Source organism: Sitophilus oryzae, unplaced genomic scaffold (genome assembly GCF_002938485.1).
Source record: "Sitophilus oryzae breed Bouriz unplaced genomic scaffold, Soryzae_2.0 scaffold_1693_pilon_pilon, whole genome shotgun sequence".
NCBI classification, from domain to species: domain Eukaryota; kingdom Metazoa; phylum Arthropoda; class Insecta; order Coleoptera; family Curculionidae; genus Sitophilus; species Sitophilus oryzae.
The window spans coordinates 1,153,384-1,225,472 of record NW_022146383.1 but is presented as its reverse complement, the minus strand read 5'-3'; the positions used below and the strand labels follow the sequence as shown (position 1 = coordinate 1,225,472).

At 33.8% G+C, this 72,089-nt stretch overlaps 2 protein-coding genes and 2 non-coding genes across 5 annotated transcripts; 1 reads left to right on the top strand and 3 right to left on the bottom strand.

Annotated features, from left to right (window-relative positions):
* Window positions 1-18,675: 18,675 nt before the first annotated feature.
* Trnav-aac lies at window positions 18,676-18,748 on the bottom strand. The gene has a single exon. It is a non-coding gene; the product is annotated as a tRNA-Val (tRNA).
* A 515-nt stretch (window positions 18,749-19,263) lies between these two features.
* Window positions 19,264-63,676, top strand: LOC115881001 (chloride intracellular channel exc-4). 2 transcript variants are annotated; one of them, XM_030898351.1, is made up of 5 exons: window positions 19,264-19,467; window positions 59,364-59,630; window positions 61,493-61,655; window positions 61,791-61,905; window positions 62,449-63,676. In XM_030898351.1, the coding sequence occupies exons 1-5, from the start codon at window positions 19,396-19,398 to the stop codon at window positions 62,609-62,611; spliced, it is 780 nt and encodes a 259-aa protein (XP_030754211.1). In that variant the 5' UTR covers window positions 19,264-19,395; the 3' UTR covers window positions 62,612-63,676. The 2 variants fall into 2 exon arrangements, with proteins under 2 accessions (XP_030754211.1, XP_030754210.1); XM_030898350.1 differs by lacking the exon at window positions 19,264-19,467 and adding an exon at window positions 34,602-34,811.
* Trnav-aac lies at window positions 34,014-34,086 on the bottom strand. Its single transcript has one exon. It is a non-coding gene; the product is annotated as a tRNA-Val (tRNA).
* A 2,744-nt stretch (window positions 63,677-66,420) lies between the features above and the next one.
* LOC115881029 (nucleoside diphosphate-linked moiety X motif 8) lies at window positions 66,421-67,841 on the bottom strand. Its single transcript, XM_030898386.1, has one exon. The coding sequence runs from the start codon at window positions 67,554-67,556 to the stop codon at window positions 66,843-66,845; it is 714 nt and encodes a 237-aa protein (XP_030754246.1). The 5' UTR covers window positions 67,557-67,841; the 3' UTR covers window positions 66,421-66,842.
* Window positions 67,842-72,089: the final 4,248 nt, after the last annotated feature.

Sequence of the window (72,089 nt, the reverse complement as noted above, 5' to 3'; positions counted from 1 at the left end):
AGGGAATGGAGAAGGAGCCGTAGATATCCAGTAATACAGGGCTAATAATATTGAACTTCTGGAAAAAATATAAATGAGTGATTCTATTTTACCGGTAATATATACTAATATATAAAATCCTGAAGTGACTGACTCACTGATTAATCACGATCCTGCTCAAACCACTCAACGTAAGAAACTTAATTTTGGCATACAGGTTGATTCTAGGGTGTAGAGGTTCGATAAGAAGGGATTTTTCGAAATTCCAGTTCCAAGGGGGTGAAACCACCCCTCAAATATTACAATATTTTTTATTTAAAAAACGGCCAAGTTTCCGAAAAAAACGCTTAAACACGTATATTTTATTTTGTTTTTTTACATATTTTAAGATTTTTTAAAAATGTATACAGGGTGTTTCGAAAAATGTGGTCATTGATTAATCACGATCCTGCTTAAAGCGCTTGACGTAAAAAGCAGATTTTTGGAAAACAGATTGACTTTAGGGTGTAGAGGTTCGATAAGAAGGGATTTTTCGAAACTCGAATTCTAAGGGGGTGAAACCACCCCTCAAATATTAGAATATATTTTATTTAAAAACCGGTGAGTTTTTCGGAAAAACTCTTAAAGACGTATATTTTATTTTGTTGTTTTACATATTTTAAGATTTCTTAAAAATTTATACTGGGTGTTTGGTTTGGTATATATACACCCTGTATATACAGGGTGTTTCAAAACAAATGCGAAAAACTTCAGGGGGTGATTCCTTGTTCAAAATAAAGGGTAGTTTGCTTTATAAACGTTGGGTCAAAAGTCAACCATTAGGGAGATATCGCGGTACAAAGATGGCGGAAAAATAATGTTTTTATTTTTTATCTTGAAAACGAAAATAGATAGACTAATGAAATTTTACGGAAGCATTACTGTTATGAAAACACACTTTTCTGGTAATTTTTTCACTTTTTAAAATGAGTGGAAGGGGTTGAAATAAACTACCTATCATTCTTGTTAATGAAATTTAAAGAAAAATCTTATCAAACACATGCAAAAAAAATTAATTTGGATAGTTTAGTTTGTTTAGAAACTTTTTATCTCTTGTATTTTTTGATAAAACTCACCGATTTGAAATTAAAAATAAAATGTAAAGCATTACATGTCAGGACAAAAAACATTTTCTGATAAAGAATCTAGTGGGCTGCTGTAATTTTTTTAGGAAAAAATCTAGTCGGCCGCTGGTTCTCTTTAGGATGTTCCTAATATTATTTTATTTGACATTACTCTACTGCAATACGTTATTATCTAAATGATTATTATTATCGTTATTATCACTAGATTCTTAATCTAAAAATGTTTTTTGTCCTGACATGTAATGCTTTACATTTTATTTTTTAATTTCCAATCGGTGAGTTTTATCAAAAAAACACAAGAGGTAAAAAAGTTTCTAAACAAACCAGTCATCCAAATTAAAGCATTTGCATGTGTTTGATAAGATTTTTCTTTAAATTTCGTTAACAAGAATGATAGGGGTAGTTTATTTCAACCCCTTCCATTCATTTTAAAAAAGTAAAAAAATTACCTGAAAGTGTGTTTTCATAACAGTAATTCTTCCATAAAATTTCATTAGTCTATCTCTTTTCATTTTCAAGATAAAAAATAAAAACATTATTTTTCCGCCATCTTTGTACCGCGATATCTCCCTAATGATTGACTTTTGACCCAACGTTTATGAAGCAAACTACCCTTTATTTTGAACAAGCAATCACCCCCTAAAGTTTTTCGCATTTGTTTTGAAACACCCTGTATAATGTGTTCAATTATCTTATTTTGAGTCTAAAAATACAGAGTAGTTCTATGTCCTTATATGTATAACGACCTCCCAGTAATTTTTACAAGCCAGAAAAAGAAAGCAGCAAAAGAAAAAGCACCGGGCCATCGGAAAGAATCGAATCCAATAGATGTTATCTGGAAATTTTTCCATTACCTGACATTATCTGTTTGATGAATGGCCGGGGAAAGCGCCAGAATTTCCCGAGCGTTTCTTTCCGACCCCGTCCGACCTTATTTCGTTTTATCGGAAAATGAATTTATTGTTTTAGAGCCGGGAAAGTCCGATTGCCATAGCTTTCCATTTCTGATTTGCCAGAAATAGACAGCGGGACGGAAAAAAAGCGGGACAGAAATAGATAGAAAATGTTGGAAAATTGGTATGATACCGAGATAGAGATTGTGTGGTCTTGGTTTTGACAGCAAAAGAAAATATAAAATGTATCTACAAGGTTCGGCAATAGTGCGTCGGGCATCTGTAGCTCGTAGAATAAAAAATTTGGGAATTTTATTTAAGTGTAAACTTAAAGTATATATGAGGATGTATTTCAGGAAAATATTTTAACTTCTATAGGGTGGCCCAAGAAAGTGTGAGTGGTTCGGGATGATTTTTTTTAAATGGAACACCCTGGATATTATTGCATTTTTGGCTCTCTTTGAGATCATTTTACATAATCCTAAGATATGAGTAAATATATGTCGATCTATGATTTCGATAGTTTTAGAGATATTAATAAATAAATAAAAAATATATACACACACCGGAAAAATCTAGGGATATCATTTTATTAAAGTTAAAAATAAATGTTTTGAATGAACAACCACATATTTGTAGGCCGATTCTTTCTACTTCGATTGAAACGAAGTAGTCACACTAGTTATTTCTAAATTTGGAATATTTGCAGAAGTGTTTGTGCATTTTTTGTCAAATGTATAAAAAGCACCTAGCATCAATTCTTCGAATTTAACCTGTACTGGCTATGTTTTTATGATAACTGGCCAGAATTCATTCAAATAACTCTGTTTAGTATTGAACGACATTATGGAGCGTAGACATCTTAACAGAGACGAAATGCTAAGGACCATGGGTATGCTCAAAGCTGGAATGCGCCAAATCGACGTAGCTAGAGCATTAAATACAACGCAAAGTGTAATATCGCGATTAAGTGCACGCTACCGTGAAAGTGGTGATGTTGCTGCAAGGCACACAGGGCGACATCGCATTACTACCCCTCAGCAAGATCATTTTTTACAATTAAATGCTCGATGCCCACCGACTCTTACAGCACCAGAGCTTAGTTTAATTCTCCAGGAAACACATAATGTAACCGTTAGTCCTGACACTGTTCGCAATAGATTAAGAGAGGTCAACTTAAGAAGCAGACGCCCCTGGAGAGCTCAACCCTTAACGAGAGGAAATCAGAGAGGTACGATATTTGTGAGCTCAAGATCAAGATCATGTTCAGTGGTCGAATGAACAATGGGCCAATGTTCTCTTCACGGATGAGTGACGCTTTGGAATTCATCCGGATTCGAGAAGGCTTAGGGTATGGAGAGAACCGGAAAATCTTATTCGGTTGGATCATGTTCAGGAAGTGCACCCTTATCAAGGTGGAACAGTTATGGTCTGGGGAGGAGTCCAGTTAGGCCGAAAAGCCGATCTCGTTTTTCTTGAAAGGTTTCTAACAGGAATCACATATCGTGATTTAATTCTTGAGCCTGTCATATTACCATATACCAATGATTTTGGGAGAAACTTCATTCTCATGCATGACAATGCACGGCCTCATACAGCCAGAGTGGTAAGTGAGTTTATCAATGCTCATCAATTAAACATCTTACCCTGGCCGGCACAATCTCCTGACCTCAACCTCATCGAGAACGTATGGGACGCGGTCCAAAGAAGAATTTTGAGAATGGGTATGCCTCGTGAAACTCGTAGGGATCTGGTTCGGGCCGTGAATGCAGCGTGGCAGGCTGTACCTCAAGAAGAGATCGACAACCTGATCAGGAGCATGGAGAGACGATGTAGGGCTGTAATGAACAGTAGAGGAGGCCATACCCTTTATTAAGTAAAAATGGTTTTATCATTTTTTTTTTAATTCATAGCTTAGAATTAAAAAAAATGTGTGTATTTTTTTGTTTTTACATATAAAATGACAGCGATCTTCATTTCATAGCCATCGTTGACGCCGTTTTTATTCGATCATATGGTATTAGTTAAACGCTTTTCTTCAACTTGTTTGTCTCACTTATTTTTAATGGCGAAGCCGTAAGGAAAATCCCCTGGTGTCGATCCCGCAAATCCCGCACGGTAAATCCCGCAAATTTAATCCCGCGGGATCCAGCATTTGCGGGATTGCATTCCCTAACCGAGAGTATCTGCGAAGCCGTTAAAAATTTTGAAATACTCTAAATACAAAAAATGTTCATTTTTAATTCTCCATCTATTTAATAATATCTAATAATATCTCGGAAAGATCGGAAAGGAAGCCAAAAATGTAATAATATACAGGGTGTTCCATTTAAAAAAAATTATCCTGATCCACTCACACTTTTTTGAGTCGTCCTGTAGAGGTTAAATTATTAGTAGTAGTAGAACCTACAGATGCCCGACGAACTATTGCTGGACTCTGTATAATAAAAAATATATCTCTCTTAAATTTCTCTATTGCCTTCTTGGATTTGAGGTTAATTCCCATTGTGAATATTCAATTTCTATTCCACATTCAACAACAGGAGTATGCAAGGTGCTCATAAAGATAAAAATAATTTTAATTAATAAAAATGGAGACGTATTATAATTTTTAGGTTTATTTTAATGGAGATATATTCAGGAATAGTTACGATAAAACAGCTTTAAAGTTATGCAGACACTTTGCAGTTACAGTTATCTCGTCGATTGTTCCAACTGAGACGTAACAATGGCGACTTAAAACAAATATAATTACATTAAGCGGCGCATATATGTAACGAGGAAACTTCGATAGAGAGAGCTGGAAATTAGAAATTCAGATCTCGAAATGATTTAAAACCGAACTGAGGACCGTCGTAATGAAAATTTCCTCTCTTCCCTCTGCTTTTCCTCCAATCCGGAACGCCATTCCGATTGCTAACAGCTCTCTGCGAAGTTTCGTCGTTTAGCTGCTTCTTATTTCCTGTTGCGAAACGTGTGCACGATGCTCACGTATATGCAGAGCTGGAATTGCTTCATCTAGTGCAGTAAATGCATCCTTTTTAAATTAGACAATATGAGTTAGATAATAGATATTTGATATGTCTTGGTAATACCTTAATCAATTGAGGGGTTTAAAACCCCATTAGTCAAAAAATGGGTAAAATGAGTTAATGACGCTATCCGACAGTAATTTTTTAGTCATAATGTTTCTACCAAACGAATTCGGGAAAAGTGCTATAAGTCAGCCCGTGCATACGATCAAAAATACCGTAATTCCGCAAGAACCCCACAAGTCTTAACGGCAAAAACCCCACTAGTCCGCTACTTGTTGTGGTTGGGTTGTTTGTCGTCCGTAATCGTTCAAACAGCTGCTAAGAGGACTTGGTTGTTTCCACGGTTTTTGCCAAAATTCCAGCAAAGACCCCTCAAGTCAATCAAATTCACGCTCTTCCTAACTTAAAAATAAGAAAAAAATAAAGAAAACTTCTTCTCTCATAAAATATTCACCCGCAAAAACCCATATGGACAGCCTCTGTTAATAATAATATCGTCGACACCAGTTTCATTCCACCAAACCATTATTCTTACTTTCACCATAGCTGAAATATTAATACCAAGTTCCCCCATCAGGCAAAAACCAGCGTCTTCAAGGTGCAGAGCATCGCAACAATAAATAATCTTTCGTCCCCAAACAACGGGGGATACATTTAATCCGCCCTGTATCTATTTAAGTGAGTGGGAATTTTAAGCGGGATCCATCTCCAAGATGGCCATAATCGAATGGAGAGTAGTGGGGGGTGTGGTGAAGTCAAACTGACATTATGATTTTATGCGGGGGCGATGCGTAGTCATGCTTTGTGAAATTGTTCAGTGGGAGAAGGAATTTGTAAGCTTCTTTTTATAAAGAAAAATGGAAAATTAGATTGAGGTTTTCATTACTTTAATAATCTATATTGGGTGTCCCAAATTCGGGGTTCATCATAAAAAATAAATAACTACAACGTTATCCTTATATTTTTATAAACATATGACACACAATTGTTATATTATATACCGTATGATCGAATAAAAACGGCGTCAGCGATGGCTATGTATGAAGATCGCTGTCATTTTATATGTAAAATTATATGGGTAATGTCAGCGATCGTCATTTCCCAGCCAACTGGACGCCATTTTTTTTCGATCATACGGTATAACTAGCGTGTACCCGCGACTTCGTTTGCGTCGAATTAATCATTTGTAATGGTGATGATAAAGCAAAGCAAGAATTTCCATTAACATACAAACTGGATAAAATTTTCTCACATTTATGTCAGCATTAGAAAAAACAATATGGCGATATTATTATATAACTTGGTAATATTTGAGGGGTAGTTTCATCTCGTTGGAATTTGTCTTTCGAAAAATGCGTTTGCCAAAAATAAGCTTTTAACGTCAAGCAGTTTAAGCAGAATCGTGGTTAAGAAATTACCCAACTTTTTGGAACACCTTGTATGATTTTATAAAAAATTTCAAAATACGTAAAAAACAAAATAAATTATGCGTGTCCAAGCGTTTTCCCGAAAGACTAACCGTTTTTTGAGGGGCGTTTTCACCCTCTTGGAAGAGACTTTGATAAGGAAACCCTTCCTTATCAAAGTCTCTATACCCTACCGTCAATCCGTTTACCAAAAATCAGCTTTAAACGTCAAGCAGTTTAAGCAGAATCGTGATTCCTCAATGGTCATATTTTACTAAACACCTTGTATAAAATTTTAAAATATGTAAAACAACAAAATAAAATATACATGTTTAAGAGTTTTTCCGAAAAACTCACCAGTTTTTAAATAAAAAAATATCCTAATATTTGAAGGGTGATTTCACCCCCTTAGAATTCGAGTTTCGAAAAATCCCTTCTTATCGAACCTCTACACCCTAAAGTCAATTCGTTTTCGAAAAATCAGCTTTTTACGTCAAGCGCTTTAAGCAGGATCGTGATTAATCAATGACCAGATTTTTCGAAACACCCTGTATACATTTTTTAAAAATCTTAAAATATGTAAAAAACAAAATAAAATATACGTTTTTAAGCGTTTTTTCGGAAACTTGACCGTTTTTTAAACAAAAAATATTGTAATATTTGAGGGGTGGTTTCACCCCCTTGGAACTGGAATTTCGAAAAATCCCTTCTTATCGAACCTCTACACCCTAGAGCCAACCTGTATGCCAAAATTGAGCTTCTTACGTTGAGTGGTTTGAGCAGGATCGTGATTAATCAGTGAGTCAGTCACTCAAGGATTTTATATATTAGTATAGATGTTATATTTCATTATCCCCCCCCTTCGAAATATCGATACAAAATAATAAATATGAAACATAAAAGTATCTTCTAGCTCTAAAAAATCATGTTATTTCATATTATGAATACTTACATATACAGGGTGTTTCAAAACAAATGCGAAAAACTTCAGGGGGTGATTCCTTGTTCAAAATAAAGGGTAGTTTGCTTGTAGTTGCCTATCATTCTTGTTAACGAAATTTAAAGAAAAATCTTATCAAACACACGCAAAAAAATTAATTTGGATAGTTTAGTTTGTTTAGAAACTTTTTTATCTCTTGTATTTTTTTTATAAAACTCACCGATTTGAAATTAAAAAATAAAATGTAAAGCATTACATGTCAGGACTAAAAATATTTTTAGATTAAGAATCTAGTGATAATAATGATAATAATAATAATCTAGATAATAACGTATTGCAGTAGGGTAATGTCAAATAAAACAATATTAGAAACATCCTAAAAAGTGACAGCGGCCGACTAGATTTTTTCCTAAAAAAATTACAGCTGCCCACTAGATTCTTTATCTAAAAATGTTTTTTGTCCTGACATGTAATGCTTTACATTTTATTTTTTAATTTCAAATCAGTGAGTTTTATCAAAAAAACACAAGAGATAAAAAAGTTTCTAAATAAACTAAACTATCAAAATTAAATTTTTTTGCATGTGTTTGATAAGATTTTTCTTTAAATTTCATTAACAAGAATGATAGGGGTAGTTTATTTCAACCCCTTCCACTCATTTTAAAAAAGTGAAAAAATTACCAGAAAGTGTGTTTTCATAAAAGTAATGCTTCCGTAAAATTTCATTAGTCTATCTCTTTTCGTTTTCAAGATAAAAAATAAAAACATTATTTTTCCGCCATCTTTGTACCGCCATATCTCCCTAATGGTTGACTTTTGACCCAACGTTTATAGAGCAAACTACGTTTTATTTTGAACAAGGAATCACCCCCTGAAGTTTTTCGCATTTGTTTTGAAACACCCTGTATATTTAAAATAATTAAAGATGAAGGACTGCTATTAATTTGCAATAGAAAGCAACTTTTCCCTCTTTAACTGGCCCCACAACGGCCTTAAAATTAATATTCTCCAGCGATATCCACGACAGAACTTACCGGTTTTAAGTTTCTCCATTAACCTCGCATTATTCCCGCCATATTTCACTCTGATGGCGTGGAGAATAATGGAAGGGGTAGAGGGGGAACAGTAACTGCCTCCTGTTTCAGAGCTTAAATCGAAAAATTAGCGGCCTTAATTTCAGCTATTAAGAGGTATGGCTTGTCGTTCAATCAGCCACTTGAATTGCTTGTAATTTTTAATGTATAATATAAAATAAGGAAATCTAAAATTATATTTGGTTTGAACTGTAGTTGTGTGTTAATAAACTTTATTAGTTGAATTAGACTTTTGATTATCTACACGAAATCCAGCAAAAGGTAACACTATTGTGCTATAAATATTTTAATCATTAATCATCTATCCTTAAAAATGTTATCTCACACAAAAAGGAATATAAGTATGTATATGGATTTAAACAAATATTTTTCTTCTCCCCTGAGTCTCAAATTCCTCCTCCCCACAATATCAAAAACCTTCTGAATATACAACCACAATATAAAACAACAAAACAAGTTCCAGATATGTGGAAACCGGAGAAACACTAGACAAACTGCTTTTATCGCGGCAGACTGACGTGTGACAGGGGGTTCCTGAGGGAACGCACGCCTATTAGTTATCGCCGTGGCCCTCAGGGGGCGCTGGGGGGGCCTGTATGTTCCCCTTTTCAAGATTGATCGGTGTTTATGTTATGGCAGGCGATTTGAGCCTTAAAAACGTCTTTATCGGACCGTATAAACGGCTGTATGTAAAGATGTTTTTCGTTTTTCCGGCAAGATTGAGGTTATGTGTGACGTGACGTAAATAAATAAACAAGTTGGAAATGCTGTACGTGAGATATATGCGAAAGGAATTATGAATAAAGAAATAAAAACCGTTTTGGAAAAGTATGTAATATTTTATCGTAATTTGAACTATTTTATTGTCATAAAACGTTATAATCAAACTGAAAAAAATATCTTCCATCATAAACTAAATTAGACAAATAAACTTTTGCAGCATTCATAATAATTATGTTATTGTGCAAATAATGATTCTGACAAAATACAAGACATCTTAATAAACCCAATGGTGTAAAAACGTTCGACCAACCAAAATTAATGACACCGTTAAAATAAAGATTTCGTTCTAATGGCGGTAATTTCTTACTTTTAAGTAGCAGAGTCTTTTATAGATTATTTGGCCTGATTTATTAGTCATCCTGATAATTTCTCAAATCACACTTTGTTTTCAATTTTATTACTTTATTATATTTTCTTGTTGTTACAGTATCTACTATAATTTTCTTAAAATTTCTTCATTTATGCTTTGAAATTTAAGTTTTTAGTATTGTCACTTCAATTTACTGTAACTACCTCAGGGGCGGGAAAGTGAAATAGCAAAAGCGGTTCCATCGTTTCCACGAAACTTTCGAATAGAATAGTTCCAGCCTCAGGCGCTAGGTGGTAGTGCAATTAATTTTTAGGTTAAAAAGTTGCTACTAGTTATTGCCAGATGGCGTTAAATCAGAATTTTTTTGTAGTTTCCATAGTTTCCAACGGCCATTGTCATACTATTGTCAAATTGTCAAAAAATATTGTCGTTGTCATAGCCATTGCCTGGAAACTTATATGGTGAAATTTTGATAAAATAATTTAGTACACACTAAAAACACGGTATGTCGCTAGTGATAGGACGCTGGGTTAAATGTAGTCTCCACTAACATTTTATCAGCAGTCATTGTCAAGTTGACAATATACAGGGTGCTTTCGAATTAGTCTAAAAAAATTATGGGGTGATTCCTCATGTGTTCTTAAAACAATTTTTATACAACCATTGGGTCTAAAGTACTTCCTTTCTGATCTACAGGGTGTTAAAAATTAAAAAAATCGATTTTTTTGCTTAACTTAAATTTTTAAAGAAAATATATTTTTTTCTTGACTGGCCATCCTTTTTCAACCAAATTGATCTTTTGAGTGATAATAATGATAATAATAATAATCTAGATAATAACGTATTGCAGTAGGGTAATGTCAAATAAAACAATATTAGAAACATCCTAAAAAGTGACAGCGGCCGACTAGATTTTTTCCTAAAAAAATTACAGCTGCCCACTAGATTCTTTATCTAAAAATGTTTTTTGGCCTGACATGTAATGCTTTACATTTTATTTTTTAATTTCAAATCAAGAGATAAAAAAGTTTCTAAATAAACTAAACTATCAAAATTATTTTTTTTTGCATGTGTTTGATAAGATTTTTCTTTAAATTTCATTAACAAGAATGATAGGGGTAGTTTATTTCAACCCCTTCCACTCATTTTAAAAAAGTGAAAAAATTACCAGAAAGTGTGTTTTCATAACAGTAATGCTTCCGTAAAATTTCATTAGTCTATCTATTTTCGTTTTCAAGATAAAAGTTTCGTTTTCAAGATTATTTTTCCGCCATCTTTGTACCGCGATATCTCCCTAATGGTTGACTTTTGACCCAACGTTTATAAAGCAAACTACCCTTTATTTTGAACAAGGAATCACCCCCTGAAGTTTTTCGCATTTGTTTTGAAACACCCTGTATAACACTTTAAATTTGACCAAAATTTTTTCCGTTGCGTTTTTTGCAGCTGAGTGTAGGTATATAAAATTATTTGTTATAACAGACACTTCACTAATACCTCAAATTCCGTAAATTTACACTCTCCTGCAAATTTATACTACTCTTAAATACTACATCATTTATCCATCGTTGAGAATCATTCAAAGCTACAAACTTATTATTCTCTATTGAACCTGGCTATTTCCCTGACCGCATATAGGCCCCGGCCAGGTCATTATTTACCTATTGAAATCGGATTTATTCAATGCCCAGTCCGACCACCCTTTAAAAATGTCCGAATGAGGGATATTCCGCAATCCCTTAACCATTTTACCACAATACGTTTGATAGAAAGAGAGACGATGGATCTGTATAAGCGAGCGACATCTGCAACAAATTGCGGTGAAAAAGGACATTTTCAATGCTCAAATGCCAGTGAATAGTTTGTAATTTTAATTTGAATAAAACTATATTATTTCTAGGGGTGTTTATAAGTGCAGGGTGAAAAAGATTTACCTTTCTAAATATTTTTGTAAATTGAATATTAAACATAATTTTGAATAGAAAATTATAAAAGTAACTGCTAAAGAAGTTCTAATAATTTGTTGACACTTTAGGACAATTTTCAATTTTTCATATACAGGGTGGTCCGAACTATATTCCAGAAACTTCGCTAAAATACTTAGTTTCGTAGAAGTTTTATTTTTTTTTTCTTTTTTTCCAGATAATTTCTGAAATAACGTCAATATTTGGATGAAAATTGGTTTCTGGGGGTTTTTGACATGAGAAATTCGATTTTGATGTCAATATGACTCCTACTTGTAGAGGGCGCCACCTACATATTTTTAACTAATTTGAAGAACTTTTATTCCGTACCTGTATAAAACTATTGAGTAAAAAATATACATTTACGATATTTTTTTCGTTTAAATCGTTGAGTAATGGTTCTCGAGATATTTGGAAACGAAATTATCAATACCTGTAAAATCGCTATTTTTTGGGGCTTACTCAACCGGGTCTCGCAATGCAAATTCACCTCAAATATCCATTTAGTTGGTACATGAAAATAACAAAACAAACATTTACTGATCTGGATAAAATTGATAGTTAAATAGTAAGACTCACCCGCAGGCCCCCTAGCCACTGATATATTCTATTCAATATATCCCATTCCATATTTTCCATCTTATTCAAATATCATTCGGTTATATATTGGTTAGTCATCTTCAACAACTAGCTAGTGTCACCTGAAATAGTATAGGGGCTTCCCCCGGACGCAATTCTGCCGCTAAACAGATTCGCATCCCAATCGAATAGGCTAATCGGGGTACCTCACTACCCCAACGCCGCATCGTGTCAATCGAGAAGACAAGGGAGACCTCAAACTCTCAAGACCAACCTCGAAGACAAGACGTCACAAGAGGTTTTCTTCTCATGGTCAAACGACCCGTTGCCTTACAGTACTTGCAACGTTTATAGTCAAAAGACTCTCAACCCCCAAATATCAGCTCTATGACAAAACACAACACAACACAACAGCCTGCCGGCCTATCAACAACTGATTCGCCTCCGGAAAGCTAAGCCTCCTCTTACATCACAATTTTACCGGATCGCAAATATTTACATTACTTGCCAATGAATCATACTATTTTCTCTCATCGACTTTCCAATAGAGTGTTTTAGCATTACTAGATAAATAAATAGAGAGGTTCTGAAGAAAAGCATATTCTTTATTAGAATAGATTGAAATCATAAATTTGAAATGTTTTGTGCCAAAAGTTCAACAAAAACTGTTTTATAATCATTTTTTCGAAGAAAAATTTATGATTAATTTAAAAAAATAAAAAGTTCCCAAATTTATCATTTCAGTATAAATAACTATCGACTCAACATGTTTATTTTTTGTCAATAATGGCATGTATTGACTATTTCCATTATAAATATCTTGAGAACGGTTGCTCGTAGCGATTTTTACCAAGTGACATTTTTTACTTAAAAAATCACAGAAATGTAAATTTTTTCACTCAGTAGTTTTACACAGGTACGGACGAAAAGTTATTACGAATCACGTCATATTGACACCAATTTTCATTCAAATATCAGAAATTATTTGAAAAAAATTGAAACTTCTTCACTTTGTCTCTCCGAAACTATAAGCATTTTAGGGCATACATTTATTCGAACTTTTTTAGTTATGTTTATCTGCTGAATATGCTGCCGAAGTTTCCGGAATGCAGTTCGGACCACCCTGTATTGAGAAAATAACAGGATTCATTTTTAAATTGTATGTTATAGAAATGAGACGGTCGTGTTAAACAAAGGTCCCTAGTATAGAAGATGTAATATAAGACACTTGCTGTTATATTATAGTTATACATTGCCTCTTGCTTTCCCTGTTTTCCAAGGAGCATAACTTAACTCATAAGTGATCCCGGGTCATTTATCACGGGGAAACCGCTAGGTGGCAGGATAGGCGGCAGGAGCGCCTTTCCCTCTGCAAACTCTGAAAATTCCTCTTCAGTTGCTCGGCGTTTCGCGATTCCGAGACGTTGCTTAATCCGGAGCTTGACACCAGTGCCGTAGGCACAAAGAAAAATATCAGCAATTTTTTTAATTATTGTCTCCCGCCTCAAAAAACATCATACTTTATAAAAATTGTTAACAACTCGTGCAGATGGCCTTAAAAGAGCTGTTCGTCGTCGTTCTATTCCACCACAAACTTTACAAGAGCTAAGCATAACTTGATCTATGGAGCTCTCGTAAAGGATTTTCTTGATCTATAGGTTGATATTCATGAAGCTATAGATCAAGAAAAATAACTACCCTTATTCATTCGATACGACGAAGACCTCGAGATGTTATTGCTGCGAGAGGTGGACATACACACCATTAAAATTATTATAAAATTATTCTTTTTGTCAATAAAAGAATCTCTGAAATCAATACTTTACTTTAAAATGTGTAGCTCATAAAAGAATAGAGATAATGGGATAATTCAAAAAATGATATGTTAAGTATACATCTAAGATTACCGGAAAGTGTTTTTATCCAAAATGCCCGTCTCATTTTTTTCACAGGGTGTTTTGAATTTTTTGCAAAAAACAACATTTTGATTTACCCCGATATAAAACCACCTAACCGAAGAATATAAGTCATTAAAGCAATAAAAAATAATGCCAATAAATTTTTCTTTACATTGATTACAGAAGTTTGATTAAAGTATGCATCAAACTTCTGTAATTTTAGGATATTCTAGATGAAGGTAAAACAGGATCTTCTACGTCACTGCTCTCCCTTTCTTCTTCCTGTATAATACCTACGGCAGCAACCGCCACCAAGAAACACAAAGTGGATTTCATATATCAAATTAAGAAAGTTGACTGGCTCAGTTTTATTGCTGCCACCGCGCCATAACGCTGATGATGTGGCGAGGAACGAAAATACAGAAACAGTTGTTGGAAACTTAGTCATTTCGGCCACTTAAGAGTCGTCATGTTTCTATATACTTTAACGTTTCTTTATTTTTGTCTTTGTAAGTTATAGGGAAAATATTATAAGAGGGAAGTTCTTTTTTATTAAGAGCAAAAATTGAATTTTCTGAATTAAATTATGGACTTTTTGTTTGAAATAAAGTTTATAAGAATATGGGGCAACTAATATTGGGATATAGACTACCAGAAATTAACAGAAGAATTAAGTTAGCATGGAGTACTTATGCAAGAAACTCAATCATATTCAAATCTAGAATACCACTTTATTTAAATAAAAGAAGAAAACATTCGACCAATATGTACTAACAGTCATGATTTATATATGCATGTGAAACCTGGACACTCAAAACGGACATTATAAGGAAACTACAGGTCGCACAACACTCATTGGAACGAAATATGCTGGAAATATCCAAAAATGACTGTAAAGAATACAGTGAATACAACAAAAGACCCAGATTAAAACCCAGAATCAAATCCTTCAATTGGCAATGAGCAGGTCACCTGGCAACAAGAACGGATATTAGTTAGACCACAATAATTACAGCATGGTACCTAAGATCGAACCTGAGATGGGACCATTATATTAGGAAATTAGCAGTACCATTTGCAAGGCTTATTACTTTCCACTACATACTTACATACAGGGTGAGTCTTAAATAAGTGCAAATATTTTCAGAGTGGGAAAATCACTAGGTCCACGCAGTAGGAAAATCACCAGGTCCAAGCAGTGAGAAAATCACCAGGTCCACGGATTAGGAAAATCACTAGGTCCATGCAGTGGTAAAATCACCAGTTCCCCGCAGTAGGAAAATCTGGTTCCCTGCGGTGGGAAAATCACCAAGCGCTGCAGTGGGAAAATCACCAAGTCAACGCAGTGGGAAAATCACCAGGTCCCCGCAGTAGGAAAATTACCAGGTCCACGGATTGGGAAAATAAGTAGGTCCACGTAGTAGGACAATCACCAGGACCCTGCGGTGGGAAAATCACCAGGGCCCTGGGGTGGGAAAATCACCAGGTCCCCGCAGTAGAAAAATTACCAGGTCCACGCAGTGAGAAAATCACCAGATCCCTGCGGTGGAAAAATCACCAGACCCTACAGTGGGAAAATCACCAGGCCCTGCGGTGCGAAAATCACCAGGTCTCCGCAGTAGGAAAATTACCGGGTCCACGCAGTAGGAAAATCACCAGATCCCCGCAGTAGGAAAATCACCAGGTCGTGCAGTGGCAAAAAGACCAGTTCCACGCAGTAGGAAAATCACCAGGTCCCCGCCGTGGGAAAATTACGAAGTCCCTGCGGTGGGACAATCACCAGGCCCTGCGGTGGGAAAATCACCAGGCCCTGCAGTGGGAAAATCACCAAGTCCACGAAGTAGGAAAATCACCAGGTCCACGCTGTGGGAAAGTCTCCAGGCCCTGCGGTGGGAAAATCACCAGGTTCCCGCAGTAGAAAAATTACCAGGTCCGCAGAGTGGGGATATCACCAGGCCCAGCGGTGGGAAAATCACAAGGCCCTTAGGTGGGAAGTCACCAAGCCCTGCAGAGGGAAAACCACTAAGTCACGCGGTGGGAAAATTACCAGGTCCACGCTATGGGAATATCACCAGGCCCTGCGGTGAGAAAATCACCAGGCCCTGCGGTGGCAAAAATCACCATGTCCTTGCGGTGGGAAAATCACCAGGCCCAGCGGTGGGAAAACCACCAGGTCCCCACAGTATAAAAATTACCAGGTCCACGCAGTGGGAAAATCACCAGCTCCCTACGGTGGGAAAATCACCAGGTCCCTGCAGTAAAAGAATTACCAGGTCCACGCAGTGGAAGAATCACTTAGTCCCTGCGTTGGGAAAATCACCAGGTTCCCGCAGTGGAAAAATCACCAGGTCTTCGAAGTGGGAAAGTCACCAGGTCCGCGCAGTGGAAAAATCAAGTCCCTGCAGTGGGAAAATCACCAGGCCCAGCGGTGGGAAAATCACCAGGATGGAAAAATTACCAGGTCCACGCAGTAGGAAAATCACCAGGTCCTTGCAGTGGGAAAATCACCAGGCCCTGCGGTGGGAAAATCACCAGGTCCCCGCAGTAGAAAAATTACCAGGTCCACGCAGTGGGAAAATCACAAGGTCCCTGCGGTGGGAAATTCACCAGGCCCTTCGGTGGGAAAATCACCAGGTCTCCGCAGTAGAAAAATTACCAGGTCCACGCAGTGGAAGAATCACCAAGTCCCTGTGGTGGGAAATATCACCAGGCCCTGCGGTGGGAAAATCTTCAGGCCCCCCAATGGAAAAATTACCAGGCCCACGCTGTAGGAAAATCAATAGGTCCCTGCGGTGGGAAAATCACCCGGTCCCCGCAATGGGAAAATCACCAGGTCTCCGCAGTGGGAAAGTCACCAGGTCCACGCAGTGCAAAAATCACCAAGTCCCTGCGGTGGGAAAATCATCAGGTCCCCGCAATCGAAAAATTACCAGGTCCACGCAGTCGGAAAATCAATATGTCCCTGCGGTGGAAATATCACCAGGTCCCCGGAGTAGGAAAATTACCAGGTCCACGCAGTAGGAAAATCACCAGGTACGCGCAGTAGGAAAATTACCAGGTCCCTGCGGTGAGAAAATCACCAGGCCCTGCAGTGGGAAAATCACCAGTTCCACTCAGTAGGAAAATCACCAGGAGGTCCACGGATTGGGAAAATCACCAGGTCCCTGCGGTGGGAAAAAAATAGAAAAAAGGTTAGAAATAATTATTTTTTGTTTAAATTTTGAGAACCACTGGATCTTTTTTGGGTTTTCTTTTTTCTAAAGTTAATCTATTACCTATGTTGTTTTAACTAAAAACTAAAAAAATTACCAAAATATTTTTCAAGAAATTCAAAATTCAATTTTTTTTTCGCGAAAACAACCTCATAATCGTGTTTCTGAGGTCGAAATATACTACTCCTAAAAATATTTGCACTTAATTAAGACTCACCCTGTATAACATAGGCAGACGTTTATTAGAACAGAACTACATAATAATAATTGGTCACCCTGTAGATTTAATCTAGTGTATTTTCCTTGAGATGTCAGGATATTTAATTTCTGATCAGGCACAAATTCATTGAACTTTTATTATTATCAAATAAGGAAAATCTATATAAAAGCTTAGAATTTAATCGAATCTATGAAAGACAGACAACAGAGCGTAACAAAATATATTCTACCACACTTCACTGGGTGTAACTGGGTGTTTTGAACAGAAAGGGGACTAAATAGCCCTCTTTTGTAAAAGACACGTGTGTCGTGTGCGACAAGAGCTTTGATTTCTCCTATTTTTGTCAGATTTTGGATTTGGAATTCGATTCTATTGTTGACTTAATATCATACTAGAAATTACAACAATATTATGGTTGAAGTTTAATGACAATAAATCTGAAAACGTATTATGCAGGGTGAATCTTAATAAAATAATAAGTATGCTTAATAAATAAGCCCAAATATTATTAAGGGTAGTATATTTCGGCCTCAGTAACTGTTTTTTTTTTCGGGAAAAAAAATTGAAAATTTTTTTAAAACATTTTTTGGAATTTTTTTTTTTTAATTTAAGCAAAAAAATATTTTATTTTTATTTTCAATAACTCGGTTATTTTGGAGCCCTGAAAATATTTGCACTGATTTAAGACTCGCCCTGTATATAATCTGTATTCGTCTCATATTATTCGAACGTAGTATCCTTGTAATATACAAGGTGTCCCAGAAATAAGTGCAAGTATTTTAATTGGTAGTATATAGTTCAACCCCAGAAACATGCCTATGAGGTTTTTTTCGCGAAAATTTTTTTTTGGAAAATTCGGAACCTTTTAAAAAATGTTTCGAAATTTTTTTTAGTTTTTAGTGAAAAAACAATATGGCAATAGGTAGTAGATTAAATTTACAAGAAAGAAAATCCAGAAAAGATCCAGTGGTTCTCAAAATTTGATCAAAAAATCATTTTTTTTGGAAATTTTGAAAGTAAAATAACTTCGTTACTTAACTTGGACTTATTGTAAAAACCATAAAGAGAAAATATGTTTCTTTTATCGAGATCTACCACCCTTAAAATACTTGCACTTATTTCTGGGACACCCTGTATATTTTTGGTAAGATTTGGTAGTATAAATAATAAAGGTGTATTTCTATTTTAAATAATTAAAATAATTTTGTAATCATAATAAAAAAAAAAGTAAAAAGTAATGTTTCCGCCCGGGATCGAACCGGGGACCTTCCGCGTGTTAGGCGGATGTGATAACCACTACACCACGGAAACAATGAATACTTTTAACTAAACCCGGATTATCAACAGACAGAAAAAAATAAAATTATTTTATTTTCATTTATTTATTTAAATTCTAAATTATACGTACATAATTTATAATATAACTATAAAAAATGACGATAAATATAATATGTCATAACTGAACAGTCTAAAATATAATTAATTTTAAATATTTATTATAATTAGATAATTAAAAATATATAATGAATTCTAATGGCAATTTCGTAAAAGAACTATGTAATTATGCGAATAATCTATTTTTACATTCTTTATTCTTTGTTTGATAAATATTTAATTTATAAATAATATCTTTATAAAAAAAATTAAATTAAAATATATGTGGCGCTATCTAGCGAAGCTCCCTAAAACTATAGTGAGGCGCTGATGTATAGTTTTCTGTAATTCACCGAGTTTTAGCCATCTAGTAACCGGTCGAAAATGTAGAACCCCCAAACACATTACAGTTTCCTTTTTCGTCTGTCATTCGAAAACATCTGTCACTTTCCAATCCAACGATTCCTGTGAAAACGACGAAAAAAATTTTTCAGTAAAGTTTTGTACACGGAGATTGTTCGTCGATAGAAAGTTTAAAAGTGCCTTTCCTTATTTTGCAATCGGCTTTTCTTTGAGGATTTACCATGGCCGACGAGATTCAAGAGAACGGACACGCAGAAAACGGAGACGTTCCCGAAATAGAGCTGATTATCAGGGTGAGTCTTTCCATACACATCGGTTTTGCAAAGTCTTGAACTGTTTGGGCGTGACTACAGTTGTATTTTTTAACCGTTTTTACCGGAATTGCAACGCTAAATACTCAATAAATCGCTGTATTTATAAAATTAGAAGTTTTTTAAGAATAAATTGGATGTTTTCCATGTTTTTTGGGACCAAAAGACACTCAACAAATGACCTTGGAAGTTCTCTAACACTTTCCAAAAATATCCTCTGTTTTGACCGCTTTATTTTGCATTTTACCTATCCAGACTGAACATTATGCATTTCTAGTTTGTTTTTTATATACAAATAGCTCGAATTCCTTGCTAAAGCGAAATGGAATTATATTTTAGAGTTTCCAAAAAAAGTAGGTTTGGTATCTACGTAGACAGGTACTATAAAATAAATTTATTAGATAAAACAGCAATTTGGAATTACTTAATAGGTACTGATATTTACGATAGTGAACAAGATTTTTTCGTGTATAGGACATAATTAGATTGATTATGTCGATTCTAAATGTTTGTGAAAGTTTTTGCCCAGTTTGCAGTTGTTTGAAAATTTTGAACATACCTAGCTATTTATTTTGTTGCAGTTCGAGGCATTAAAAATGCTGATATGTTCTTTTTTGTTTAATTAAATGCATTCCATTGATTTTATAATGGATAATAGCAATAAATTTTCTTTAAAATAAGTTAAAAATAAATGCCAGCCTATATTTGTTTAAAACATATAACAGAATTGATGTTAATCATTAAGTACACAATTTAATTGGTAGAACATGTTTACAGAACAATTTTTATTAGATATACAAGTATAAACATATTATACAGGGTCTCCCAATAGTCCGTGGACATAGAACAATAATGCTACTACGTACTTGGGTCCTATTTACCTCTCTTACCAAAGTGCTTCGTTTGTCCTTTAGAAGGCGTCTAGTATAGTAAACTTCAGAGTTAGTTAATTTAAAATTTCTCAAACTTTAAGATAACCAAGATACAAAGGGGTAAAAAATGCAACATTTTAAAATTTGCCTAGTATTTCAGGAACTAAAAAGGCTAGGACAAATCTGTGCGTAGTATGTTGAATCCCTACTCATAAACGAGAAACCGCATAAAACACAGGAAAATGGGACACCCTGTACATGAAATAAAGTTTATTAAAATTTATGATATTTATCAAAGGGTGTCATTGGCTTAATCGTAGCACTAATTTTTCAACATTTTTAAGGAAATAATTCTTTTTTATTCTCTAATTTGGAAGGTTATATTTTATATGATATTGTTTTCATTATTTTTTTTATAAACAAAATGAGACAACAATTTAAATTTTGATTTTTAAAATATATTTATTTAAAATAATTAATACAATAATCATGAATATATACAGGGTGAGTCTTAAATAAGTGCAAATATTTTAGGGATAGTATATTTCGACCCCAAAACACATTATTGAGTTTTTTTTTTTTTCGCAAAAAATATTTCAAAATTTGGAACTTTTGAGAAAAAAAATGTTGGATTTTTTTTGTTTTAGTTAAAAAACATAATTTCTTGATAATATGGCAACAGTGGATTAAATTAACAAGAAAGAAAATTCAGAAAAGATCCAGTGGTTCTCAAAATTTAAGCAAAAAAATATTTTTTTGGGGAATTCTCAAACTAAAATAACCCGTTATTTTTTGGACTTAATTGAAAAAACGGTAAGAAGAAAAAAAATATTTTTCTTTTTATCGAGATTTATCACAGCCAATACAAGAAAATATTTGTACTTATTTAAGATTCACCCTGTATAATCTTATTCGTTATATCTGCAATTAAACTGTTGAATCGGAGGGATATAGACGATATCCAAAAAATGACAGAAAAAAACAATTTACCTATGCATTAAAATGACAGACATGTAACGGCCACTGTCATTATCCTTTAATCCTCTTACTGGACAGACTATAAGCAAAATAAAACACTAAATCACCACAATACACCAAAACACTTTTACTTTTACACTGGACGCGCGTTTCGCTAACCATGTTAGCATCATCAGCAGATGATTATAAACTTTTTTAGTTTATAATCATCTGCTGATGGTTAGCGAAACACGCGTCAGTGTAAAAGTAAAAGTGTTTTGGTGTATAATATTGATTTAGTACCTTTTATTTTGCTGTAACACCAAAGGTTCCAACCCTCAACTGTAACAGACTATAAGTCTAAATAAATAAAATTTAAATCATATTAGAACTTATAGCGTACCTACCTACCAAACTAAAATAAAATTAGTGTCATAGTTAAGTGCTAAACCAAACTGTTTAATAACAAACATATATTTATTTAAATAATATAAACCGCAAACAGCCTGTATTATTATTTATTGGATCCCTCTTATGCGTTTGTTTGTATACAATGTGGCATGTGGTAATAATACGTCAGTCACTATGTAAAATTTCCAAGAATCTAAACTTTGTTTAAAATTTTGATTAATCATTTCTGTTGATTTAACTTCCATACGAGAGATTTTAAATAAAATTTGATTGGGAATCTTTAATAAATATTATTTCGTCAAAATACAGATGACAGATTAGCCTTTGTAGAGTTTGAGAAGGCTTTCGACTCTATACATCCTATAAGGCAATAATAGAAGCCTTAGCGAAACAAGGTATTGACAGAGCTTATATAGAAACTCTCGCCAATATATACAAAGAAGCCAATGCAAGAGTAATGGTATATAAAACAACCCCAGAGTCCCCAACTGGTAAAGAACTACGACAGATATCCCCAAAGCTGTTTACAGCAACATTAGAAGAAATCTTTCAAAAAAGACCGACAAAGGATTAAAAATAGATGGAGAATATCTGAACCATCTAAAATTCGCTGACGACATAGTCCTAATTGCCAGTAGTCCTGAAGAAGTACAAGCACAAATTAATGAACTAAATACAGCCAGCAATAAAGTGGGTCTCAATATGAATTTAGCAAAAATTAAAGTAATGTACAACGAACTAGTGGAAAGAAAAAGGAGTTATCTTTAGGCCGAATAACTAAGCTTCCCATTGACGGACAATAATGGCATCATTACAGAAAACAGATAAAAACTCCTCAAGATGGAGGTAGGCCATGAGGAGAGCTCTGAAACGAAAATAAAGGACGACATAACCGCAGGAACTGGCACCATTAGGGCCCACCACACAGGAAGAAGCGGGAAGGAAGCATCGTAAACGTCTGAAAACAAATTAAGATCTCTGGACTGACTAGATATTTACCGAGGAAGCGGAATAAGGACTCTGAAATTGTTCATCTAATTGACCAATCATTCAACAAAATTTGGCGTACAGGTGGTCCATCCCAAACGATTGGCTGCCATCAACATTTATACCGTTTCCCAAGAAGGCAAACGTGACCAAATGCTCTGATCACAGGATAATCAGTCTGATGAGCCACGTCCTAAACTTAAAAAAAATGTTTATATTATTAAATGATTTTAAATTTTGTTGTTAATAGGTATAACAAATTATTACTGTTATTATTATTTATTAAACCAGTCTTTGCTTAAAAACATTAAAAATCATTTTCCTACATCCAAAATAAAAAGTATTATTGCAGTGTAATAACAGAATATTAATAAAAAAAGATGCAAAACATTAGACATACTATGCCTAACTAATCCTAAAGAATAATATTCTTTGCTAATACCAACTAATACGAATATATGGCAACAGCGCCCTTCATAATGTATTTTCTGTGTAAATACTAGCACCTCAATAAAAAAAATAATGTGTCCTTATCTTTATTTGACTCCGCAAAAAATCAAAGATGCCGGCTTCTTTCATAGCATTACCACCGACCGCTGTCGGGTTTCTAGGAAAGAAACCTACGTCGCCGGACGACAACTAAAATCCAGTTTAAATTTCATTAAAATCGATCCTGACGAATAAATGAATTTTATAAATGAATGGTTTTTGCTGCCGAATTACTTGAATACAATATTTCAAGGCAGAGGACGCATCTATTCGATAATTTTTATTCGAATAGTTTTCGACGAATGTTTTCTTACTAGCTATCGAATTATTCGAATGAATTGCAACTATCGAATATTTCGATAGTATTCATTCGATAGTTCCCACTACTAATCGACACGCGCACTATCATTTTTACATTAAAAGCGTAAATTTTTACCGCAGACGTAGGTTTTTAAAGGCCCGGTCTAATCATCTGCCTGCGCTCCTCCTACTTATTCTGAAATGTTAGCCTGATTGACAAAGGCGATACTATATCGCGTTTCTTTGATTGATTCGTTTTTGTGCGTCAGTCCATTGGTGTGCTGGCAGTGCGACCAATGGGGCATTCCATTTTATATTTATAACCAAATATATGTTTTGACAAGACTTTGACAATTAAAACAACAAATTACAACAGATTCTATATTGATTATTATATGACTTGAAACACAACGGCACTGGAATTAAGTTTTATGTGACCTTGAACAGATTAGTTCACATGGTAGCGACCGATGAATCACTCCCAAACATTCGTGGCGTTTACTTTACAATTATAGTTATTTTTTATACAAGACGATAAAATATGGTATTTTATCCAAAAATTAATTTCGATTTGCCGAAATTAAAAGAAAAATTTAAAGATTAATTCCCTCACCATTTTATCGTCGTGTATAAAACAATATTTTTTTTTATAGCCAGTTACATTTTAAAAAATATTCAGAAATTGTTATTTCAAGGAATTTATTACGAGTAGAAAAAAGATTGTGCTGGGTTGGCGTTGGTTTCTATGTAATTTGACAAATAAATAAAGCTGTCTTCATGCTGTCTCTTTAACAAATTGCAATACTATGGATTCAGGGAAGTGCCGCTCGAATGGCTTAAGTCGTATCTTGGCAACAGAAAGCAGCTTGTGAGGATTGATACGTCTATGTCTTGTAAGCCTATAGAATGTAGTGTCCCTCAGGGTTCAGTACTTGGCCCTATTTTATTTCTGGTGTTTATCAACGACATTGCAAATCTAGACATTAGTGGTAAAATCTGCCTCTTTGCGGACAATACTAGTTTCACTTGGAGCGGCCCAGATGTTACGGCACTATATAATACCATATCCAGTGACTTACGCACCATTAAATCTTGGTGCGATTCTAATCTCCTATGCCTCAACCTTTCAAAAACTAAAGTTTTGTCATATAAAAGTACTATACAACCTTTTGTACTTAATAACACCACTATTGACGTCGTGAACTCTGTGAGATTCTTAGGACTTGTTGTAGACAACTCGTTAAAATGGGACTTGCACATCGAAGCCTTATCAAAGAAACTAAGCTCTGCCTGTTTTGCGCTAAGATCAGTGTCTAAGGAACTTAACTCATCAACCTCTAGAATGGTCTATTATGCCCTTTTTGAGTCGCATCTTCGTTATGCCCTTCCATTCTGGGGTACTTGCTGCGCGACAAAATTTGATCGTATTTTCAAACTTCAAAAGAGAGCAGTTCGATACTTATTGGGACTAAACAGTAGAACTCACTGCCAGAATTTCTTTAAAAATTTCAAAATACTGACTCTTCCTTCCTTATTCATTTTTGAATCCGTTTGCTTAATCCGCAAGCACATATTCTCTATTCCGGAAAGGCCTTCTCACAACTATCCACTTAGGAATGCGGAGCACGATATTTATCTGCCAACCCCGAGCTCAGAACTAGTTAAGGGCTCAATACTGTACAATGCCAAGAAAATGTACAATCATTTGCCTTCGAATATCAAGTCACTTTCATTCTTTCCCGCATTTCGCAAAGCTCTGAAATCATACTTACTGGAGAGAGCCCTATATGCGGTAAACGACTTTTTTGTTGATGTTTAATCATGAACAATTTAGAATTTTAATTTTAATATTTTGATCATCTCACACACTGGTTAAAGGTCTAGTATTTAATATTTTATAACTCTTGATTTTATGTTATTATAACATGATTTTATCCATTTACAGTTTTCCTTTTGTAAAATTTTCTAGATACGCCTGTGTTCTGCAATGTCCATATATGTTTTATTTGTAATTTTATGACGTAAATTTTTTTGAATTGATTTGTATTGTATGACATTTTTTTTATTATTTGTATATTTGTTTTTGTGCTTTTTTGTTTTTTGAATGCTTTGTCGATGAAGCTGTTTTGGCTTTTGTACAATAAAGCCTTGTTTTTTTTTTTTTTAGTTGTCAGTTTTGAGTCAATATTTTTTAATTCTCTTTCGTGTCGATTGCTGATTGAATTGGAGCCAGAAATGGCTCAAAACGAACTAAGTAAATTACCAACAGATATTATATAGGCGACAAACGCCAAATATTTTATCCAAACTACTTCCATTTAAATCCCGAATAACTTATGAAAAGGAATACAAACATTTTCAAAAATGGAAGCAATTAAAAAACGTGCGTGAAGAAATAAAGTTTTTAACCAATCTATCAAATAATAGATTCATTCAAATTTAAATTGCAAACTATTCACCAGCATCCGCGCATTCAAAATGTCCTCTTTCACTGCAATTTGTTGCAGATGTCGGACGCTTATAGACTGTACGACTCTCTTTCTCTATCAAAAGTATTGTGGTAAAATGGTAAAGGGATTGCGGAATATCCCTCATTCGAGCTATTTTTAAAGGGTGGTCGGACTAGGCATTGAATAAATCCGATTTCAATAGGTAAATAATGACCTGGCTGGAGCATATATGCGGTCAGGGAAATAGCCCAATTCAATAGAGAATAATACGTTTGCGGATTTCTATGATTTCGGAGGTATATAGATGATGTAGTACTTAAGATAGGGATAAATAACGTTTAATGAACGTTTTTTTTCCATAGCAACTGTTAAAATTGCCTTATATCTATCAAGGGTAGATTAAATGATACTTTAACAGCCAGGATAGGTTAAAAACTTTATTTCTTCTCGCACGTTTTTTAATTGCTGCCATTTTTGAAAATTTTTATATTCCTTTTCATAAGTTATTCGGGATTTAAATGGAAGTAGTTTGGATAAAATATTTGGCGTTTGTCGCCTCAGCCTGAATATCTGTTGGTAATTTACTTATTTCGTTTTGAGCCATTTCTTGCTCCAATTCAACCAGCAATCGACACGAAAGAGAATTAAAAAATATTGACTCAAAACTGACTCGCGATTTCATCGCTCGTGAATTAATCTATTCGGTCGACGATAAAATACCATGTCATCGTCTTGTATAAAAAATAACTATTAATATCAACAGAAGTTTAGTTTCTAAAGCAAGTCCAATACTTGACTTTGCAACAAAATAAAATGACATAGTAAAAAGTAAGGATTTATTTCATTATTATATCGATATGAAATTGTTTATTGTTTTATTTGCGTACATAGAAAAATGGAGAAATAATATATAACAAAGATCATAAAATTGAGGGTAAAAACGAGATGTTATAATAATATACGTAATAAATTTAGCAAAATAATATATAAGAGTAGCTACTTAAAAATAAGAAATTGCCTCAATTAGAAGGAAATCTATATTTTAACTGTGTCATTAATTTTAGTTGCTTTTTCTCCATTAGGTTTTATTAAGATGTCTTTTTTATTTTGTCAGAATCATTATTTTTGTTATTTTTTTTATTTTAATTTTTGTATTAGTCAAATTTGAAGAATGATTTGAAAGTATTACATAAAATAATGTTCTATTAATACATACAAGTAAATAGAGAAGAAAAATTTTACAATCTGTAGGCATGGCAGTGTCCTTGACAATTCAGTACAGTAGTACTGTAGTGCAAGTACAGTAGTACCTGTATAGTACAAGCAACTCACGGCACTTTTAACCGGCTGTAACTTCATAGGAATCTTAATTTTCAGTGACCAAGAGGTACTATAGCCTAGTTATATTTCCAATATAATATCTATTAAGTATATCATCATAATTTTCAGCTTATTCAACCATTTCCAATTATGGTGTAGCCTCTATACACATGAAAAAGGTATTAATACCATCAATTTTCTTGATGTTACAATTATAAAACAGTCTAATAGATTACAATTTGATATTTACAGAAAACCCACTACCACAGACACTGTAATACATAGTCAATCACACCAATCCTGGCAAATCAAAATGTCACCCTTTCATAGTTTAATTCATAGATTAGTAATGTTTCCACTGAGCCCAGAGAATTTAAAAAAGAGTTAAATATTATTAAACAAATCGCCATCAACAATGGATATAAGTGTTCCCTTATTGATAATATGCTAAAGAGAAAACAAAAGAAAATATTAATGAAAAATTTTTATTCCGCTAATTCTAAAGATAATAACAATTATCGACTTTTAAACTACATTCCTAATTTAACTAACAAAATTTCAAATAATCTCAATAAAATAGGATGTAAAACTATTAACGTAAATAAAAGAAATTTAGGTCAAATTTTATTAAATAATAAAGAAAAAACTAATGTCAAAAATAAGTCGGGTGTATATAGGGTGGATTGCAATGATTGTGATGCCGTGTACATAGGCCAAACAGGTAGAAATTTAGATATAAGGATTAAAGAACATGTAAAGTCTATTAATAATCTCCAGCATAGTTCTGGTCTTGCAACTCATTGTATAGTAAATAATCACAAAATTAATGAAAACTCAATTAAGTTACTACACAGAGAAACAAAAGGTAGACGCTTAAATTACATTGAACAGTTAGAAATACTAAAATCTGTTAAAAACGAAAATAATGTTAACGACCAACAAGGATTTCTAAACACATTTTTTATTACCCCTATTGTAAACTCTCTGAACCCACTCCCATAACAAATATATATATAGTTACAGTGTAGTTAGACCATTAGTTCTTAAAAAACTCTTGAAAAAGGCCTAACAAGCCGAAACATATATGTAGAGTTAAAGTTACTCTTATTAAAAGTTTTTTGAAACATCTAAAAGCGTGCTTTATTAAAATACTAATACTAAATAGTTATTTATTGTAAACACTGTTGGCGTTAATCCAACGGAGACCAGATTGTCAGCAGTGATTTACTAATAAACAAATTTCTTAACGTTTCGGGAAGCATATCTATTCCCGTCGTCGGAAGCAATAAAAAACATAAAGAACAAACAAAAAAACTATTTAAAAGACCTAAATAAGTTTTACACTAGTACTAGTATATCAGATGTAATATAATACACTTGCTGTTGTATAGTTACACATTGCCTCTTGCTCTCCCTGTTTTCCAAGGAGCATAACTTAACTCATAAGTGATCCCGGGTCATTTATCACGAGGAAACCGCTAGGTGGCAGGATAGGCGGCAGGAGCGCCTTTCCCTCTGCAAACTCTGGGAATTCCTCTTCAGTTGCTCGGCGTTTCGCGATTCCGAGACGTTGCTTAATCCGGGAAAGCTTGACACCAGTGCCGTAGGCACGAAGAAAAATATCAGCAATTTTTTTTAATTATTGTCTCCCGCCTCAAAAAACATCATACTTTATAAAAATTGTTAAAAGTGCCCATTCACATACAGTTCGCCGGCAGTTCTAGGACTGTACGATCTGAACTGAAAATCTTAACTTTGTCAGACCACGTACAATGCAGTTACGCCGAATGATGCGATTTTCAGTTTTGGGACTGTCAGTTTTTGAACTGAAGGAAAACTGTGCTTCCACCACACACACAAACGTATCCTCAGTTTTAATCGAATGATCTTGAAGTGAAAAATGTTTTTAAATGCAAAAAATACACTTCTCGTGCTTTTGTTACTGCAAGAGCCAATTACAAAGACAAAAAAGCGTTTCTGGGTGAAAGATTGATTATTACAACGTGATACATTATCTTATATGAACTGCAAAAATTAACAACTCGTGCAGATGGCCTTAAAAGAGCTGTTCGTCGTCGTTCTATTACAAGAGCTAAGCATAACTTGATCTATGGAGCTCTCGTAAAGGATTTTCTTGATCTATAGGTTGATATTCATGAAGCTATAGATCAAGAAAAAATAACTACCCTTATTCATTCGATACGACGAAGACCTCGAGATGTTATTGCTGCGAGAGGTGGACATACACACCATTAAAATTATTATAAAATTATTCTGTTTGTCAATAAAAGAATCTCTGAAATCAATGCTTTACTTAAAAATGTGTAGCTCATAAAAGAATAGAGATAATGGGATAATTCAAAAAATGATATGTTAAGTATACATCTAAGATTACAGGAAAGTGTTTTTATCCAAAATGCCCGTCTCATTTTTTCCACAGGGTGTTTTGAATTTTTTGCAAAAAACAACATTTTGATTTACCCCGGTATAAAACCACCTAACCGAAGAATATAAGTCATTAAAGTAATAAAAAATAATGCCAATAAATTTTTCTTTACATTGATTACAGAAGTTTGATTAAAGTATGCATCAAACTTCTGTAATTTTAGGATATTCTAGATGAAGGTAAAACAGGATCTTCTACGTCACTGCTCTCCCTTTCTTCTTCCTGTATAATACCTACGGCAGCAACCGCCACCAAGAAACACAAAGTGGATTTCATATATCAAATTAAGAAAGTTGACTGGCTCAGTTTTATTGCTGCCACCGCGCCATAACGCTGATGATGTGGCGAGGAACGAAAATACAGAAACAGTTGTTGGAAACTTAGTCATTTCGGCCACTTAAGAGTCGTCATGTTTCTATATACTTTAACGTTTCTTTATTTTTTTCCCTTGTAATTTATAGGGAAAATATTATAAGAGGGAAGTTCTTTTTTATTAAGAGCAAAAATTGAATTTTCTGAATTAAATTATGGACTTTTTGTTTGAAATAAAGTTCAAAAGAATATGGGGCAACTAATATTGGGATATAGACTACCAGAAATTAACAGAAGAATTAAGTTAGCATGGAGTACTTATGCAAGAAACTCAATCATATTCAAATCTAGAATACCACTTTATTTAAATAAAAGAAGAAAACATTCGACCAATATGTACTAACAGTCATGATTTATATATGCATGTGAAACCTGGACACTCAAAACGGACATTATAAGGAAACTACAGGTCGCACAACACTCACTGGAACGAAATATGCTGGAAATATCCAAGAATGACTGTAAAGAATACAGTGAATACAACAAAAGACCCAGATGAAAACCCAGAATCAAATCCTTCAATTGGCAATGAGCAGGACACCTGGCAACAAGAACGGACATTAGTTAGACCACAATAATTACAGCATGCTACCTAAGATCGAACCTGAGATGGGACCATTATATTAGGAAATTAGCAGTACCATTTGCAAGGCTTATTACTTTCCACTACATACTTACATACAGGGTGAGTCTTAAATAAGTGCAAATATTTTCAGAGTGGGAAAATCACTAGGTCCACGCAGTAGGAAAATCACCAGGTCCCAGCAGTGAGAAAATCACCAGGTCCACGGATTAGGAAAATCACTATGTCCACGCAGTGGGAAAATCACTAGTTCCCCAGGAAAATCTGGTTCCCTGCGGTGGGAAAATCACCAAGCGCTGCAGTGGGAAAATCACCAAGCCAACGCAGTGGGAAAATCACCAGGTCCCCGCAGTAGGAAAATTAGCAGGTCCACGGATTGGGAAAATAAGTAGGTCCACGTAGTAGGACAATCACCAGGACCCTGCGGTGGGAAAATCACCAGGGCTCTGCGGTGGGAAAATCACCAGACCCTACGGTGGGAAAATCACCAGGCCCTGCGGTACGAAAATCACCAGGTCTCCGCAGTAGCAAAATTACCGGGTCCACGCAGTAGGAAAATCACCAGATCCCCGCAGTAGGAAAATTACCAGGTCGTGCCGTGGGAAAATGACCAGTTCCACGCAGTAGGAAAATCACCAGGTCCCCGCTGTGGGAAAATTACGAGGTCCCTGCGGTGGGACAATCACCAGGCCCTGCGGTGGGAAAATCACCAGGCCCTGCAGTGGGAAAATCACCAAGTCCACGCAGTAGGAAAAACACCAGGTCCGCGGAGTGGGGATATCACCAGGCCCCTGCGGTGGGAAAGTCACCAGGTCCCCGCCGTAGAAGAATTACCAGGTCCACGCAGTGGAAGAATCACTTAGTCCCTGCGGTGGGAAAATCACCAGGTCTTCGAAGTGGGAAAGCCACCAGGTTCGCGCAGTGGAAAAATCAAGTCCCTGCGGTGGGAAAATCACCAGGGTGGAAAAATTACCAGGTCCACGCAGTAGGAAAATCACCAGGTCCTTGCAGTGGGAAAATCACCAGGCCCTGCGGTGGGAAAATCACCAGGATCCCGCAGTAGAAAAATTACCAGGTCCACGCAGTGGGAAAATCACCAGGTCCCTGCGGTGGGAAATTCACCAGGCCCTTCGGTGGGAAAATCACCAGGTCCTCGCAGTAGAAAAATTACCAGGTCCACTCAGTGGAAGAATCACCGAGTTCCTGAGGTGGGAAATATCACCAGGCCCTGCGGTGGGAAGATCTTCAGGCCCCCCAATGGAAAAATTACCAGGTCCACGGTGTAGGAAAATCAATAGGTCCCTGCGGTGGGAAAATTAACCGGTCCCCGCAGTGGGAAAATCACCAGATCTCCGCAGTGGGAAAGTCACCAGGTCCACGCAGTGTAAAAATCACCAAGTCCCTGCTGTGGGAAAATCACCAGGTCCTCGCAATGGAAAAATGAACAGTTCCACGCAGTAGGAAAATCAATAGGTCCCTGCGGTGGAAATCATTCTGTGGTGGAATATCACCAGGTCCCCGCAGAAGGAAAATTACCAGGTCCGCGCAGTGGGAAAATCACCAGGCCATGCGGTGGGAAAATCACCAGGTCCCCGCAATGGAAAAATTACCAGGTCCACGCAGTCGGAAAATCAATAGGTCCCTGCGGTGGGAATATCACCAGGTCCCCAGAGTAGGAAAATTACCAGGTCCACGCAGTAGGAAAATCACCAGGTCCGCGCAGTAGGAAAATTACCGGGTGCCTGCGGTGAGAAAATCACCAGGTCCCCAGAGAAGGAAAATTACCAGGTCCACGCAGTAGGAAAATCACCAGTTCCACTCAGTAGGAAAATCGCCAGGCCCTGCGGTGGGGAAAAAATAGAAAAAAGGTTAGAAATAATTATTTTTTGTTTAAATTTTGAGAACCACTGGATCTTTTTTGGGTTTTCTTTTTTCTAAAGTTAATCTATTACCTATGTTGTTTTAACTAAAAACTAAAAAAATTACCAAAATATTTTTCAAGAAATTCAAATTTCAATTTTTTTTTCGCGAAAACAACCTCATAATCGTGTTTCTGAGGTCGAAATATACTACTCCTAAAAATATTTGCACTTAATTAAGACTCACCCTGTATAACATAGGCAGACGTTTATTAGAACAGAACTACATAATAATAATTGGTCACCCTGTAGATTTAATCTAGTGTATTTTACTTGAGATGTCAGGATATTATTTAATTTCTGATCAGGCACAAATTCATTGAACTTTTATCATTATCAAATAGCAAAATCTATATAAAAGCTTAGAATTTTATCGAATTTATGAAAGACAGACAACAGAGCGTAACAAAATATATTCTGCCACACTTCACTGGGTGATTTGAACAGAAAGGGGACTAAATAGCCCTCTTTTGTAAAAGACACGTGTGTCGTGTGCGACAAGAGCTTTGATTTCTCCTATTTTTGTCAGATTTTGGATTTGGAATTCGATTCTATTGGTGACTTAATATCATACTAGAAATTACAACAATATTATGGTTGAAGTTTAATGACAATAAATCTGAAAACGTATTATGCAGGGTGAATCTTAACAAAATAATAAATATGCTTAATAAATAAGCCCAAATATTTTTAAGGGTAGTATATTTCGGCCTCAGTAACTGGTTTTTTTTTCGGGAAAAAAAAATTGAAAATTTTTTTAAAACATTTTTTGGAATTTTTTTTTTTTTTTTAATTTAAGCAAAAAAATATTTTATTTTTATTTTCAATAACTCGGTTATTTTGGAGCCCTGAAAATATTTGCACTGATTTAAGACTCGCCCTGTATATAATCTGTATTCGTTTCATATTATTCGAACGTAGTATCCTTGTATATACAAGGTGTCCCAGAAATAAGTGCAAGTATTTTAATTGGTAGTATATAGTTCAACCCCAGAAACATGCCTATGAGGTTTTTTTCGCGAAAATTTTTTTTGGAAAATTCGGAATTTTTTAAAAATATTTCCGAATTTTTTTTTAGTTTTTAGTTAAAAAACAATATGGCAATAGGTAGTAGATTAAATTTACAAGAAAGAAAATCCAGAAAAGATCCAGTGGTTCTCAAAATTTGATCAAAAAATCATTTTTTTTTGGAAATTTTGAAAGTAAAATAACTTCGTTACTTAACTTGGACTTATTTTAAAAACCATAAAGAGAAAATATGTTTCTTTTATCGAGATCTACCACCCTTAAAATACTTGCACTTATTTCTGGGACCCCTGTATATTTTTTGTAAGATTTGGTAGTATAAATAATAAAGGTGTATTTCTATTTTAAATAATTAAAATAATTTTGTAATCATAATAAAAAAAAAGTAAAAAGTAATGTTTCCGCCCGGGATCGAACCGGGGACCTTCCGCGTGTTAGGCGGATGTGATAACCACTACACCACGGAAACAATGAGTATTTTTAACCAAACTTCGCTTATCAACAGGCAGAAAGAAATAGAATTATTTTATTATTATTTATTTATTTAAATTCTAAATTATAGGTACATAATTTATAATATAACTATAAAAAATTATGATAAATAATATACATAACATATGTCATAACTGAAAACTCCAAAATATACTTAATTTTAAATATTTCTCTATATTATAATTAGATAATCAACAATATATGATGAATTCTATTGTCAATTTTATAAAAGAACTACGTAATTATGCGAATAATCTATCTTTACATTCTTTGTTTGATAAATATTTAATTTATAAATACCTTTATAAAAAATTTAAATTAAAATATATGTGGCGCTATCTAGCGAAGCTCCTTAAAACTAAAGAGAGGCGCTGATGTCTAGTTTTCTGTAGTTCACCGGATATTAGCCATCTAGTAACCAGTCGAAAATGTAGAATTCCCAAATATATTACAGTTTCCTTTTTCGTCTGTCATTTGAAAACATCTGTCACTTTCCAATCCAACGATTCCTGTGAAAACGACAGAAAGAAAATTTTTCAGTAAAGTTTTGTACACGGAGATTGTTCGTCGATAGAAAGTTTAAAAGTGCCTTTCCTTATTTTGCAATCGGCTTTTCTTTGAGGATTTACCATGGCCGACGAGATTCAAGAGAATGGACACGCAGAAAACGGAGACGTTCCCGAAATAGAGCTGATTATCAGGGTGAGTCTTTCCATACACATCGGTTTCGCAAAGTCTTGAACTGTTTGGGCGTGACTACAGTTGTATTTTTTAACCGTTTTTACCGGATTTGCAACGCTAAATACTCAATAAATCGCTGTATTTATAAAATTAGAAGTTTTTTAAGAATAAATTGGATGTTTTCCATGTTTTTTGGGACCAAAAGACACTCAACAAATGACCTTGGAAGTTCTCTAACACTTTCCAAAAATATCCTCTGTTTTGACCGCTTTATTTTGCATTTTACCTATCCAGACTGAACATTATGCATTTCTAGTTTGTTTTTTATATACAAATAGCTCGAATTCCTTGCTAAAGCGAAATGGAATTGTATTTTAGAGTTTCCAAAAAAAGTAGGTTTGGTATCTACGTAGACAGGTACTATAAAATAATTTATTAGATAAAATAGCAATTTGGAATTACTTAATACTGATATTTACGATAGTGAACGAGATTTTTTCGTGTATAGGACATAATTAGATTGATTATGTCGATTCTAAATGTTTGTGAAAGTTTTTGCCCAGTTTGCAGTTGTTTGAAAATTTTGAACATACCTAGCTATTTATTTTGTTGCAGTTCGAGGCATTAAAAATGCTGATATGTTCTTTTTTGTTTAATTAAATGCATTCCATTGATTTTATAATGGATAATAGCAATAAATTTTCTTTAAAATAAGTTAAAAATAAATGCCAGCCGATATTTGTTTAAAACATATTTAACAGAATTGATGTTAATCATTAAGTACACAATTTAATGGGTAGAACATGTTTACAGAACAATTTTTAGTAGATATACAAGTATAAACATATTATACAGGGTGTCCCAATAGTCCGTGGACATAGAACAATAATGCTACGTACTTGGGTCCTATTTACCTCTCTTACCAAAGTGCTTCGTTTGTCCTTTAGTAAACTTAAGAGTTAGTTAATTTAAACTTTCTCAAACTTTAAGATAACCAAGATACAAAGGGATAAAAAATGCAACATTTTAAAATTTGCCTAGTATTTCAGGAACTAAAAAGGCTAGGACAAATCTGTGCGTAGTATGTTGTATCCCTACTCATAAACGAGAAACCGCATAAAACACAGGAAAATGGGACACCCTGTACATGAAATAAAGTTTATTAAAATTTATGATATTTATCAAAGGGTGTCATTGGCTTAATCGTAGCACTAATTTTTCAACATTTTTAAGGAAATAATTCTTTTTTATTCTCTAATTTGGAAGGTTAATATTTTATATGATATTGTTTTCATTATTTTTTATAAACAAAATGAGACAACAATTTAAATTTTGATTTTTAAAATATATTTATTTAAAATAATTAATACAATAATCATGAATATATACAGGGTGAGTCTTAAATAAGTGCAAATATTTTAGGGATAGTATATTTCGACCCCAAAAACACATTATTGAGGTTTTTTTTTCGCAAAAAAATATTTCAAAATTTGGAACTTTTTGAAAAAAATGTTGGATTTTTTTTGTTTTAGTTAAAAAACATAATTTCTTGATAATATGGCAACAGTGGATTAAATTAACAAGAAAGAAAATTCAGAAAAGATCCAGTGGTTCTCAAAATTTAAGCAAAAAAATATTTTTTTTTGGGAATTTTCAAACTAAAATAACCCGGTTATGTTGGACTTATTTGAAAAACGGTAAGAAGAAAAAATATTTTTCTTTTATCGAGATTTACCAGCCCTGAAAATATTTGTACTTATTTAAGATTCACCCTGTATAATCTTATTCGTTATATCTGCAATTAAACTGTTGAATCAGAGGGATATAGACGATATCCAAAAAATGTCAGAAAAAAACAATTCACCTATGCATTAAAATGACAGACATGTCACTGCCACTGTCATTATCCTTTAATCCTCTTACTGGACAGACTATAAGCAAAATAAAACACTAAATCACCACAATACACCAAAACACTTTTACTTTTACACTGGACGCGCGTTTCGCTAACCATGTTAGCATCATCAGCAGATGATTATAAACTTTTTTTTTAGTTTATAATCATCTGCTGATGGTTAGCGAAACACGCGTCCAGTGTAAAAGTAAAAGTGTTTTGGTGTATTGTGGTGATTTAGTGTTTTATTTTGCTGTGTAACACCAAAGGTTCCAACCCTCAACTGTAACAGACTATAAGTCTAAATAAATAAAATTTAAATCATATTAGAACTTATAGCGTACCTACCTACCAAACTAAAATAAAATTAGTAAGTAAAATGGAACTTCAGAGAATCATCATTATGTCATAGTTAAGTGCTAAACCAAACTGTTTAATAACAAACATATATTTATTTAAATAATATAAACCGCAAACAGCCTGTATTATTATTTATTGGATCCCTCTTATGCGTTTGTTTGTATACAATGTGGCATGTGGTAATAATACGTCAGTCACTATGTAAAATTTCCAAGGATCTAAACTTTGTTTAAAATTTTGATTAATCATTTCTGTTGATTTAACTTCCATACGAGAGATTTTAAATAAAATTTGATTGGGAATCTTTAATAAATATTATTTCGTCAAAATACAGATGACAGATTAGCCTTTATAGAGTTTGAGAAGGTTTTCGACTCTATACATCCTATAAGGCAATAATAGAAGCCTTAGCGAAACAAGGTATTGACAGACACTTATTCGCTGACGACATAGTCCTAATTGCCAGTAGTAATGAAGAACCGCAAGCACAAATTAATGAACTAAATACAGCCAGCAATAAAGTGGGTCTCAAAATGAATTTAGCAAAAATTAAAGTAATGTACAACGAACTAGTGGAAAGAAAAGACATTCTAATGAACAACTAAGCCTAGACACGGACAATGGCATCATTACAGAAACAGATAAAAAAACTCTCAAGATGGAGGCAGTACATGGAGGAGCTGTTCGGAAACGAAAATAGCGACGACATAACTGCAGAAACTGGCAACATAGGGCCCACCATTACACAGGAAGAAGTGGAAGCAGCTATCAAACGTCTGAAAAACAACAAGACTTCCGGACCGGATCAGATACACGGAGAAGTTTTTAAAATGCTGGACTCGGAACAAGTTCAACTACTGACCACCCTGTTCAACAAAATTTATACAGGTGGTCCAATCCCAAACGACTGGCTGCTATCAACATTTATACCGCTTCCCAAGAAGGCAAACGTGACCAAATGCTCTGATCACAGGATAATCAGTCTGATGAGCCACGTCCTAAAAATCCTCCTTAATATCATCCAAACACATATATAGGAAGCTCGATGAAAACGTAGGTGAAACTCAGTTCGGCTTCAGAAAGGGATTGGGCACCAGAGAGGCTCTGTTTTCAATACAAGTCCCAATCCAACGAGCACGTGACGTCAACGTAGATGTCTTTGCGTGCTTCATGGACTTCGAAAAGGCCTTTGATAGGGTCCAGCATGACAAACTCATCTCGATTTTACAGGAATCAGGAATAGACGATAGAGATACAGAGATAACAGCAAAACTTTATCGTCAACAAAAGGCCGTGGTTCGAATCGAGAACGGGCTGTATATTATCGCCTCTGCCATTCAATGTGTACTCGGAACATCTATTTAGAGAGGCACTGGATAGCACAGAGGATGGGCTGGTAATAAACGGAGAAATAGTAAACAATTTGAGATATGCAGATGATACCGTTCTGTTGGCCGATACCGCTGAAGGTCTCCAAAGGCTTATAGATCGTGTGGCGAATACATGCAGCAGATACGGAATGAAGATGAACTGCGAGAAGACTCAAACGTTGATCATTAGCAAGAACTACATCAACAACTTTCAGTTCACTGCTAACAACATCGTTCTCCCAGCGGCCGAGACAGTTGCATACCTGGGCTGCACCCTGAATAAAGACTGGGACCACTCTCGCGAAATAAAACACCGAATCGAAATCGCGAGAGGGACATTTAACAAAATGCGAAATATACTATGCAACCTGCGTGTCCCGAGACCCGTGTCCCTCGCAATCAGAAGCCTGACCCAGGCTACGTGCTCTCAACCCTTCTGTATAGCTTGTGAGGCCTGTTGGGTTTAGAGGTATCAGGTAGGCTCCCGACCCTTGAGAGGAGGATGGTAGCTTGCGCATGCTGAGATTTCGTGGGTGCATCGCGTGTCAAATGAGACTGTACTACACCGCATCAACAAGGAGTTGGAGTTTCTGGTGAATGTCAAACGTAGAAACTGGAATACTTCGGACACATCATGTGGAACGAGAAATACCGCCTACTCCAACATGCTGCAGGGGAAAATAGGAAGGGCAGATCAGCGGGACGCAGACGAATATCGTGGCTGCGAAATTCACGAACATGGACCGGATTGATCGTCCACTTGCGGAGGATGGTCTCACGCAAGTGTCAGCCACCTCTCCTGTAGTTCTCTTCGGCTTGGCCCCTTGGAACTTTCATTGTTACTGTTCCCAGTGTTCGCTAGGGGTTTCCCCACAGCTTCACCGGTGATGTTTTTATTACTATTATTACCAGATCTCATCTAGTGTTCCTATGAGTCGCTAGGGACAGTCGATCCACTTCTACAGAGCCCCGCATGTAGAAGTAAGGGTAAAATACAATGGGGTGCCCCAAGGTTGAGGCTGTCCGTAGCCCCGCCCGGTATCGTTATATGTCTTGGTGCAATTCCCTGGCCACGACACTACAGTCAGGGACAAGACGATGAGTGAGATGCTTCTTAGACCAAGTCAAGTGCTAGGGGGGATTCCCCCCAGCACCTGACCAGGAGCTTCCCCACCAACGACAAGGTCTTGCATCTCCTAGGGGAAGTAATATCGACTAACGAACATGAAAAAGTATCGATACTTTAAAATATCACTAATTTTTTACAGGAAGAAGGAAAATCTACTAGAAAAACATTCATTATCTGTGGCTTTCCTGAGATCTGTCCTGTGATACATAAACCTTATCTTAAGAACAAGCATGTTTATTTTTAACAATACACGAAATTCTCGTCTTATCTCTAACAATACGTTCTGTTTATTTATGAAATAATACGCGTAGGAATAACGGTGATGTAATAACTAATTTTAAATCTTCCACCTTTTTTAACAAATCCGTATGAAAATCATCTTAAAGTAGAATAATTAAAATAAAAAAAAATATATTGGTTGTTCTAAAAGAACTAACTAGGAGTCATTTCTTGGATGTTTTTTTTTAAATTTAAATTATATTTTTATATTGTAGCAATTAAAAATAACACAAAAGAAACAGTATTTGAATTATCCTTTGAATTGTCCAATTAGAACCAAAATTATAGGAAATTATCACTGTTGTACATAAACAAAACCAATGAAAATAAATAAAATTTTTCAATTTATTTGAACGAATGGGAAGAGAAAGTTATTTTGTGTGTCTTGACATTTATTTGTTTTTGAAGATTAAATACCCATAAAACTATTAGTGGTTGCCAAAAAATAATAATAAATATTTCTGTGCAACTTTTAGTGTTAATAACAGTTTGTCTATAGGTAATTTAATAAAATTACCGTAAATCACTATAAATAATGAATTGTTTGAAATTGAGATGTATTTTCTGTATTATTAATCCGGTAAATGATGGAGATAAACAATTGTGATTAATTAAAATTTTATTTTAAGATGAAACTTTTGTTAACAACATTCTGAGAATTCGAATAATGAATTGAATAATGACAAGACAAGTGACATCTGTCTAAAAAAGACAGCGATTTAGAGTGACAATTTTGATTATGCAAAAGAAATACATATTCTATGAGTTTACTGGTTGCCTAACGATTAACATTAATTTTAAAATAAATCCCCAACATGAATAATGAACAAAGCAATTTAAACAAAATGTTTGTTCATTATTTACAGACCACACAAAACAAGTTGTTGCTTAGTAGCAGCACAGATTAGGTATACTATATGTATACAGATGAAAATCTTATCCCTAATTCGTGGTACGAAAATTGTTTTTTATGACGATGTGCAAACGAGTCAAATTTCCTGTGCGCAAAAATAAACTGGCGTAAAATGACAATAAACAGCGTAATAGAGAGATATCGCTAAACCGAATAGCGTGCATGGACGTTAATAAGGTCAGGTGTTATTTCCTTTACGTGAGGCGGTATTAACTCTCTTCATTTATAGTTATCGGATCGGAAAGAATTCTGTTCGCGTCGCGTCCGCTATTTAAACTTAACCTAACTTTGAATTTAAAACTTTGAAATTGTTTTGTTTACTAGGTATTTTAAAACTAAAGGGTTAAAGTGCTTATTTCCAGTGCTTTATTGTTCAACGTCTGCCAGTGGGTTTAGGGCAACAAGCAACAAATTCTCTTAGAGGGGCTAAGTCGTCATCTGCTGTAAACCTAAGCCTCCTTATAGGTTCTTTAATATTGGATGAGGTGGAATCCATATTTTGGGCCATATTTATTTAATTAAAACTAATCCTACCTACTTAAATATCAAATTACCTAATAAAACTAAAGTAATAATTCAAAACAATTCAAACATAACCTAAAATAAAAGATCTCGCCGGCCGACACCGGTTGTCAAATACCCGCACATGCCCATTTAAGCAATTTTTAAACGTTATTTAGAAATAGCGCTTTGTGTAATTGATCCGCAAATTACGTCAGGCGGTAACGTTATTAGCGGGTGTTGCGTTAAAAATTGACTCGCGCATATCGTAACCATGATAAGGTACGCGTAAATACTGCATGACGCTATTCGGTTTTCCGATATCTCTCTAATAACTGTGCCGGTCAGGCGCTGTGCACGATTTTAGAGGCCATAAGTGGGCGTGCTATGTGCGCAAACTAGTAACCTAACTAGTGCCCGATTCCGAAAATTGGAACCACGAAAAACAATAAAGAAAAAACAAAGTTTATAATCTGTATAATCTGTGGTAGCAGTTAGTAGTAGTCAGAGATATAGATGTAATAGTGTTTTTGTTTAATGGCCACAGCTCTCCGGCCGGGTAATAGAAATATCGTTTTTTAATAAAAATTAAAAAAACATAAAATTATTAAAAGCTAGAATATTATACGGTCTTATATTAACTCTAGTTTTTTTGAAGTTAATAAAAAGCATTCATAAAAATATATATATCCTTCAATTTAATAGCTGTTAGTAAGAAGATTTACTTCAAATATGCGCACATAGTGTGCACACAATTTTTTTTATTAATTAGAAAATTAATTTGATAATTGTTTCTTTATAATAGTTTTAATTTTTTTTATTAATCTCTCTGTAGTTTCATAGAGACATCTAAAGCATGCTCAGCCAGGGACACCCTGTATAGATACTTACAAGTAATATATATGCAGTTTTCCTGGCATATTAGCTTAGTGTTTATGTTACACTCAAGAAAGCAGCTGAAAATACTATAAATGACGGCAGATGCACAAAAAAAAACCATTTGACCCTAATCCAATTAAAGGTAACATTAAGCCTTATCAGACTGTGTATAGAATTTTATTTCTGTAGGAATATAAAAATAATCCACTTATACTGAGACATAATCTCAGTATAAACGACACACCAACCATTTAAAAGAGATTTGTTTTATTCTATTTATTTTCTGAGGTAAAAAAAATCACACCTGTATTTTAAGTTTGTTAAGGCTGACACGATTTTTTTAAATAAGCCTAGAGTGTTCCTTCTGAAACAGGGTGCAAAAAATCGATTTTTTTAGGGTTCCGTACCCAAAGGGTATGAACGGGAACCCTACTACTAAGATTTCGCTATCCGTCCGTCTGTCACAAAGGTCTATCTTATGAACCGTTATAGCCAGACAGTTGAAATTTTCACAGATAATGTATCTATCTTGCCGCTATAAGAACAAATACTAAAAACAGAATTAAATAAATGTTTATAATGTTACGGTTTAAAATTTCACCGTAACTTATTTTACTTATTTTGCTTATTTTTAGGAATAAAACTAAAACTTACTTGAATAACTTGAATAATAACGTTTAATTAGCTTACTTCTTAACTCTTCATATAACTTCTAATAATATCTTATCTATTAAGTCTCTTTACCACAACAATTTCTTGGGATGGAGTTGTCTCCGATAACTGTAATATAAAACCTCATTAATAAAATATCAATTTGTCTGTTTAAAACCTACCTTTCTTTCTACAGTGGTTACTAATTCTTTATTTAGACTTATGCTTGTGTTAGGATATTTTCTTGGCATATTTCTTCGGAGGATTCTTGAACATAGACTTGATGTGATTATCTTTTGTCTGTTTCAACGCAACAAGTGGGAATGTTGGGTCTACAATATACATATGGGTTAAGGATTTTATTATGTTTTTCATGTGTGTAATCAATTGATTTTACCTGATTATAGTTGATTTTTCCCTAAATTTCATCTTGTTTATATTACGATTTACACACTGACGTTTCAATTGTTTGTCAGCTGATCGTGTGACACCGGCGTTGAAGGTTGACAGATGGATCTTTGTAAATTAGGTTTTCGATCTTTTTAAACGGTTTTTTTTATATATGATCGGAAAATGTATTAATAATTTTCCGAAGATATTATGTTCGTATAGGGATTATTATAATTTTATTATGATGTAATAAAATGTTTCACCCAATCCGTATGCATTAAATAAAATTGTATGTCAAATTTTATTTTGGGTCTTTTGTTTTACTGGTTGCCAGTGTTGGATTTTGGGTTGGTATCTTGGAGTCCAACGTCTTTTGCGGATTTTGCAAACACGCGTCCTTTTTCGACTTTGAACCGTCTTGGTGAAGGCAGGGGAAGCCTTCTGATCTCTGCCGACAAAAAGAAATTCTAGTGAAATTTTGGCTTGTCGCCGTTCCGTATTGGGATTATTCAGTAGAATTACGATCTTGGAATTCGTTGAGGGTCGAGAAGACCGATTGGCAAGAAATTGAGCTTGGCCTGTGTAGTTGGAATTCCGGGGAAAACGTTGGAAAAGGGATATCTTTGTTGGTTGGGTAAGAGACATTCTCCTAGGTGCAAGGTTCTCTTGTACAACTATTTATTTTAGAAGACAGGAGCTGTAGATGTGTGTGTGGACGTACTGGGATGAGTGCGAGGACAGTTAAGGAACCCTTTTCCATGGAGTAACATGCGTTGAGACGCCATCTTGTCTTGAAAGGTCCGCATGGTGGAAAGGTATTTTACTATGTCCAAACTAGAACGTGTCACTAAAATAGATCATATTTTAGGGTTCTTTCTTCTTTCTTGTTCCTTGGCTATTACTCCTTAGTGATGATTACGGTTTAGCTTAAGATTTTTATCAATTTTTTTGTACTGGATTTGGTACTGCAACTAATGCCATTGTGACGTGAATGCCACTGTGACGAGGAATGCCACTGTGACACTGAAGACCGGCAATCTGGATTTTCTCATGGTGTGACTGGAACGACCACTGAATGACAGATAAGACTTTAATCATCTCTTATTTTATTGCGTTTATGATTGATTAAAATTTATTACGTTAAATATACGATTCATATTCAATATTTACAATATTCAATGAGATTCCTTTGTTGAATCGCCCTGTATATTTACTTGTTCTTCATGAGTCACTGCTGCCAGAGGGCCATCTGCTCGAATAAAACAATAAAAGAAAACGAATGAACCCATTGGCGCTCCGTTACGATGTTTTTTAACAGAGTGATATGTTTTGTAATAGTACCAGAGCAACTGTTTCCTGGGCCACTAATAAAAATAAGAAAGCTTATGTTAAAAAAAGTTAAAGTTGTTACTATTAAAGAGGTTGACGAACCCACATGTGAAAATAATGCTTGTATTTGTATTTTTTTGTTGTGCCATTCATTACATTCTATCAATTGTTTCGAAATTTTTGCTTAACGACAATAAAAAAATACCAATAATCTTCGATTAAGGTCATAAACAGTTTTGGTTTAAGTGTGATTCCCGAAAATTTGGATTTATTTTCTTTTCATTTTTATTATGTGGTAAAGATTTAATAAAACCCACAGATAAAAACAATGTGGGAAAAAATTTACTTCAAGTAATGAAAATAATACCGGGTGCATCACAAAAGTGGCTCGCCCCTATAACTTTTTTTTCAAATAAAAAAAACGAAATTTGGTATGCTAGTATATGACATAAATTAGGATTGATTAACGTATCCAATTCATTTCTGTCACTGCCTGTTTCACCGGAAATGACTACAACTTTTGATTTTTAAATGGCACCCTCGGTATATTTCTACTTCATTCGATAGAAAATGACACTCTGAATCGAATGACATATAGGTCAACTTTTGACATTCTCGCTTGAAAAAAAAATCTTTAAATATTTTAAATTTCAATCTAGAGTGCCATGGCCGAGGGGTGTCTCACTATTGGAATTACATGTACATTTTCTTGGCAGTCGCTGGCAGTCATACGCAGCTTCTTCGTAGTCATTGGCAATCACTTGGCAGTGGAAGGATATTTTGGCAGTACGTGTACATTTTTTACCCGAGTGAGACACCCCTCGGCCATGGCTGTGTTAAAAACACCAATTTTTAATCAAGAAGCCTTGGAAAAATAAATTTGAGCCTCTAATATTTTTCGTGTCTTGTCCTATAGCTGGTTAAAAGATGTCTAAATCGTATTTTTAATCATATCTCAATTTTTTTCAAATGGAACGAGTGTGGCTCATTAGCATATTTGGAAAAAGCATTTTTTACGAATAATTTGGTACCACACACTTGGAAAATAAAACACTAAATCACCACAATACACCAAAACCATAGACTTAAAATAAAATATAGACTGAGCATCTCATTCATAAATAGCTGGAACATGCGGTCAGACACTGTCTTGTTATTGTTGTGTTATTGTTTTAGGTTATAACGAGTGCGACACGAGCGATAGATAGGTTGTCTCTGTCGTAACGGTCGTTCCCTGACGACTCTGCCGAGAAACAACACTGTCTTTCGTTTCTCAAGTACACCTGAACTCTCCGTATCATAGCCGGGTAATTTTTTAAAATTTAAATGAAGTTATAATTAAATTAAAAATATATCGTATTTAAACTTTTTTATATTTTATTAAGATTTAGGACAGGTTTTTTAAATAAAAGTTTAGAAAAAACGTCTTAGAGTCCAAAAGGATAAAAATAATTAAATACACGTTATAGAAGAAATTTTATAATCGAAATTAATTGTAATTTTTGAAATTAATAATAAATTATTAATTTTAGTCAAACATTTACAACCCCTAATATTAATGAAAACAGGATCTATTCCACAGATATAATAGAATCGGCGACAGAGAGAGAAAAAAAAATATGATTGTTGTAATTTTTTTTCTGGTTAAGTGATGTCTTATTATGTAAAATAGAGAAAACATAAATCTGTTCCATTAAAGCAAGGAAGGTGATAGGAAGGGGATAAAATGAAAACTACATTTATTTAACTCGGTACTGTCTTTATTATACCGGGTGCGTCCCAAAAGTGGCTCAACCCCATAATTTTTTTATATTTTCAAATAAAAAAACAAGATTTAGTATGTTAGTATATGACATAAATTAGGATTGATTGACGCATTCAATTGTTTTTGGTCACTTTCTGTTTCACCGGAAATGACTATAACTTTTAATTTTTAAACGGCACCCTCGGTATATTTCTACTTTATTTGATAGAAAATGACACTCTGAATAGAATGACATATCATATGTCAACTTTTGACACTTTCGCATATGGTTTAATTGTAATTGTAACACGTGGTTCATAACGACAATTTGACTCGAAATACCAAGTGTGTGGTATCAATATATTCATAAAAAAATGCTTTTTCCAAATATGCTAACGAGTCACCCTTGTTCCATTTGAAAAAATTGACATATGTATGATTAAAAATATGATTTGTACATCTTTTAATCGGCCTAGACAAGACACGAAACCCATTAGACGATCAAAACTATTTTTCCAAGGCTCCTTGATTAAAACTTAGTGTTTTTAACAACACCATGGCACCCTGGATTGAAATTTATAATACGATTTGTTTTTAAGCGACAATGTCAAAAGTTGACATATGATATGTCATTCTATTCAGAATTCTATTATCATTTTCTATCGAATAAAGTAGAAATATACCGAGGGTGCCTTTAAAAATCAAAAGATGTAATCATTTCGGTGAAACAGAAAGAGACCAAAAACAATTGAATACGTCAATAAATCCTAATTTATGTCATATACCTACTAACATACAAATCTGTTTTTTTATCTGAAAAAATAAAAAAGTTATAGCGGTGAACCACTTTTGAGACGACCCGGTATATTAAAAAATATTGTCTCATAATGTAATATCATATTAAAATTCTTGTATGTTATTTTAGATTCTGAAGATAATTTTAGAATAAACCGGAATATATTTTTAATAAAAACATTATTAATTATTAACAGGGTTATAATTATGATTTTGTTACAATGTAAGTAAGTAAATAATGTAATATAAGAGAAAAAATTCAGATTTTACATTTTACTAAAATATTATCTAAATAAGCGCCTTTCTACAACAACGCCACTGACTCCCAATGGGTAAACTGAGAGTTGCCAACGGTCAAAAGTCGTTTCAAGACTTAAATGGATTATTTAAGTCAAATTTCTTGCAAATTTGGCACTGGCGAACCATATTTTATAGTTCTTGAACAGAAAAGTCAATAAAATAAACACTTAAGTACTACAAGCTAAGAAAATGCGTTAATACAGCCGGGGACATAGCGGCTATGTAGTTTTTAAAAGTAACATGTAGTTTTCCGAACCCTGACTACAAGGTAATAAATGAATGAATAGGCTCCCTCGCCTCTAATCGGTGTTGTCATATTGTAAAGAACTTATCCTTATTAAACAGTATCCGACTTATAATTTAGTAATATAAGGACTATTTAATACATCTATGGAATATTAAAACCTACTTTATTAAACTGTAGTATTATTATCTCAATATATGTGTATAACAAGAAAAAAAATATTGATAATATTAAAGACGTGACAACATAGGCTGGATGAGGAAGGCTCTCGGTCGACTGTACCCAGAAGTAAACATGTGTACAAAAAAGGTTGTTTGTCCGCGTTGAGATGTAAATAGTGTAGTATATATTTTATTTTAAGTCTATGACCAAAACACTTTAAAAAGTTTGTAATTCATTGTATTTAATATGTCATATACAAGCATACCAAAACTCGTCCTTTTATCTGAAAAAAAAATAAAAAAGTTAGTTAGGTGAGCTACTTTTTAGCCGCACCCGGTATAGGGACGTCTTCATTTTATATTATGAGACACTCTGTATAGGTATACGTAAACCTGCATAAATTATTATTTTTTAATTCAACGAAAGTAAAGAATTAACCAATACACATCTTAAAAAAAAACGATAACAATGATTACTTTTTATGGTAAGCATTCGTTGGTACAACAGTTGTTGATTATTCCTCAGTTCAATTGACTGTGTCAAGGTCTGGCTATAACAACCACAATTTCATTCTTAGCTCCACGGTAAAATGAGAATGTCACTGGTGTGACTCACTCTGTTGGGTCCATTTTAAACCATTTTGATATTCAAAACTATTAAGATCAGGGTTTCTAACATACACGTATAAAGACATAATGTCTTGATCACTTGGATATTGACCTTATTTCTTTAGAGTATTTTAAATTTTTTGTTTCAAGAATTTAGTTTGAAAGTTTTAGCAAAGATTTTTTTTACTTGCTCAGTTTTTTTTTTAATTTGAGAATATCTGTAGACGGTATTTGTATTTGAACACTCTACTCTGATGGTAAAATGATTTACATCAGATAAAAATAAAATTAAATAAAAAACTTGATGATTTCAAGTATCTTTAAAATAAATCTTACAGTTATTCCTTAGAAAAAGTGAAAACAGTGATTCAATATCCCATAAATGGTACTTCCTTCTATAGAAGTACCTAGTCTCTGTTTCTTTAAGCAGTAAAAGAATTCCTTTCTTGTCTGTTACTGCAGAAAGAGTACATAAGAAAGGTTCAAACAAAATGATTTATGTTTAATTTTTAAATGATTTTAAAAATAGTAGTTGAGGAATTAGTCTAGTAGTCGATATAGTTGAATAAAAATATATTAACTATGTATTATGTTATATCAAATGAATAAATAAGTTGTCTTGTGTTTTGTATTTACTCGTTTCAGAGTGAAAGCATTTTGTAGTAACGAAAATTTTTGTCCCAAGAATTCAGGTTTCCGTAATGTTGCTACTGATTTACATTCTTAAATTAGGTAATAATGTCAAAGTGGAATAGTTTTATTTATTTTATGTGTATTTTTTGTAAATAATATCATTAAGATGTGATTAGTAGATAATTATATTTTAATATTATTTTGTTTTTAACACAAAAAAATAAAAACGACTACCTAATTTGTACTTGGTGTCCTATACAGCTAAAAGCTCGAATAGAAATAGCCAGAGCATCCTTTGTAAAACTCAAAAAATGTCTCTGCAGTGCAGACATCAACTTAAAGCTTAGATTAAGAATGCTAAGGGGTTACATATTTGCAACTCTACTCTATGGTTCAGAGGTTTGGACACTTAAAAAGGCCGAAATGGAGAAGCTTGAGGCATTCGAAAGATGGTGTTATCGGCGTATGCTGAGGATTGCATGGACTGACAAGGTTACAAATGTAGAACTGCGGCGCAGAATTCAGAAGGACGAAAAGGTGATTAACACCCTTAAAAAGAGAAAACTTGAGTACTTTGGACACATAATGAGCGGACCTAAATATGCCCTGCTGCAGAACATAAGACAAGGAAAGATAAAGGGCAGAAGGAGCCAAGGAAGAAGAAGAACATCATGGCTCAACAATTTGAAAGAATGTTTTGGAATGACTTCAAACCAGTTATTCAGAGCAGCCCTTTACAAAGTTAGAATTGCCATGGTGATTTCCTACCTCCATTAGGAGATGGAACCCGAAGAAGAAAGTCCTACAGCTACTCGTATATCCATCTCTCTCCAACATATTATGGGAATATTCTTTATTATAGATTTTTGGGCAATTAATTTAAAAAATATCTAATATGTTTTTTTACAAAATATTCCATGTCTATCCTTTCACATTATTTCTCAATTACTTTTTTCTTTAAAAAAAACTGTTTATTCGTTGTTTACATCAGGTTTTAATACAATGAAAGTTGAAGAAACTTCCTTCAACACTTCGAAACAAAGGTTTGCATTAACCGTCAGTCATGCTAGGAATGTTTATTAATTCTTTTAAGCAAATTGTTATTTTGAATTGCATTAATGTGATTAAAATAGTGAAAATAGAATTGCTGGCTTCTTTACAACCTGTATAATAATATATATTTCTGTCTTTAATTTATTTTGTTTCTGTCTATGCGCATTTTATTTACAAAGAGTTCCTTCATATATCATCATCATAATCATCATTTTCAGCTTCTTCAGTCATTTCCAGTTATGGTGTAGTCTCCCTCACATACTCTCTTTGTACAGAGTCCATGCTGTTATTGTGGTCCATCTGTTGTCCATCCTTCTTGACAGGTGTCCTGGGTCTTTTGTCGTATCCACTATTCTTTTACGTTCTTTCTTGGTTATTCCCAGCATATTTCGTTCCATCAAGCGTTGTTTGACCTGCAGTTTCCTTATTATCTCCAGGTTTCGTATGCATAGGTCATGACTGGTATTTGTATTTGATTAAGAGTGGGTCCCATGGGTCCCTCCACTGCGGCCGCGAGGGCCTGTTGTGGCTCAGTTTCTACAAGCTCTTTAATATAAAAAGTGCGTTAAAGTTCACCCTCAAGACCCAGCCTTTTAACATAGGCCGTTATATCCGAGGGTGATATGTCTCCTAGGTCTGATAGGTCTAGCATGGGTTTGCCAAACATCTCAAACCTGGTCCTGCCCCCCAGCGGGGCAGGTACACATAACGTGCTTCATTGTTTCGTCATCCTCCATACATAGTCGGCATTCGGCGTCTTCCACCAGTCCCATCCTCTGTAGGTGTGATCTCAGCCGGCAGTAGAGGTGGGAATTCTAGTTCCTTGGGAGGAACTAGTTCCTTAGTTCTAGTTCCTCCAGAGGAATAGTTCCTTGAACTAGGTCTTTAGTTCACAATACTTCCCGACTAACATTGACATCCCCCTTGCTTGCTGATGCGTTTTGTTGTCAGTCAGAACTATTCACAGTATGATCTGTATAATTTTTATAATGTACGGAGATATAACGAGACTTGTAATTGTGTATGTTAAAAACATATAGGTAAGTTTTATTGCACTTTCCAAAATAATTTGAAGAGGTAAGTCGAGTAGGGTTTCCATAGCTTTTGACGGCGTGGAATAGAAGGCACCAGTCACCGCTAAGCATGCTTGTCGTTGTAGTTTCGACAATTTATTCTTTGCCGTTGTTTGGTTGGCTTTCTGCCACGAGGCAACTGCACCATACGTGATAATATCATACGTCATGACTGGTAGTACACATTGACTGAATGTTTTCTTCTTTAAGCAAATGTACGGGTATCATCCTGTACATTCCATCAAAATTCGCATTAATTACTAATCTTATCCCGTGTGGTGTAATGCACGACACATGTTTAATCCATATCTATTTATAAATTATGATATTACGTATTAGGACTTCCTTATATCGATGCTTATACGATGGTGATTCACAATATATTTTCATTAAGGTTTAACGTACTTAGTACATAACTACGACATATATCGCTTTTTAATTCAACAGAGTACATGGTTGTGATGAAAGAAAATACAGAAATCGTGCAACACTGGAGAAAATGAAATTGTATAGGGTGACCAAAGTTATCGGGAAAAGGTTCACACTTTTGTTAATCTTGCAATATTGTCACGTATAATGTCTTTATTTTTTTTTCTCAGAATATTTGAAAGTACCGTGTGATTGAAAAAAAAACAGCGTCAGCGAGGGCTATGAAATATGAAGATCGCCCTCTGTCATTTTATATGTAAAATTATATGGCATCGATGTTCATTTCCAAGCCAACTGGACGTCGTGTTTTTTTTTCGATCGTACGGTACTTTGATCAGTACGAAAAACGGGCATAATATACAGGGTGGTCCGAATTGTATTCGGGAAACTTGAGCAGTATATTCCGCAGATAAAAATAACTAAAAAAACTATTTTGAAAAGGAATAACTTTTCCGTACCTGGTATTACACTACTGAGTCCAAAGTCCGTCTTCAAAAGCTGATATCTCCAACAAAAATTAACCTATTCAAAATCCTATACTTTGTTTTTTTTTAACTAATGTTTTGTCACAAAAAAAAAAATAAAAAATGTTAAACTACATTAAATGTGGGGCAAAATAAAAAAATACTGGTTCAGAAAAATTATATTTTTGTTTTTAGTATTCTCTTAATATATCCAGTATTGGCCAAAAGTGGATGAACCAATACCAATAATTGCGAAGAAAATCAGATTTGAGGTGTTAAATATCAAAATTATTTTATGTACCTTTGTATGTTAAAAGTTTAATACATTCTCACCAAAATACTACAAACAAATATAAACTCTTCTGTTAGTCTTATCATTTATAGATAAGAATTGGCAAATATTGCTTTTTTGTCTTGGACAAAAGTAGATGAACCAAATATTTTTAAAAATCGTTAGTTTCATTTGTTCTGCTTTTATGAACAATTGCGATTTAAAAACATTTGAGCTCTTGTGATATATCATGCCACGTGGAATTAACTTGTCTGCGATCTTAAGTTGCGAGTAGTGAATGCTTTTAAGGATGGTTTGAAGCAATCGGAAATCGCTAAGCAATTACGCCTTGGAAAATCAGCGGTACATTATATTTTAAAGAGATATAATGAGAGAGAAGGTGTCTCTATAAAAAGAAAACCAGGACGACCTAAAAAAGTTAGTCCCAATGTGATAAAAGCTATAAAACGAATTTCTTCACAAGATCCATTTTTGCTGTCAACGAAGATAAAAGCAAAACTTGAAGAAATGGGCTATCCACCAGTGAGTACAAGGACGATCCGACGTAAATTAGTTAACCAGAAGTTGTTTTCCCGAAGAGCCGCCAAGAAACCACTGCTATCAAAAAAAAAATTTGAAGACCCGATTAGCATTTGCCAAGGAACATCAAAACTGGACTGTGGCACAATGGAAAAAAATTTGTTTTAGTGATGAATCAAAGGTTAATTTGGTGTCATCAGATGGAATTCAACATGTAAGAAGACCTCCCAACACACGATTGCTACCAAATACACTCTAAAACATGGTGGGGGCTCAATCATGGTATGGGGCTGTTTTTCTGGGTATGGGATGGGGCCTCTCCATAAAATTGAGGGCATAATGGATCGGTTTGGCTACAGAGACATTTTACAAAATCTTTTAGTGCCTCATTTGGAGGAAAAAATGCCAGTTGTACACTACTTCCAACATGTGAAATGTTGATTCATGACCCGAAACATGCCTCACAATTGGTTAAAAGGTTTTTGGAAGATGAAATGGTGACTGTTCTCAAATGGCCATCGCAATCCCCAGACCTGAATCCAATAAAAAATTTATGGGAAATTTTGGATCAACACATTAGGACCAAATTCTACAAAAATAAGCAAGAATTATTTGCAGCTTTGGAAGAGTCTTGGAAAAAATATCGATTTTTCTATAATTGAAAATCTTCTGGGATCCATGCCTAAGCGATGTCTGAAAGTAATTAAGAATAAGGGTTATTACACTAAGTACTAGTAAATTATAAGTTAATTTTTCAGTTTTTGTTAACATAAGATTTTTTTTATTAAATATATATTTTGTTCATCTACTTTTGTCCAATAGTTTTTTCAATTTAAATTTTTTGCTACCTTATATTTTTTACACATTTTAAAAAAACAATGCTATTTATTTTTATAGCACTGACACTAGACTTGAAGTAAATATAGCTCAAATTTTAATTTTAAACATATTAGGAAAAACCCATTATTTTAACAAAGTTCATCCACTTATGGCCAATACTGTATATTTTCCAAAGAAAGAAATAAATTTACAGCTGTATACTACTAAGGCGAGACTGGTATTAGATTTCGTGTACTGTTATTATTATTCAAAATGAGGCAAGAAAAACGACGTTTAAATGTCAAATCTCATCAAATAATAAATTCCGGTGCATTCGGGTCACAGCGTAGCGCGAACAACAAAGCGAGACAAGCCGTAGAAAAAGAGCGGGTTTTCGTAAAATACCGCAACATTCAACACTGTTTTACGCCAAACGTAGTTATTATAGTCTGGTTATTTTATTATAACGCTAGTTGACGTTTCGTACTGGCTTGGCTATGTTTTTTTTACGATAGGCAAACTGGGACAATATAATAAATGGTTTGAGTTATAATACACCAAATAGAGGTTGAAATTGTGATAATTTAATATAGAAATATTCCTTGAACAAATATGAGTGACATATATTATCTTTTATTACTGGAAACACTAAAACCTCATTCAACCTCAAAATTAATGAAATAAACTAGTAGTAGTAAATAAATTAGTAGTTTCTTATACCGGGGGGCGAACCTCATTCGCCTCGATTGATTATATGAAAACGGAAAAATGTTGAAACAAAATATTTTATTGGTATATGTGGGGAAACAATGTGCACACTTTATAATTATTTTGAAATATACAGGGTGTTTCAGAACTAAGATCCATACCAAAGTTATATTTTTTCTTATGGAACTCCCGGTATTTTATGTCATTTTTGGATTCTTGGGCCCAAAAAAAGTTATTTATTATTAGGGTTAAATATGTTTAAAATTTTTGGTTTTTGAGATATTTAAAGATTTTTAAATATGCATTCTACAATAAAATAGATTATCAACACCCTGTACAGGGTGGGTCAAATTCGACGGTTTTAAATGGAAACACCCTTTTCTATAGGAGATAGACAAAAACTAATATCGGTGTCTGGAGCTCAATTTTTGTCAAAACATGATGGAGAAACCCGCATATCGATATCTGTTACCGTTTCGGAGTTACGGGGTGTTCTTCAAAAATATGCATTTTTAACAAATCCCTGTAACTTTTTTGCTATGGAAAATTTTGTATTTTTATGAAAACATTTCCAAAGCACCTTTTTACGTAGAATTTAATGGTTTAAGTATAATTTTTTTAAAATTAATAATTTAAGAGTTATCAACAGAAAAATAGATTTTTTTTTTTTTTTTTTTTATTTGTATATTTTAATTAACTGAAAAGAATTTAAAGTTACCTTTCCAAAAAAAATATAGCACAGTTGATATTTTGTTATAATCCCCTTCGAACCAGAATTTTTAAAAAGTTCGCCACTTTTTAACTAGTAGGCTTTGGACCCTCTTTATTGATGAAATGCCCTTAATGGAACCCGAAAAACATATTTTTCCAGCAAGACGACGCACCGCCTCTGAACGCTGAAGTTATTAGCAAATTTTTACAGCCAATTTCAACAATAGTTGAATAGCTAACCAAGATCCCAGCCGTTGGCCGTCGAGACCGCTTGATTTAGTGCCCATGGATTTAATCCTATGTATATATTTGCGGAAGAATAAAGGTTCCTTATTCTTCCGTATAATCTAGACAAGAATTAGAAATACTTCAACACTGAGTTAATGAATTCCGCGAGAAATGTTCAAAAACTGCCCCGTCTGTCCATAACAGAAGAAGGTTGATATGTTGAACACCTGTAGCAAAATCTCATGTCTTGGTTTGCTATTTATTTTTATTGTTATTAGATAGTTTAAATGTGTTGATGTTGGTTAAATATATGTTAAAAATTGTTATAGAATTCTGCATCTCTCATAGCAAATATTATTTTCTGTTTTTAATTCGATGCTCACAGCTAAAATTTTTTTGCATTACAGCCGGTGCCGTTCAAGCCTACTTATTTAAAGGGCGAATTTTTATATACTCTATATCTCGAAGAGGAATCGGAGCAAAATATCAAGTGTGTTATATTTTTGAAAGGTAATTTTAAATTATTTTCAATAAATTAAAAATATACAGGGTGTCCCATATAAACAATCAAATTTTCTGTTGATAAATCTTAAATTATTAATTTTAAAAAAATTATACTTAAACCATTAAATTCCTGCCGTAAAAAGGTGCTTTGGAAATGTTTTTCATAAAAATACAAAATTTTCCATAGCAAAAAGCGAGCGATTTGTCAAAAATGCATATTTTTGAAAACACCCGTACCCGAAACGGTACCAAATATCGATATGCGGTTTTCACCATCATGCTTTTGACAAAAATTGAGCTCCAGACACCGATATTAGTTTTCGTCTATCTCCTATAGAAAAAGGTGTTTCCATTTAAAAGCGTCGAATTTGACCCACCCTGTACATTACTCTTCAGAATTAATTCTTGTGCTGAGTTTAAAGGTAGAGAAATAAACTTTACTGAAAAATGTTATTGTTTTCTTAAATTTTTACGGGGGTGCCAAAAATTGCTGATCTATTTTAAATATTTATTTTGCACAAAAACTTTGTTATTTCAACCCTGTATTTTTTAAAATAAATCGAAGCAGATTTAAGTACCCTTTCAAATTATATTAGGGTTTCCTATACCTATCTAGCTCAGATTTCGAATAAAAAGCGATTTTTCAATAAAATGGCAATCAAGATGGCTGGCGTCGCCATGGCAATTTTCTAGGCAACAGTTGGTAACTATTTTCAAAATCAACATTAGTTTATGGACATTATTATTTAGATTTATAACAGTTTACTTAAATTTACCTACATAGTTTAATAAGTAAGTATTCATTATTCTATCAAGAAAAATAAAGCAGTATCTGCTGTTTGGAACGAATGGATATGTTACTAGTGATTTTGTATTGTGAGGAAAATTGCTTCTTGGTTTCAAGGGCTTATGCTTAAAAATATCCAAATAGGAATCTTCCTGATAAGCGTTCCTTTTTGAAAAACTACTTGTCCTATTTCGCAAAGCTGGTAGTGTGGTTTATAAATAACCTATTAGGCAGAAACCTGTCGTCGAAAGTGAAGAAAATGAATTTGCCGTAATTGGCTCTTAACTACTTCGTTTTTCTTGATAGAATAATAAGTGTATATTTAATAAATATTATTTATTAAACTATTGTAGGTAAATTAAATAAAAGTAAACTGCTGTAAAGTTAAATAAAGTCCATAAACCAATTTCGATTTTGAAAATAGCTACTATAACTCTCGCTAGAAACTCGCCATGACATCAGCCCTTTTGGTTGCCATTTTATTGAAAAATTGCTCTTTATTCAAAATCTGGGCTAGATAGGTTTAGAAATTTTTTTTAGAATTTAGAATGAGTGGGAGGGGTGTTAATCACTTCGACCTTACAGATCCATTGTGTCCCCCTTTCTTGAATCATAACTCATCATACAGTCCCAGGGCTTTGACAAAAGCCAGTATCTGGGACGGTTTTATAGAGGGTAGTTCTCCATCTCCAATATCAGTCGTACCAAAATTCATGGCACGAATGGTTGTCGTCTCGGCGCACTCAGTGATGAGGTGTACTGGTGTTTCACCATCTTCCCCACAGAATCTGCATTCGCTGTTTCTTCTTAGTTTCAATCTACTGAGGTGTTCATTGAGGAGACAGTAACCTGTTAAACCCCGTGACAACTGAAGATTGTTCTTACTCAGACCCAGGAAGATCTGTGATTTTTCTTGATCATAAGCCCTCAGAAACTTCTTCGAGTGTCTTAGACCATTGCAAGATTTCCATTCCAGGTTGCGGATGGAATCTTCCAAGTTCTTGAGTTCCGCCTTGAGTTGGTTACCAGATAGGTTTAGGAAACCAGAACTAAGATAAACACCCGGTATATCAAATTTATTGACAAACATCCACTAGTAAAAATAGCAAAAGATAAACATTGTGTTTAAATATACATTTGATAATAAATATTATTTTTATTTAAAAAATAGGAAGTATTTTATATTCAACGAAGTTGCTCGTCTATTCAACCGGATTTATTGCACGAATTCCGAATTTCTAACATTTAAATACGACTCATGGCTTCTTTACATAACATTAGCACAGATGTTGTTGCGTGCAGTGATATCAAATTGGTTTTCTTGGTCGTACATAGCAATAAACAATATAAAATTAGCTGTACCTTGATCAAATTAAAATTACTTTCTTCAATAATACGGAAACTCGGTAGTACTCATCATTCTGGTCAAAGAAGATTTTTTTATCTAATTAAATAAGAAAGAAACATTTTGTGAAGTGTACTTTCGGGTCGCTCTCAGGGATCGAATAAAGCGGGTAGTTCCGATCCTGTCGTGTTAAGCCACACCTAAAATTCCAAACACACGTGCTTTAATTAAGGCTTGATTAAGGTTTGCAGAGCTTCAGCATTTGCCATAAAATAACGAGCAATTTGTTACAAAACCATATAAATTATATATTTTTTTTTTTTTTTTTAATTTATTTCCGTATTGTAACGGAATTTTAAATTATGTCTTTATTTTCGATAAAATTTAGTCCAAACATAAGGAATATTTTGTTGATGTTTGACAATCAAAATCTTAAAAATAAAGAATTTGTCTAAAAATATGCTACAATACGGTAGTGATGAGCCAAACCGTGATTTTCTGTTCACAGGCTTACCTGTGACAGCGACTTTGTATTATCTGTGACTGCGACTTTATGATTATGAATCCGAAAGCACAATCACGGCTAAAATATAAGATACGATACGAATGATACGATTCTGTTGTTGTTGTTATACTAATTTTTATTTGTCCTTTATCCAAGGCCGCTGAAATAGAAAACACTAAACAGTGGGTAAAAAGGTATATTAAAAAATAAAAATAAACAATTTTTTTATTTTAAAGAAACCAACGGAAAAAGAATAAAATATGCAATATGCTAATAACCATAACGAACGAAACTTTTAACAACACGAGATAATATATTAAACAACAAATATTTTCCTTAGCTTAAAATAAACGAAATATATAAAAAATGAAGTTTCTAAAAAAATAAACAATATAAAGGTAAACTTTATGTTTGGCTTTAAAAACCCTACTAAACTAAAAAGGAACCAAACCGATTCGTAGTGATAAAAATAGTAATTAAAATATAAAATATAAAAATTAAATCACTTCTAACAGTCACTGTCTTTAGATCACTTTGTCAGATGTCTATCCTAAGAGACGTACGTCGTGACTCGTGACTGTGAACTGAGTCACGACCGGCGCCATCGGTAGCTACCAGACGCGCGACGTCCCGCTTTGTGAAGTATTTTCTCGTTGCCAGAGAAATCACAATTAACTGTAATCGTCACGCTTTAGCAAGTCACCGTTTATTTTCAAATCAGTCACAGGCCGTGACTGTGATTATAGAATATCAGTGACAAAGTCACAGTTACCGATATTTCACTCATCATCACAATACGGATATTATAGTATAACCCTTTATCTTTAATTTCCTTCTTCCTCGTTTGTGTAAACATATCTAACCAGTTTTACATAAAACGTTAAATGCCGAAAGCTAATTTTGCTACTTTTTCGGACTAGCGAAATTGACTCTTAATATTCATTTTTATTTACAGGCTTCCACCATAGACGGTAGACGGAAAGGGGCATGCCTCTTCTGCCAAGAGTACTTCATGGAGCTCTACCTCCTGGCCGAGCTCAAGACCATCAGCCTCAAAGTGACCACCGTGGACATGCAGAAACCTCCTCCCGATTTCAGGACCAATTTCGAGGCTACTCCACCTCCCATCCTCATTGACAGGGGCATGGCCATATTGGAGAACGAGAAAATTGAGAGGCACATCATGAAAACCGTTCCTGGAGGACATAACTTATTTGTACAGGTAAATAATTACTTCAGCACTCAGGAAAAAAATTCAATAACAAAAAGTATACCGCAGTTTCTTCTTTATTTTCCTTTTTTATCCAAAACAAAATCGTAAAGAAATTATGCTCAGAAAAAATTGTAATAAAGGATTTTAGCTGAGAAAAATATATATATTTTCTGATCCTCGCCCGGGTTGTTATATTGAAAAATAAGCGATATGAATCAATCTTCAATAATGCTCAGAAAAAATTGTAATAAAGGATTTGAGCACAGAAAAAAAGATATTTTTTCTGATCCACGCCAGGGTTATATTGAAAAATTAGCAATATGAATCAATCTTCAATAATGCTTAGAAAAAAAACTGTAATAAAGGATTTGAGCTCAGAAAAAATATATTTTTTCTAATCCACGCCAGGGTCATACATTGGAAAAAAAGCATTTGGTTTAGTGTGAGGAAATGTGAATCTTCTTAATTTTCTTCTTGGCCGTCTTATTCAAAAACAAAAATCGTAAAGAAATTATTTATGCTCAGAGAAACATTGTAATAAAGGATATGAACTCAGAAAAAATATTTTTTTTTTTTCTCTGATCCACGCCAGGGGTGTTATATTAAAAAATAAACACAAGGAATCAATCTCCAATAATGCTCAGAAAAAGATGATCTACTGATATAGACCGGTTTTGTGGGAGGAAATGAATATTATTTATTTTCTTCTTCATTCTTTATCCAAAACAAAAATCATAAAGAAATTATTAATGCTCAGAAAAACATTGTAATAAAGGATGTGAGTCGGATTTTTTTTTTTTCTGATCCACGTCAGGGATGTTATATTGAAAAATAAACAATATGAATCAATCTCCAGTAATGCTCAGAAAAAAACGATCTTCTGATGTAAACCGGTTTTGTGGGAGGAAATGTGAATCTTTATTTTCTTTCTTCATTCTTTATTCAAAACAATCGTAAAGAAATTATTAATGCTCAGAAAAACATTGTAATAAAGGATATGAATTCAGAAAATAAAATTTCTGATCCACGCCAAGGGTGTTATATTGAAAAATAAGCAATATGAATTAATCTTCAATAATGCTCAGAAAAAGATGATCTACTAATGTAGACCGGTTTTGCGGGAGGAAATGTGAATCTTCTTTATTTTCTTCTTCATTCTTTATCCAAAACAAAATCGGAAAGAAATTATTAATGTTCAGAAAAACATTGTAAAGGGTATGAACTCAGAAAAATAAATATGTTTTTTCTGATCCACGCCAGGGGTGTTATATTGAAAAATAAACAATGTGAATCGATCTCCAATAATGCTCAGAAAAAAATGATCTACTGATGTAGACTGGTTTTGTGGGAGGAAAGTTGAATCTTCTTTATTTTCTTCTTTATTCTTTATTTAAAACAAAATCGTAAAGAAATTATTAATGCTCAGAAAAGCATTGTAATAAAGGATACGAACTCAGAAAAAAAACTATTTTTTCTGATCCACGCCAGGGGTGTTATATTGAAAAATAAACAATATGAATCAGTCTCCAATAATGCTCAGAAAAAATGATCTACTGATGTAGACCGGTTTTGTGGGAAGAAATGTGAATATTCTTTATTTTCTTCTTCATTTTTTATTTTTTTTTTTTTATTCAAAGAAAAATTATTAATGCTCAGAAAAACATTGTAATAAAGGATATGAGCGCAGAAAAAAAAATGTTCTGATCCACGCCAGGAGTGTTATATTGAAAAATAAACAATATGAATCAATCTCCAATAATGCTCAGAAAAAAATGATCTACTGATGTAGACCGGTTTTGCGGGAGGAAATGTGAATCTTTTCTTTTGATAGGCGTGCTATGCTCTGTGAAATAACATTATTCCTTTTCTAGGATAAAGAAGTGGCAACTTTAATCGAAAACCTTTACACCAAGTTCAAAATGTACGTTACCAAATACGAATCTGCCGATACGAAAGAGGCCAGTCAACCACTGTTCTCCCATTTGGAGAGGATCAACGATTTCCTGGTCAAGAGAGGCACCCGATTCCTCACAGGTAAATATAGAGAAAAATTTTAAAAAAATTAATGTTTTTTAAAAAAAAAAAAAAAAAAAAAAAAAAAAAAAAAACATTAAATATATATTTTATTTCCAAAAAAAATACTCTCTAAGCAAAATGTCTATATTTTAGGTGATACTATGTCATGTTTTGACTGTGAACTGATGCCAAGATTGCAACACATCAGGATTGGAGCTAAAGCTTTTAGAAAGTTTGAAATCCCGACCAGATTCCAAGGATTATGGAGGTATGTATTGTTTGTCCAGCTAGAGAATCCACGACAGTGAGAGATGTGTCTATCATTTTAATTCTAAGATAGTTTAATTTTATTTATAAGGTTAGTGCAATTGGAATACAAAGCGAGAAATTAATAAATTTAAAATTTCAGTGTGTATAAAATATTGTCGGTAAAACTCTATACAGGGTGTCCGGAAACTTCGGCAGCATATTCTGCAAATAAAAATAAGTAAAAAAGTTCTTATAAATGTATGTCCTAAAATGCTTAGTTTCGGAGATACAGGGTGTAGAAGTTTCATTTTTACAAACAAGACAATAAAATCTGCGTCGATCCATTCTGTAGCTACGAGGAATCCGTTTTTCCACGTAAATGAGAACACAATAAAATTTAATAAAATCACGCAAGTATTTTACCGATAACGACTGCGCTGTTCTCCAAGCTCGGTCTATTACTGTTGTGAAAATGTTCAAGATAAATCCTCTGAATTATTTCACTTTACATAAGCAACGCTCTCTGTAAAGGTAAAAAAATCGTAATATTTCTGACCTCTAGGTATATGGAGAACATGTACGAACTGGAGGCGTTCAGACAGAGCTGTCCCGCCGACCAGGACATCATCAGCCACATCAAGAACCAGCTGGGCCTGAGGACCACCGCCAGGATAGAATTGGAAACGCCGGTCTACACCACCTCCATCCCCATCCTAGACTCGTAAAGATATTTCTTTTCGTTTGTACGTTCGTTCGTTGTTCACCAGTCGCATTAGACCTTAAAATACTACTAAAACCATAAATATATAATTTTTAACGGCTTAATAATGGTGCAGCGTGGCTATTACGACACGTTTTTCTTTTATCGAACTTCTTCTGACACAAAGTAACATTTTTAGTATCTTAAAAGATTTTTTTTCTGATCCTCCAACATCTTTATTTTGAGCACTACATTTTTGTCAGACTTTGACACCAAAAGAATCAGTCTACCGTAACTTAAGAAATACTGGTAATTGATGCTCAGAAAAAAAATATTTTTTTCTGATCCTTTAACAAATTTTTTTAGGTACATTTTCTTACACTTTGACAACGGAGGAATCAATCTGCCGTAACTTAAAAAATTCTGGTAGTTGATACTCAGAAAAAATTTTTCTGATTCTTTAACATCTTAATTGTAAGTGTTATATTCCCGCAGGCTTTGAAAACACGAGAATCAATCTGCTATAATTTAAGAACTATTGATAATTGATGCTCAGAAAAAGAAAAACATTTTCTGATCTACCTTTGTTTTATAGGGAATAGTTTCAATCATTTTTGTTTAGGTTGCCTCTGACAAAAAGTCATTAGCTCAAGAAATGATTTTAAATAATGCTCAGAAAAAAATATAATCTACGTCAGTTTTATACCAAAAATTAAACTGCGGTTTCTTTAGACTTTCTCTGAATAAAATCGATCTCTGGTGATTGGTGCAGTTTTTTCTGGTTCTCGACAGTTTTATATTGAAAAATAAACTACAACAGTTATAGCTCATCTTTTCTTAATCGAAGGGTTTCGTGAATCAAGAAAATTAAAGAAGTATCCTAATTGACGCTCAGAAAAAATATATATTCTGATCTACGTTAGTTTTATTCTCTGGCTCAGATGAATAAAGAGTTTTTCTGATGTCAGGGATCAGAAAAATCTTTATTCATTTTTACTTTATATCGAAAAAAACACGGCAGTTTCTTCAAACTGTAAAAATAAATCTCCAATACCTAAATAAATGGTGATTGTTGATGCTCAGAAAAAAATATATACGCTAATTCTGTAGGATAAAATGTATACCATACCTACTTTCTTGAAGCTTTAGAAATAAAATATTAAATAGTATTTCAAAGGTCTATTTTCTGATTTCAGTTGCTCAGAAAAAAATATAGGTTCTTTGTACTCTGCGCTGATATTAATTGAAATATAAAATCTAACTGTAGAGATCAGAAAAAAATCGTTTTAGAGATCAGAAAAAAAATATTTTCTGGCGTTTTAAATCACAATTTTACATTCAGCGTGTTATTCCCAATGTTTTAATTTAAAATTACTAACATTGAAATACAAAATTTAACAGTTACTCTTTATGTTCGACTGTATGTTTATAAAATATATGGAAAAAAAATGTTTTATAAATAAAAATAAAAGATAAGCTGTGTGGTGATAGCTTTGACTATATTTTTAAGATAAAATCTTATTTAAAAAAATTATATGCGCATGTTTTAAACATTTCTTAATTTTTATAACAAACAAATATATAAGTTTGTTAGAACTGCACTGTTCATAGCTACTTAAAAATCAAAAAATAATATTAAAAAAACGAAAATTTATATACACATATAATATATAAACATTTTTGATAACTTTATTAACATAATTGTGATGAGAAACAAAATATTTCATGTCGCCTTGTATATAGTTACAAGTTCTTCCTCTTTATAACGTAAACCCGGTGGAATTAGCTGCCTAATTTTTCCCGTTTTTTTTATTATTTCCAAGCTTTTTCAATGATTCCCTTAATAAGGAAAAAAACTTTTTCGCTGCATTTTTACTATAAAATAAAATGTTAACAAGAGATAAATTTTTAAGTTTTTACAAGAAAAAGTATTTCTTTTTTACTTTTAATAAATCTATATATATATTTGCTACATGTTAAGGTATATTATTATGTTATTTTTTATGTATTTATATATTTTGATTATGGCCGGCTTTGAAAACATTTAACCGAACTTTTTTTGAGGTTGTTGGATTTTTTTAAACGCCGGTTATAACTAAATTCATAATTATTAAAAAATAAAAGATTTAAAAAGGATGTAATTATTTTATTTTTAGGTTTTATTTAATATTTTCGCGAATATCGATATACGTAATATATCGATACGGAAGTATCGATATATTTTATATATCGATATCGGCGGACATTCCTAATACATTAATATTTTTTCCTCCACTTTATCCTGTATAAATGGTTGTTTTTAGAGGGTAATATCGAAAAAAACCTATGTTAAAAAATATATGTACGTTGTAATTGGTAAAAAATAAATTTATTAAGAATAAAAACAATTAAGAAATTATAAAAATTTACTGTAAAATATTACTAATAACTTTTTAATTATTATTTTTGAATTTTTGCAAAACACCATATACTCAAAAAACAAAACACGCTGTCACAGTGGTCTTTGAAATGACAATAGATGACAATTCCTGTCGAACCGACCGACCGCTCATCTGTGATTTATTAAAAAATTACATAAAAAATCTGTCAAAAGTTTATATTTAATTTCGGCCTGATAGAAATTATCAACGATTGTCTCATTTCAAAGGCTACCGTGGCGCCGTTTTTTTTTCAATGTTGCAGTACTATTTCACCTTATTTTAAACGTGTAAAGCCGTGTCTGAATAAAAAAAAGAAAATGTATTAAGATGAGTTAAATTTACTATAGCAATGTTTATTATGCTGAAATATTGCAAATGTACGGGAAGTATGGTTTTTTGCAACATTCAAGCAATATTGTAAATGTATGGAAAAAATGGATTTTTGTAAAATTTATAAAATATTGCAGAGTAAAAATGTTTATGCAATATACGTTGAATACTGAACTATTGCAAATGTATGGAAAATATGGCATTTTCAGACATTCATGAAATATTGCAAATGTATGGAAAATATTGCTTTTTGCAACATACATGAAATATTGCAGGTTTAAAATACGCACATTTCTGAAATATTGCAAATGTCTAGAAAATATGTCTTTTTGAGACATTCAAAAAATATATATGTGTGGAAAATATGGCTTTTTGAGACATTCATGAAATATTGCAAATGTATGGAAAATATGGCTTTTTGAAACATTCATGAAATATTGCAAATGTATGGAAAATAGGGTTTTTTGAGACATTCATGAAATATTGCAAATGTATGGAAAATATGGTTTTTTGAGACATTCATGAAATATTGCAAATGTATGGAAAATATGGCTTTTTGAAACATTCATGAAATATTGCAAATGTATGGAAAATAGGGCTTTTTGAGACATTCATAAAATATTGCAAATGTATGGAAAATATGGCTTTTTGAGACATTCATGAAATATTGCAAATGTATAGAAAATATTGCTTTTTGCAACATACATGAAGTATTGCTGGTTTAAAATACTCATGCAACATTTCTAAAATATTGCAAATGTCTAGAAAATATGGCTTTTTGAGACATTCAAAAAATATTGTATGTGTGGAAAATATGGCTTTTTGAGACATTCATGAAATATTGCAAATGTATGGAAAACATGGCTTTTTGAAACATTCATGAAATATTGCAAATGTATGGAAAATAGGGCTTTTAGGGACATTCATGAAATATATTGCAAATGTATGGAAAATATTGTTTTTTGCAACATTCATGACATATTGCAAATATATGGAAAATGTGGATTTTTGCAACATTCGTCAAATATTGCAGGTTATAAAGGAAAAGGGAATTTATATGAAAGTAATAAAAAACGCTCCTTGCGATCAATGTTCATTTTATTAAAAAATTTAAATAATTTTCCATATAAAATATCCAAAACAAAACAACCAAATATATCTAACCACAACACTGATACCTTTGATTTTTTTATATAAAAAACAAGGAAAATAATTTAAAACAGACATATCTAGATACTTTACAATAATATTTATTGTAAGAGATTTATGAAGAAACGTTAACATTATTGTAAAAATATAGGAATAAATATTTGTACACGACATGTATAATATATCACATATCACGGTTTATTTTATTTTTTTTGATTCACCTTTTGGTCAAAATTTCATGTATTAGGTAAGTATATGTATATATTCGAACAAAAATTTAAGATTGTCAAAAACAGCACAGAGGTACAAGGAGAAGAATTATTTGTATAATACTCAAAATACTTTAGGACATCATCCCTATAGTCTACTCTGTTTATTTTTGACAGGCGTGATATATTTGATCGCGTGACAGTACGCCTTCTGAGGCAACAAACTGCTCAGCAGCCTGTACGTCATGACAGCTGTCAATCCCCAGATCCTGAGTTTACCCCCGGTAAAAACAGGCATCGAGGTGAATCCCCCGCGAAACTGAGTGTACCCTATGTTTTCCGGCTTACAGAGATCTTCAAGGAATACGGTGAATACTTCTTCGACTTCTGAAGGGTTTACTTTTAGGCTGTCCATATCGAAATTTCCTTTAATTCTTCCAATTACTGGCGTTACGCAGGTTTCACGTTTAGTTACTATCACATTACCACTCCCCCATATTTCTATGTCGTGTTCCTTAATGCCTAGCTCCTCTTCAGTCTCCCTTAAAGCCGTTTCTTCTAAATTCTTATCGCTAACATCCTGCATACCGCCTGGAAAACTGACCTGGCCTCGGTGGGATTTCAAATTTGCCGCGCGAAGAGTGTACAGTAGCGCCACCTTACCGTCGACGACGCACAGAGGAATGAGCACGCCTGCGCGCTTGTTCGGCTGGTGAGCGATCATCCTTATCGGCTTCAAACTGGCGAATTTGGCCACCGTTTTTTTCACGTTTTCGTTACTGAAAATGAACTCCGGCGCGTACAGGCTGGAGTAACGTAGTCCCAGGGATTTTATGATGGATATTCGCGACTTGAACAGCATTTTCGTGCGGTGGAAAACTGGCTAGAACCCCTTACACATCACTGTAATTTATTGTTTTGGATGTTAACTGTCAATGTCACATCGTACGATGGCATTCGTAATCAGCTGTTATCGATCGCATTTACGTACCTTTATTGAAACGTCTTTTGTCCGGTTATCTTTTAAGAACGATAAATACTTAATTGCATCAATAATTCTTGTTGTTTTGCATTATTTTGATTAAGTATATGTCCCGCGATCACGCGAGAATGAAATAATTTAATTGAACTAAAATGTAGGTCAAAGATTGATTTTCTTGAACTAACCAATGACGTAATTGGCGGGAAAATGTAAAAACTGTCAACTGCAACTGTTTCCTTAACAAGGTTATTTTATTAAAAGTGTTTTTCCATTATCTATACCTGTAAAAGCCGCAATTTTTTGATGAGAAAACGTAAGAAGTGAATTGGTGAGATTTCATTCCATAGGGTGTGTAAATTTTAAAACAATGTCGTTTAAATTATCCAACAAGATAAGTAAAGAAGACTACTGAGAAAATTGATAAAAGTTTATTAATTACTATACATTATTACTGGTTAGAAGCTTTAATGAACGCAAAATTAATCTGTTTTAAACCAAAAATGCTGTAAAGCATTTAACTGGGTACCTACTAAAACAAAACAGATTACAATCAAAATAAGTAGGCATGTTTTTTTATGTCTTGAGCCTCTTGAGATTATGTGACTAAAGTCTAGACCAAAATAAAAGTAAGCAATTTGAAATGTTCTAATAAAAAAATAATTCAATCTGTTTTTAAGCCACTTATCATCATTAAACGTTTTACAGCGTTTGTTTAATTAAAATAAAAGATTATATACAAGATAAACAAAATAATTTAATTCGTTTTTTTGTCTTGTGCCGTGTACAAATTATATTAGAATGTAGAATGAGGGAGAGGGGGGAGGGGGGAATTACTCAGCGACCTTAAAGATCTATTGTGCTCCCCTTCCTTGAGTCATCATACAGTCTATAACCCATCATAGCTCTGTTGTAGAGGGGACGGGGTATTTCCCATCCTCCTCAAACAACAGATGTTCTTCCTCCGAGGGTACACACCGTTCCACGGTTGAAGTTTGGCCCTCCGTGCCCTTCACAGTCGAGCCCCCGGCTGAGGTACCCGTGAGATGTAGGCTGGAGGATCTGTCTCCATTTTCTCCACCTCTTTAACTTAGTCTCTCCTTAGACCTGATACTGGTGTTGTCCCGTATCTATAATAGAGGATATGTCCCTCTTTCTCTATTGCCATTGCCTCCTTGGTCCTGATCATGACCCTCCTCCCTCAAGCTGATGACTCGCCAACTCAATGTCCTTACATTGATGTTCTGACCCTGGATAAGGCTCAGCAGGTAGGTGGTGTCTTTCCCCTTACTCCTCGGCAAAAAGACCGTGATGACTGCCCCTTTAGAGATGTTTTCTCCCTTCACTGCAACCAATTCCGGCCCTTGCCAATTTTTAAGCTTAGGTGCGATTTCCACCAACCAATTCGCCGATTCTTGAGATACACAATCTATGAGGATCATGCCCACCCGAAAGTGTATCCCCGTAAAACGCAGCTGACCCACATTTTGTAGATCGTTGTGTTGCGATCCGATCGCCACTACTTCGTCCAGTATAGCCTCATTCCCAGAGGTCAGAGCAACCTCTGGGAAGTCCTTTGGCAGCACCGCCATTTTCACTTATCCAGCAATAGCGGCAAAGCTGGTGATACGTCCCTGCTTGCCTCCCGGTGTTGAACGACTTTCCATCCTGGCTTTTTTCTCTCCCTACCAGAGAAGAGGTGAGAGGGACTCCCTCTCTTGCCCTTTGATGGAGATAAGTCAGGTTGTTACTTGGTTTCTTTACTCTCCCCTTTTCGGAGGGGTATTTTCGCTTTTGCTTCCTCTGGAGCAAGTCCTTCGTGTAGCAGTCGGAGGTATCTCTGTGCTTCTGCTCCGCTGAGACCTACTCTCAGAGGATCGTCTAGCCCGCCTGGTTGACCCAGGCCGCGTAGACGAAACGTTAGATTGTGTCGCTTATTGGGTCGAGAGGTAGGCTCCCGACCCTTGCTGGAAAAGGTGGTAGCTTGTGTGCCACTTGTGGTGGATGATGATCTCACGCAAGTGTCAGCTGCCCTTTGGATTTGGTCCCTTGGAACTTTCATTGTAGGTAATATATTTTGAACAGTATTCCTCTGGATAATATGTTCTTATGGAATCTCAGTATTGTTTTTTAATTATATTCCCAGTGTAACCATTCTTTATAACTACAAATTGTTGCTGCTTGACTTTCTAGTCTGTGTAAAATTTTAGTTATGTCCATTTTTGTTGATTCAGGAGGATTACACTAATAATTTAGATACATACTGTCCTGTATGGTGGATTTGTATTAAAGTATGAATAAGTTTATTATATATTGTCATGTACAAAAGCATTATTCACCAAATAGATATTTTTCATTTTATTGGTACTGACTAATTCATTTCAAATAATTTGAAAAGAAAAATTATATATGTATATTAAAAGTGCTTCGTTTATCCATTAGAGGGCATGAAATCTTGATAAACTCAAACGTTAATTAATTTAAAATTTATGAAGCTCGTTGCAAAAGATCATTTGAGACACTTACATAATATTCTATACTTTTGTATACTAAATTATCATCGCCTACTAGATTTTAACGCTTGGTATACCAAGTAATATTTTTTGTAAGTCACCTTTGGCAAAACCTTTTTTTTATTATGCGAGGTATCATTTTTTTACAAAAGACAAAAAATGTAGTAAGTACTAGAAGCACCGTTTTAAAAATATAATAAAATATTTCTGCTAGAGTTTTTTAGTAGTCAAGACAGTGTTTACCCTTCCCGAACCTCTTTATATTTTTTTTGTGAAAGTCCAGTTTTAAAGCATTCTCCTCCAAATCTCATTGAAATGGCAAGCGTTAATTTATTTTAAACGTGATGCCCTCTAACCTCTAACGGATAAACAAAGCAGTTTTGTATAGGAGGTAAATTGACTTATAATTTAAAAAATACTAATAATAAACTTTATACTAAAAAATAACTGATCTGTATTTTTTTTTCTTAAATAAAACATCTCTAAAATAATACTTCATTGTTTTATTCACACACATCATTTATTAAAAATACAAATACAAGCTCTACTCATCGTAAACTTCAACAGGGACATCATCTCCAAGAAAACCCCCAAGTCCATCCTCCAAAGGCACGTAAATAGGTTCTTCCCCAACACAAGGACCTTCTCTTACCATCCTCAAACTGGTCAATCCCCTGGTCAGCAATCTGGCTGACTGACATTCCATTTCGCATTTGTTTCCATAGGTATGTCCATCAGAAGCGCAAACCGGTGAATAGATTCTTGGACAAATGCAGAACGGAAGTGTGTCATCTACGTTGACATCTTGAGCTGACACTGATAGAATCGTTGCTGTTAAAAGCACCAACAAGGAAACTGTAATTTTCATTTTTTCTGAAGGGTTCTTACTTCGAAAAACTCGTGTAACTTTATGCCAAAATTATATATTTTAATTATTATTAATAGGAAGAATTAGTATAGGGTTTCTTATCTGAGATAAAACACAAAAAATAAATGCGATCTTATCTTTTATTTATTGTAGTGATAATGGGAAAACGGAGAGGAAGTACGTGTAATGAATTAAAGGCTTTTAGAGCGATGTGGCATGTTGTTTTTTGGGGGAGAAATGATTGTGATGTTGAGCTCTAATGGATTTTGTTTGAAGTAATAATATGTTTGTTGTTTATAATCTGATTTGTTGAGTGATTGTTAATTGATGTGTGATGATAATAATTAAATGATTCAATACATACGATAAATCCTGTGCCACAGAATATACTGTGTGACATAGGAATTGTAACACCCAGTAAATTAGAGTTGTATGTGTTCTAGATGTATTAGTTATTAAAGATACTAATAATTGCCTCTGGAAGTTGATATCTATAGGAAAAATACCACTACAAGCAGATATATTCCGAATGGATCATATCATAGTGTTGAACATAAAATGGCTAGTTTAAATTTCTTAGTTCATAGATTACTTAGTTTTCCACTTTCCAACGAAAGATATGAAATAGGAAGAGATTACATTAGGAATGTAGCTGAGTGTAATGGATATTTTCTCCTTCACTAGTTGATAAAATAATTAGAAAACCCATAGGTTAATGATTGAAAATTTGACTTTTCAAGTGGAGAAAGATGTCAAAAATATTTTTCAATGCCGTTTGATAGAAAGTTATCCCGTGGTCTAAAAAGGAATTTAAGAATGCCAATTATAAAACTTGTGTATAGTGCTAATAATAAATTACAACAATTATGTTAGATAATCCAAACGTGATAAACACTTCATTGGAAAGGTCGGGTATTTATGAAAATGCTTTGTAAAGATATGTAATCAGAAATATGTTGGGCAAACTAGAAGATCAATATTAACTAGATTTAAAGAACATTTAGCTCATACAAGATATGGTGAACTGGATAAATC

Coding starts and splice junctions, on each gene's coding strand:
- LOC115881001 (XM_030898351.1), top strand. CDS start 19,396: ATGGCCGACGAGATTCAAGAGAACGGACACGCAGAAAACGGAGACGTT. Junction 19,468..59,363: donor AAATAGAGCTGATTATCAGG/GTGAGTCTTTCC, acceptor TTTTATTTACAG/GCTTCCACCATAGACGGTAG. Junction 61,656..61,790: donor AGGCACCCGATTCCTCACAG/GTAAATATAGAG, acceptor TCTATATTTTAG/GTGATACTATGTCATGTTTT.
- LOC115881029 (XM_030898386.1), bottom strand. CDS start 67,556: ATGCTGTTCAAGTCGCGAATATCCATCATAAAATCCCTGGGACTACGT.